Source organism: Zingiber officinale, chromosome 1B (genome assembly GCF_018446385.1).
Source record: "Zingiber officinale cultivar Zhangliang chromosome 1B, Zo_v1.1, whole genome shotgun sequence".
NCBI classification, from domain to species: domain Eukaryota; kingdom Viridiplantae; phylum Streptophyta; class Magnoliopsida; order Zingiberales; family Zingiberaceae; genus Zingiber; species Zingiber officinale.
Window position 1 is genome coordinate 2,488,244 of NC_055986.1, and position 72,089 is coordinate 2,560,332.

A 72,089-nucleotide genomic window follows, 5' to 3' on the forward strand; every position below is an offset into this window, starting at 1 on the left:
GGGACAGCAGAACACCTTGTCGCCAGATTTGAGGTATGGCTTAGTCATAGGACTTGACAGCCATCACAAGATATTCTTTGTCCTCTCCCTATTCCCTCTCGGGGTGTCAGACCGACCGACACTCATTCCCAGCCCGGCCAGTCGGCACTCATCTCACGTCCGGCCGGCCGGCAGTCCTTTTGGTAAGGTGCTATGGAGACTGTTTATAGTATGTTACTTTGTCTTCGGCTGAGCATGAGTTCCGCTCGGACCTGCGTTACTGTTCAGTCGAGTGAGCCTGAACTCCGCTCGGCCCTCTGCTTAGTTGAGCGCCGGAACCCTGACTCTTGTCGGGGCACCTTTTGCCGTCGTTGATTCTCCAGTCAGCTGGCTGGTCCACCCCTCTGGTTGGCTGCCTGGTCTTTTGACTTCCACGTGGCGTTGTCCCCTCAACATGGGGGTCCCCTGTTCTAACCGCCGGATCAGGTACCATGGCACGGTAGACATTTGAGTTGACGTGATTGAGATCTAATCTAATCGAGATGGTGCATCTTGTACACGATTTAGATCTAATCTAATCGTTAGGCACTAATTAATTACTAACTATGCATCACATACACACAAGCAATTAATTAAATTATTTGTGATTAGTCATGACCCTACTACGATCTTCTCAAGCCAATGAGAGGATCGGATGGTCAACGTAAGGTCAACAGCTTCTCAAGCTCTCCCTTTGACCACCTTGTGTTGCTCGTGCCCTCCTCGTAACTCCGTCTCGAGTGGATCTTTCACCGCTCCAATTTTGTACATTACAAATTTTAAAACTCGAGTTACATTCGAGTCTAAACTAATTTACAACAAGAATATAAAATAGAGAAAGGCACGACGCGCAGGTCGCGAATAAAAATACAACACGCACATCACATGACGGCACGCATGCCGTATTATGAATTACAACACATTTCCAACCAGATTGGGTCTTTTTGGGCCATGACTATCACAAATTATACATAATTCTAAATTATGTAATTTCCATAATTTTCTGTATTTTTTACTATAATTTTTATGAGTAAAATTCCTGGCAGTTCCGTTTAGCGGGTTTTCGGGCGCAATCGCGGAACGAATCCCCTTGCGGGGCCAGGGGCAGTGCCCCTACCCACGATCTAACCATCGTGAGTGTTCCTTAGCGATCCTACAACGCCTTAACTCGCTGTCCCAAAAAAATTTGGGGTGAAACCTTGCCGTTTTGGAAAAGTCTTCTCGGTAGTCGAAGCCTACAAGTGTCAAAACACTTGTGCTTCGCTTCTACGAGAAAAATACCTATAAAATCATAAAAATCAGAAATTTATAGAAAATACAGTACTGAATTTTTGTCATAAAAACAAAAACTAAACTCGTACAAGCTTCGCACGTGGCTCTGATACCATTGTTGGGTTTTTCGGGCCGCGAAAATCTCTTTTTCGCATCGCGGAAACCCCGAAACCCCAGCCACCGGATCTGTGCGAAGTAAAATAAAATAAAATTTGAGTACAAGTTTATTACATCTAGATCTACAGAGGAGAAGAGCCTTTGACCCTCGATGCGATGCCCTTCGCAATCCCGCTCGTCCAACGGTTCGCCGGATCTCAAGATCGTCAAGCGTACGATCCTCTAGAAGTATCCACACGAACAAAATAGGTGGAGAGGCCAAACAAAGGTGTGTTAGCACCTAGGGTGTTCGGCCAAGGAGGAGGAGAGGGAGAGAAGAATGAGAGCTAGAGGAAGAAGATGGAATTACAAAATGCTTGAATGAAATTCACCTCATCAAAACCCCCATAAGTGGCCGACCACCACAAAGCTTGTAACCCCCTTCTCATTTAATGTGGAGGCCACATTAAATAGGAGATTTGTAACCTCTATGAGGTAGCACACACATGTGCTAGCCTTGATGATGTGGCACATCATTATTGGCCACTTAATGCCAACTCACAAATGAGGTGGCAAATGGTCAAGTCAAACTTGACCTTTCCTCTTCCTTCTCAAGTCAAGTCAAACTTGACCAAATCTCTCTTATGGTTGATCTAATCTAACCATTTGATTCAAGCCAACTTAATATAATGAATCTAATTCATTTAATTAAATTGATTCAATGAGTCATAATCTAAATTAGACTCATTGAACACATGAATAAACTTGAGTCCAACTCAATTAGCCCAATTAGGATTACTCTTAATCCAATTTGATTCATCAAATGAATCTAATCCTCTTGGTTCATCATATGAACCTAATCTCCGTCTAATTGTCCTTTGTGTGTGACCCTATAGGTTCTTGTAACATTGGCAATGCCCCTAAACCCATTTAGGAGCATAAGTAATGAGCGGTATCTAGCAACACATCATTACTACCCAAGTTACAAGAATATTGAGATCCAACATCACCTTGTGACTACTAATTGTGACTCCTCACAATATATGACAATGTCCTTCTATCCTAGACATCTAGATTGATCAATATGAGGCATAGACCATGTCATCCTCTAATCAATCTAAATCTTGAACTTCAAGTAGACTCACTCGATCAAATGAGCTCAATATCTCATATTGACTCATTTGGGCATGGCCATGCACTTCGTGGTCTCACTCTATCAAGAATATCGATGTCGCTCCCGTCATTTAGGAGGGATAGATCTCATCTACATCACTCACATCCCTCTGCATAATTCGTTACATACCTAGTAATCGCCTTTATAGTCCACCCAGTTACGGGTGACGTTTGACGAAACCAAAGTACATAACTCCTTATGTAGGGAACCATGGTGACTTCAGGTCTAAGGACTAGTAGTCATACTAATAGTCACATGAGAAAGTATATGACACTCATATAACGATCCATGATACTTTCTCATGGCGGGTCATTCAGTATACATTCTCTAATGTATACCCATGTGTCAACTTGATATCTCCATATCCGTGACTTGTGAGATCAAGTCATCGAGTTGACCTAGATGCTAGTCTCGTCGCATTAACATTGTCCCTGAATGTTAATACTCAACTAGGAATGATTAAGAGTAGTGTTCCCTATATCATCTCACTATCGATTCAACCAATCGATTGATATAGGTATGAACCTTCTACTCAAGGACGCTATTATACTTAGTTTATTTGGCACCAATACAAGTAAGTATAATAACCAAAAACAAATGTCTTTATTTATATAAGAATATGATACAATAAGTCCGTAACACAATCATCAAATGATTGGCTCTAGGGCTCTAACTAATAGTAGGATCGATGACGTGCTAGAGGGGGGGAGGTGAATTGCACTCGTGGCTTTTTCACTCGTCGGAAAACACAAAGTAAACGCAGCAGACGGTAGAAAGAAATAAAAGAATAATCGCAAGAACTTTTGGTTATTTGGTTCGGAGCCTGTGATGACTCCTATTCCAAGGTTCGTGATCCTTGATCACTTTCATTGGACAATCACTATAAATTTGGAAACATTTTACAAAGACTAGTACAAGTGTAATAATGAAAACAATATTTATCGACAACAAAGAATAAATAGTTGATCGTTGATTGTCGAAGCAACAGTTAGGCGTTGTTGAGTCGTTCCATAGCAGCGCACACGTAAGAAAAATGTTCTAAGTGTGTTATTCTAAGTGTTGACCGAGACCCCTTTTTATAGCCACCTCAGACCTAATCCAGATCCACTGATCTCGGGATCAGGTTTGACCCGACTCCGATCTGTCGATTGATCCCTCGGATTGGTCGACCGATCCTGCCTGAATCGACCTGGCTTCTCATCCAGGTTCTGCTGCTCAGATAGAAGTCTTCATTCGGTCGACTGATCCCGCCGTTCGGTCGACTGATCCCCATCTCATCTAGTTTGATCAACTCAACTTGACCACATTGATACTTATCCACTGTTCGGTCGACTGAACCCCAGGTTAGGTCGAGCGATCCCTTGGTCGAACCCGATTAGCTTGCTAGAAATCTGATCCTTCTGTTTGAGTGTTCAATCGATCGATCCAGACATTCGGTCCACCGATCAAGGCCGAATCTAATCTTGCAAGAAGTGTTAGTCTCCTGCAAAACATAGTTAGACAAATAGCAAATAAAGTAATATGAAAGAATAACTTTTGACAGCCTTCGGCCCGTCCGATCCTGACTTTCAGATTTTCTTGGATTTAATTTTATTTGGTTCCTTTGATTTGAATTTATTGAAGGTTTCATTTTGGAGGTTAAGAGTGAGTTATTTGATTTATTTTGATTAATGTAGTGAGTTTTGTTTTTAGGGACATAGTATTGATTGAGTCCTACTTACGTGGTTAGATATGCTTTTAGAACTCATGTCTTTGGTTTGATTTTTATTTTGATTTACCAGAGATATAAAGGTTTTGTTGGTTGAGCTGGACTTGTATTAAAGTCTGAATTTGTTGTATACAGCTCTTTGTGATACAAGTATATGTCAAGGTACTTAGATCTAGTTGTGAATGTAACGACCCGGCTCCTTGGCCGGCCCAACTGGCGGCACCTTGGCGGTCCCTTGGGCGGCTCAACTGGCGGCCCAACTAGCGACCCCTTATGTTGTCGACCGACGACATAAGGCCGTGCCGTTACTCACTAGGACTTTCCACCCCTGGCCAGTGGATTTTTGCCTACCAGGATTCATAAACTCTAGTACTTAGCCTAGAGGTCTAGAGTTCGAATCCTGGGGAAGGCAAAAATCTACTGGCCAGGGGTGGGAAGTCCTAGTGAGTAACAGCACGGCCGAGGGTCGTCAGTCGACGACATAAGGGGTCGCCAGTTGGGCGGCCAGTTGGGCCACCCAAGGGATCGTCAAGGGGTCGCCCAAGGGGCCGGGTCGTTACAATAAAAAGGCACTTTTTTATTGTAACGACCCGACCCCTTTGCCCCTTGGGTGGCCCATCTGGCGGCCCATTTGACAACCCCTTGGTGGTCCCTTGGGTGGCCCAACTGGCGACCCCTTATGTCGTCAACCGACGACCCTCGATCGTGTCGTTACTCATTAGGTCTTCCCACCCCTGAACAGTGGATTTTTACCTTTCCCAGGATTCGAATTCTAGATCTCTAGGCTAAGTACTAGAGTTTATGAATCCTAGTAGCTAAGTGAGATTGTCACGCCCCGGGAAAGTCCCTGTCCGAAGAAATTTCGACAGCATCTCCTTTGTACGGCTGACAATCTGAACCATTTCTACAGACACAATATACCTCAACCACATGCGGCTGGAATATACACACAACCACGCAGTTTATATGCAGCCTACTCGGCTGATACAATAAAAACACAACCACAACGTTATATGTAAATCTAACAGTCCACTCGGCTGTACCAAAACCAAATACAACAGAAAATACAATGAACAACACATACAAACTAAAAATGAAGACTGCTAGCCGGCTAGGCTTACACCACATAACAAATAACACTCCAGAAACAAAACTGGAACACAAAGCGAAATACACAAATTTCATATACCAAAATAAAAATAAACAAAAACGGAGATAGGTCTTCTGATGTGACGTGAGGACCGGCAGACAGGATACTCTAAGCGACTCCATAAACAACCTGGTACCTGAAAAAGATAGTATCCACGTGGGTGAGTTCAATAACTCAGCAGATACCTAGTTGATATGTATAGTAAACTATAACAAATAGTAATAACTATGGAGTACAGTCTCCTAGACAAAAGCTGGAAATGCACAATAGAAAAGGGCTGAAGAGAACTGTACTCACCAGGGCCTCCTATTAGAATAGTCAGGTCGTCAGACCGAGAGTGTTATAAATCCTGTATGCATGTCAAACATATGCACCCATCCAAATGCAACATATAAGTGCAACAAACACAATCAGTAAATGCATCAATGCGTATGATGCCAATGACATGGTCACCCTTGACGCCAGTCAGCCATCTCACACACGATGGTGAGACCGAGTGGGTAGGGCTGTGACAACCGTGCACTCTGCCATCACTGCTCCTGATGAGTGACCGAGTGGATGGGATGCTGTCGGAGTACACTTATCCTCCTACCCCAAATCATAAGTGGGGGAGCTCAATGCTCTCATCTCCCAGTACACGATGACGGGGAGGGATCCCTGCCGGCTACCACGCTGCGTCCACTATCCATGAGCAGACCAATGGAGCCAAATAGAGCAAGCTGTCTGCCGGCTACCACGCTGCGTCTCTAAACCAACGGAGCCTAACAGAGCAGAACTGTCTGCCGGCTACCACGCTGAGTCACCGGACCAGCGGAGCCTAACAACAGAACTGCCACACACCTGCTTGATATACCACTAACCCATGAGTGGTGATGTGTGCAGATCTATGTAACTAGCGATGTGCTCAACAATAATGGAGCCGACTATCGCACAACATGCAATCATGCGAATGGTGCATGACACTAAGCATGGTAAAATCCTGAACAGCATAGCAATATCCATATATGTATAAAATGTGTACCATAGGGTAATGAACCAAATCAAAGGTACACAGATCAGATAAGGTATAAAAAACCTAGATCCTGAACATAATAAACACATGGTTGTGTCACTACCTCTATAAGCATGTATAATCAGGTAGATACTAACATGAAGTGCATAATAAGTAAACAAAACAAGCATGTAACAGGTATCAGGTAGTGACCAACCGAAGCAACGACGAACATAATCATTACTAAAGGTTATAACCTACTAAACATATCAACATGACATTATCAAAGATAAGTCAAGGTACCCGCCTTAAATATTGCGCGTGCCAAAGGAAATCCCACGTAAGGCAACTCGTCGTAAATCAGAGTCCTGTAATACATGATATACAAATTTAGCTAATTACATATAAATTGATTAGCTAAATCAAATCCTTGAGAAGCTAACCTAAATCCACATCCAATTATAAACCCTAATTGGATCATCTAACTCCTCGCCCACATCTGATAATCATTTCTATACGTTGAATACTAATCATTAAATCATATAACCCTAATGAATCACCTACCAACGAAATACAATAAGATATGGTTTCATTCTATCAAAAAAAAAAAAATCAGATGCTACCTCCTTACACATCCCCTTCTCCTCATTAAATTAGAACAATTTAACTACTGATATGTCATCACTCTGCATCAACCCGAAAGCTGAATAAAACTCACCTTAAACTCTACACGTAGCCCTTCATGAATTTATGCTGGAAAGGGTAGCCGATACCAAATGGAGCTGCTGTCATCCAACTAAAATTCTCCAAACCAGCGTTGTACCTAGACCCATACTCTAGATCAATCAAGCTTTAGTTAATCCTATAAACCAATTCAAGTTTAATTCGACACCTTACCATAGATCTATGTCAGCAGTGCAAGGTCCCACGGTGGTCCTAGATCGGCTGCATCTGGCGGGTGAAGCAGTAGACAAAGCTGATCAAAGCTAGGGCACGAATGAAGAAAAACTAGGGCCTGTAGGTGGCTCGGCAAAACCTGGTGCTAGAGCACAGGGTAGGCGGTCGTCTATCGGCGCTAGGGCAGAGGACGATTGGAGTAGCGCCGGGCAGTGAAGTCAGCGTCGGACTGGGTGGTCGGTGGCAGCACAGAAGAGATCGGAGAGGGCGTCGGCAGCGTCGGCTGCTCGAGTGGATCAACAACAACGTCGGCTGTCGGCACACAGTTGCGACGATTGTAGCAGCGTCAGCGATGCTCCGTGAGGGGAGAGGGCGACACCTAGGGTGCCCTCGCTCGGTCGTGGCGGTCGGAGATCGGAGCGGCGGCGGCTGTGGCAACCGAGGGCGACGGTAGAGGAGGGAAATCAAGGGGTTCGTTGGCAGCGGCGCGATGAAGAAGATCACGGTGCTAGCGTGAGGTGCCGACGCTCAGATCAGAAGAGGGGGAAGAAATTCAGGAGAAGAAGGAGAAGAATTAGGAAGAGGAGGAAATCGATCGGGTTGGGGGAGATGAAGATGGGAAGAGGGGGAGAAGAAACCGCCTCATGCGGTTAGGGCACGGGCCCGGGGAAATTTGGTGGGGAAGTAAAGAAAAATAAAATAAAATAAAATAAAAGGAAAAGAAAATTCAACTTTTCCTCATTTAAATGAGGTAGCCTAAACAGGCTTTCCACGGGCCCCGTTTTTATTCTCGCAAACTCGTCCATACGAGCTCCAAAAAATTCCCGAAAAATTTCTAAAAATTCTAGAAAATTCCCTTATTATTATCTACCCTTTTTCGGTATTTTACAGTGAATTTCTGATGTGTGTATATTATATACACTTCTATGCATATCTTAACGCATATCTACTTATATTTCATGAGCATAATTTATGTTTATTGCACCCTATTTCATTATAATGTCATACTTTCATTATATCTTGTTCAGAGATCTACTCTTTACATATTTTGATTGATAGGATGCATATGGAGTGAAAATGGAGCAAAAACGTACATGAGAACAACTTTGGAAGAAATCAAGCCAAGGTCGTGTGACCCACACGACCATGCTCCCCCACCAAAGGCAAATCAAGCTACGATCGTGTGAGCCACACGACCGTGTCAATATCCTGTGGCCAGGCAGCATACAGTCGTGCCAACTTTCCAGAGGTGAAGAAGGCCACGGCCGTGTGAATCCACACGACCGTGTGACTTTGGTAGAGAAGAAGAAGGCCACGGCCGTATGAGCCACACGACCGTGTGACTCAACTCGAGAGGAAGTCGGGTAAGGCCGTGTGAATCCACATGACCGTGTGACAGAGAACACGAGGCCGTGCCATGCCAAAATAGAGCTGTACTGAATTCTGGGTAGATTGTAGACCGATCGTAAAACGTCTATAACTTTGCACTCGATTGGAGTTTTGGGATTTTCTTTATACAAAAATGTAGCTAACTTCAAGATCTATAACTTTTCTTCAGATACAACAGAGAGAAAGCATTGTTTACCCATGCTAAATGGCATGACCTTACCATCCAACCGCGGGTTCATCTGGACCTCCGCCTAGATTGCAGACCAAACTTTGAACCACTATAACTTTCAGATCGGTTGGAGCCAGGGCTCGATCCAAATATAAGATTATATATAATATCAATAGCTACAACTTTGGTTCAGGGTGAATCATGAGAAAACCTAGTTTAATGGGTGAAAAATCCAGTTTACCAGGCCCCTGTAATCCTGGTTTTTTGGGCAATTTGGAGGAGGTATAAAAGAGTCAAGAAGCTCATTCTTTGACGCATCTTGGGTTTGGGACTTTGACCCTCTCCTTGGGAAAGGGTTCTCCCCTTAGGGGGAAACCCTAGAGCTTCATTCATCTTCATCCCTTGACGATTCGTCCATCTCTGGAGCAAGGAGGCATCCCCAAGATATTGAAAACATCGGCAAGCATCTCTTCTTCCCCTTCTTTTCACATCTAGGGTTATAAGTATTCTTTACTTTATGTTTTGGGGTTGTTCTTCCTTTGTAATAGAGTAGATCTTCTTTCTAGAATTAGGGAGTATATGTGATGTGATGGAGATGTAAAATTATATGGATTTGCCATGTTTCTATTTAATGACTTGTTAATGCCTTATTCATGTTTGATAAAATGTGTGTATGAAGCTTATATATATATATATATATATCTTTTGCATGTTTTATCAAATGATTATGTAGAATTGTTAATCCTGTAGGGGGATACCCTAAATCGTATGACCGAGGAGCGCTAGTGACAAGCTGCCCCACTAACGGATGTCTAGGGTACCACCTTGAAAGGAGAAGCAAATCTCCACAAGAAAGTAGGGGATCGGGCATAATCACTATTTCTATGTTATTGTGTGTTAGTGTGTTTCTGTATTGTATGACTGAGGGGCATTAGTGACAGGCTGCCCCGCTAACGGATTTCATAGGAATCATTTCCATTTAGTAGCATAGGACATGGAGTAAGAGATCATGCCGGCTTATCCACTGCAGGGGAGAGTCGGTAATGCATCTAACTTCCTACAAGAGCATGAACATAGAAGATAGGAACCAAGCAATCTATGTAACATCGCCTAGCATAACAAGGAAACTAAAATCTTAGAATCACACCTCAAACCATCTCTCACATCCTCTTAACTCAACCCCTCTCAAGACCCACCATCTCTTATCTCTTTTCTTTCTCTTACTCTCTTTTCCAAACAATCTTATGTTTGTCTAGATAATTCACCGTGCGAAGTTAACTAGTGCTTAATCAACAGTCCCTGTGGATTCGATATCTTTTTATTACTGACGACGAAACCGTACACTTACGGTTGCATAACAATTTCTCTAATAGTTCTTTTAGTTCAACTACTTCGCCTTTTAATTTGGAATTATCCTCTTCAAGTTTTGCAACTTGAATTGGGATTTCAGTTTGAATTGACACAGTTGTTGAATATGAATTTAGTTGATTATTAAGTATTTTATTTTCTTTGATTAGTTAGTTTATTTGATCTTCAAATACAGTCAATTTATTATGTAAGCATGAAGTAATTTTAAAAAATATCTTTCATAAACTAGATTGCACCCCATCGGAACTTTCGGAAACGAGTGCGGACTTGTGACTTGATTCGGGTTCAGATATGTTTTCTGATTCACTTTTCAATTCTAGTCCGTACGCCATCAGTGCAAGGTAGTTGGTGTGACTTTGTTTGTCATTGTCCGATTCCTTTACCGACGATTCATCCTAAGTTGCCTTGAGGGCTTTCTTTCTTTTGAGATTCGGGCAGTCGATCTTGTAGTGTCCCTTCTTGTTGCATCCAAAGCATGTGATGTTTGACTTGTTGTTGGAGTTAGAAGTGGAGTTGATCTTCTATAGGTCCTTTTTGGTGAAGTTCTTCTTTCTCCTAGTGACATTTTCCTTACCAGGTTCATTAGATATTCTTCATCGTTTGAATCTTGGTCAAACTCAACTTCAGATTCTGATTTGGTTTTGGACTTTTCTTTTGATGTTCCTGCAATAAAAGCAACACCTTTCTTGGGTTTGGCATTAGTCTGTTAGTGTAGCTTCAATTCACAAAAAAGTTTACCTAACTTTAACTTAGATAAGTTCCTCGAAATCTTATAGGCATCCACGATGGATACCCACAGTGCATTTCGAGGAAATGCGTTTAGAGCGTACCTTATAAGATCACGATTCTCCATCTAGTGGTCGATTGTGTGAAATCCGTTGAGAATGTCCTTTATCCTCGCATGTAGCCGATTGGTAGTCTCACCTTCCTACATTTTTATATTAAATAATTTATTTAAATATAGATATTTCATTACCTTTGCGTCGTTGGTTCCCTCGTGTAGTCTATGAGTTTGTCCCATAGCTCTTTGACATTTTCGTGTGGGTCAACGCGGTTCAACTCCTCCTTTGTTAACCCACACTGGACTGTGTTGAGGGCCTTGAAGTCAATCTATGTCTTCTTCTTCATTTTTGAATTCCAATTTTCTGGGTCCATTGGAATTCCAGCGTTGTCAATTGACGCCTTATACCCTTTGATGACGTTGAACCATTGGTCGAAGTCAGTTTTCAAGTACACCTCTATCCGCTTCTTCCAGTGTGAAAAACCATCCCTATTGAAGAGTGGGGGATGAACTGTGTTGTACCCTTCGCTTTGGGCCATTTACAGCTGTAGATAGAAAATTAAAGAAAAGTACCAAGACTTGGTCTTGGATTAACAGAGTTTAAGAAGAAGAATAAGATATTTCGAAGAACTTGAGTGGTGTTGCACCAACTTCGAGTTAAAAAGTGAACTAGAAATCATTATTTGAAAGGGTAAATTCTACCAATTCAAATTAAATATGAAAAACTAAAATTCGAAAAGAAAATAAAAGAATTCCCTTTGGCTTGATTACGGTTCCACCAATTCAGAACAGAACCTGCTCTGATACCATTTGTTCGATTGAGTCACACGTGAGAGGGGGGAAGGTGAATCATGTGATTTTGAAAATCTTGTTCTTTTCAGATTTTAAAAGATAAGTACGTAGCTGAAATTAAGTAATAAAAAGAACATCAGAAAACATGGTCGGTTTTACTTGGTTCGGAGCTTTCGGTGACTCTTACTCCAAGACCCAAGTCTAGCGGACCTATCAATTGATAATTCACTAAAACACCTGTCTAGTACTTCCGGAAGAGGGAATTGAGTACAAAGAATGTAGGACAAGTGTAATAAATTACACTTCCCTTTTTTAGTAATTAAATACAAAAAATAACTTTGTTATCGACACGTAGGGATCGAAGTGAAAGCGCTTGTGTGTCAGTGTCAGTTTACCGGCCGCAATCGAAAGTCCTCGGAGCAGTTGTCGGACATAGAAACTTCGCAGCAGAGTCACAACAGGGAGTTAGAGCAGTTGGAACCTCAAATGGACACGCAGTACCTCGTATATTAGTTGTGTCGAGAAGCTTAGTTGAGACGAGCTTATAAAGGCCATGGAAGGCGCCTTCTATAGGCATTAAAGGCGCCTCCAATGGGTCAAATCTGATCTCAAAGTCACTGCGTCTTATCTGTGATGATGTTCAAATTTTATCCCTTGGAAGGCGCCTTTAAGCCATTGAAGGCACCATCTAGTGTGAACGCGCCTTCCACTGCTTGAAGGCGCCTTCGAGTACTGTTCATCTGAAGGATTTTTACTCCTTTTGCCCCGTAAGTTATATTAGTTTAAAACTAAAACATCTAACCTACAAAACAAGATTAGCACAGTGATAATAAGTAGTAGTAATTAGCTCCTGTCCTCCTAGGACCATGAACTAGTCAAAGTCTCAGATTAGGAATCCAAAATGGACCTAATCTAGACCAATGCCTATTGTCTCTCAATCGAGACGCGTTCTCACTTAGTCACTCTCCTCTAGTGATTTACCTTTACTTACCAATTTACCGTTGGTTGAATAGACTCTTGACCCACCAGGTTTTCATGCCAATTGTCCTGTCCGCAGACCCAACTGGACTATCGAACTTTCTGCCAGATAACCGGTCGGCCCGTTGACCGATCTGGACTTCGCATCAGCTATCCAGTCCCGCTGACCTAGCTGGATTTCAGCCTGGTATTTGGTCCTTCGGACTCATCATTTCCTGCACACTTGGTAATGCAATTAGATTACAAAATATTTAACTTAACTCACTTGTCATTCAACAAATCTGAGTTAGACCGTTAGTGCAAACTATACCAACAGTTAAGATATATCAACAGTCACTAACAACTCTCTCAACCACGAATGGGAGACAATGGTCATTATGATATAATGACATAATGATAAGCAGAAAATGAATAGTCACATCCAATATAACATTCTGTAGTCATATCTCAGTCTAAGTCCATTGGCGTATAAGTATAAGCCTAAATAATTAATTAATAAGGGTCTATTAAATTACTTAATATCATACACTATGGTATGATCATTCTAACAATAAACAAAAGCCCAAATCATCAACCAAGAGTCAAGCAGGATACTTAACATCCTACATTATGGTATAGTGATATCATACATATATAAAAAATCAAGCATGAAGAATCAAGAAATTGTATAGATATAAAATGAATCATTTCTAAGGTTAAGTATTACAAAGTCAAGTTTAAGAGATAATATGAATAGAGTCAAGATAAGCAAATAATTACTACCTAGTCAATATATAAACAGATATTATCATGCACTGAGATCAAAGATCTATAGAAGACAAGCAAGAACTACCCAACTCAACTGTAGATCATTCTGTTCATCTTTAAGTCAAAGAGGTTTACTTCGATCTCGAATCTTACACGTATAAGATACAAAGTAAAACTAAGTATAGAATACTCCTATTAACCATCAATAGTATAGGTAGGTTAACCATTTATTTTCTTCCTTTAGTAATCAACTAAATTTTCTCAAATGTGTGTATAACGAATTCTTATTTCATCTATTCTATAATCATTTACTAGACTAGTTAAATAAATCAATAGATTAACTGATTCGATTATAACACTATGACTTATAAGTTAACCCATTAATCACTCAATTAATCTCTAATTAATTATTATTAAATCAACATTCAATTTATCAAATTGAAACCAATCAACTTACAATCTATTATCAATTCAATTATCTAGCAATTCATTCATCCATTAATCCAACAATTAATTGATTAATTAATCAATCATAATTAATTAATCATAACCCCAATTAAGTAACCAAATAACCATCAACTAATATTAATTAGGATCATCTAATTGATTTACCAATTAACTGATTAAATTCAGTATTTACTAAGCATTAAACAAATTAATATTGATTAATTATCTAAATAAACTTGTTCAACTTTCTAATTAATCAAACAAACTTTAACCAAACCTACATCAACGAATTTAATCAATCATTAATTCATTAGTTAACCAATAATTAAAAACCCCAAGTTAACTCACTGTTATCACTCTTCTAGTTCTTCTCCGGTGGTGTTTCCCGGTAGCTGACTATGGCATAGGATCGGGCTGGTATGGGTGGCCGACGGTGACCACAATAGTAGCGTCAGCAGCGACAGCAACAACCGTTGCTCGTGGCACAGTCGTGGGATGCGTGACAACTCTTGGCTCTCGGCAGCAACAAACAGTGTAGGAGGAGAGGATTGTGGCATCGATGTCAACTACTCATGTGGTCGACAAGGAGGAGCCAACGTCATCAGCGATCGGGCGGCTGCTACGGCACCAGCAGTGGTGTCACAAGAGCATGTGGGCATAGGAGAGAGGGAGCTGGGCTAGGTTTCTAGTCTCGTCGGAGATGGCAGTAGAGGCAATGCACTGGCGGCAGATGCACGCAATGACGACTGGGCGAAAAGCAACACTGTAAGCGTGTGGTGTGCGTGAGGGTAAAAGTAGCGAAACACGCATGTGCGCGTGAGTGAGGCGAGACGTGGAGGGGAGAAGATGGCAATGTCGACCAGTTGCATTGGCAGGGAAGCGACGCCGATGGTCGGCGCACAAGCGACATCACGTGCGGCAAGCATATGCTGCTGTCGCACGGCGACAATTTAACTTAGGGTTTAATTACAAAAAACCTAAGATGACGTTTGGTTTAGATGTTTGGGAATAAGGGAATGGATTAATTCTCAAACCTTGTGTTTGTAGGGGATCGGTGGCCGGCTTGAAGGGGGTTAGATAGACGACACCCCCCAAATCTATCGCTCTTCCTACGATGTTAGCTTGCGCAACGGAATACAAACAAAATAAACAAGCTAAACACTAAAGGAAATACAAAGACTAAGAAAGAATAAGCAAACCGCTAACACGTCGATATAACGTGGTTCGGAGATAACTTACTCCTACTCTACGGCTGTCCGTAAGGTGGATGATCCCTCAATCCGTCGGTGGATTAGTTCCTGGTAAACTCTAGCTAGCTCAAACATCCTTGTGGGTGGAGAAACCTCACCACAAACTCACCAAGACCTCTTGGACACAAGGGAAACTCTTGAGCACTTGTAGACTACTAATTAAACTTTAACGAAGTCCAATTTTGTCAACCTTAACTAAGCTCCTAAGGCTTGGTTATATAAGCCACGGGTTGGAAACCCCACCTACCAGTCGACTGCCAAAACCATAAGTTGACTGCCCTCTTGTGGAAATTCGACTGTTACATCCCAATGGCTCGATACGAGTCGACTGCTAAAAGCATCAGTTGACTACTCCACACTGGTCGAGCGAACAGAAACATTCTGTTCGCTCCCAGTCGATTGTCCAGTCGACTACATCAGTCGACTAATGAAAACACTAGTCGACTGCTACAGTAACTGCTATAGTAATTGCTGCAGTACTGCTAAAGTAACTGCTACAATAAACCCTAAAACTAGGATTTTACCCTGAGTACAATCTCTCATGCACTCGTACCCTCACGACTCACTTGACCCTTCATTACAACCTTGACCTCTAGCCTTCAAGCCTACTTCCTTTGGTTCTCGTCCCTCAAATGTATCCAAGCCCGCGGCTCATCGCCAATGTTATCCTTCGCGTATGCCTCGAAGTCGCTTCCCTTAGCCCTTATTCTTGCTGCTTTGTCTACGGTCTCTCAGATGCTCCATCCTTCACCGGACCCGAAGCTATTACGTTGAGTTATATGCGTATCCTGCAAACCTGCACACTCATATACGCATATCAAATACATAGGTGAACCTAACTTAAACCGTTTGCCCAAACACCAAAACATATAGTTGCACGGACCATTGGAATTGCTCCAACAATCTCCTCCTTTTTGATGTTTGGCAATACGTTTAAGTTAGGGAAAACATAATAGCAAAACAATATGCTAAAAATAATAGACTTACACTGCTAAGGCTACATACTTGGACTTACACCGCCGAATGGACTTACGTTGTCAAGGCTACACGCTTGGACTTACATTCGGCCGAATGGACTTACATTGCCAAGGCTACACACTTGGACTTACACTGCCGAAATAAAATGCAACATGCATTGGAACCTATCCCAAAGCTCCCCCTACACCTAAGCTCCCCATTGAGCTAGGAATTTTCAACAGAGATATTTAAGAACCTATCACAAAGCTCCCCCTACGTAAAAACACTAAGATTTTCTCAACTAAACCTTACTTCTCCCCTTTTGCCTAACATCCAAAAAAAACTTTTGAACAATATCCCAATTGTTGAACACTTATCATCCAACTGACCCTAAACTCGTGTATTCATCCCCCATGGATCCCATACATCTAAACGAATTGACACGGTCAAGCACAGCGCTGAAAAATAGTTTCAGGCTAGTATCAATCGACTACAAGAAGTACCAGTCAACTGTCCTTATCGAAATGAGCTTACAGAGACATTCTGTGCTAAAAAAATACTATTACCAGTCGACTGATAACTGTATCAATCGACTGGTACACTTTTTTGGTAAAAATCAACCTTTTCTGACTAATTTTAGAAATGCACCAGAAATTCCACAGACCTCCAAAAAATCTTAAATTTTGTGGAGAAGTCTATTTTATCAGTGTCTATTTGGGAAAAATATATATAAAAATATATTTATCACAAATCTCAAGTTTTACATAAAACTCAAAACTAGCTAAATAGTTCAATTAAACATTGACATAAATTCCTAGTTTTGGCTTCCTCTTGATGTATTTGCCCATACTAACCCATAATACATCCCTAGCATTGGTTTATATGTCATGTATACATTAAAAACCAATTATCATGCTCTATGACTCCAATGTCATATTTTATGCATGAAACACAACTCAATTGTGCCAATTCCTTAAGGTTGAGACTCAAGTCTGTCTCCAAATCATTTGGCACACTCCATGGTTCCTCTAAACTCCCAAGTAATACCCACTTGAGATCTATTTTTTATGGATCCCAACTTGACTCTTTGAGCTCCCCCTAGAGCTCTTAACCTTAGTCACCTCCCTAGGTGACTCATCTATAATTGTTAGGCCACATTGGTGCACCTCCGGTGACACTTGGCCTACAAACCTAACATTCTTAACCTTGAACACTTTTTCCTTGGTTAATTTCTCCCTACCTTTAAATGACTTTCCCTTGCCATTTATTGACTTCTCCTTGCTATAGTCATATACAACCCTAGCATAAGACTTTACCTTAGCATTGGAGACATTAGATCTGTATTTCAAACCCGATCTATCATTGTTGGGTTTTTGACTACCCAACACCATGCTTAACCCTCTAGATCCAACATTGAATCTATCTAGGGTTTTCTCCAATTGATCAAGCTTTGCTTTCAAAGCTTGATTTTCCCTTTCTAGGTTCCTAAACCTAGAGTTAACATGTCCACCATGGACATTCCTAGACCTACCCACTTTTCTAGGCATATATCTCTCCTTCTTGGGATTAATGCCTTGGGTCTCCTTAGGTCTATCGTTTCTAGAGTTATCATGAATGAGTTTCCTAGGGTTATAATCGACATTTACCCTACTCCTATCATGATATTTGAAACCAAAGTTATGAATGAGTAAATAATAGCAATTATTTTTAGCATGTATGAGTGTATAAAAATTAAACCTTGAATTGCAATTCAAGTTAGGGTATACCTCCCTTACCCTTGAAGCTCTCCCTTGACTTGAGCTTTTCTTCTTCTTCTCTTTCTCCCATTTCTTTAATTGCACAAGCTTCTTGATCTCCCTCTTCTTGGGGTATTTTATGTGGTAGTGTCTCTTCTCTCCACATGTGAAGCATATGATGCGCATTCTCCTTCTTTGGGCTTCTTCATTCTTAGAACCCTTGTTAGTGTTTAACATAACTTGAATGTATTTAGGATTTACCTCTTTCTTACTTATTGGACACCTACTCCTGTAGTGTCCCTTCTCATTGCATCTGAAGTAAACGATGTGGTCTTTTAACTTCACTTCGATGGAGATGCTCACTAGGTTGACCTCCAAGACCTCTTCTTCATTCATCTTGGATTCTTCTTCAACCTTTGAGGATGTAGATGATACCTTATCCTCCTTCTCCTCCTCGGATGTTGAGCATGACTCAACTTCCGGTTGCTCAACCTCCTCTCCTTGAGTAATTGAATCCATCTCCTTGGGCTTTACCTCTTCATGTGTAGGCAAAAGTTCCTCTCCTAGAACTTTCTTCAACATACTCCACAACTCGTGAGCGTTCTTGTATTCACCTACACGACGTATCATGTTAGAGGGTAAAATTTCAATCAACATTGATATTACCTTTGAATTTGCCTCCAATCGTGTGGTTTGCTCCGCCGTCCAATGTCATGGTCGGAGCTTCTTTCCTTTCTTGTTCTTCAGGACTTTGAATGGTTCCTCGACGACCATCATCGTGTCCCAATTCGTCTCGAAGAAGTTCTTCATTTTCACCAACTAAAACGTGATGTCCCACAAGCTTCCTCCTTCGAACTTCGGCGGTTCAATCAAGTCGATCATCTTCTTGTATTTGCTCTTTTCGTAGATTAGTCCGGTGAAGTGCGACCTTGGCTCTGATACCACTTGTAGGGGATCGGTGGCTGATTTGAAGGAGGTTGGATAGATGACACCCCCCAAATCGATCGCTCTTCCTATGATGTTAGCTTGCGCAGTGGAATACAAACAAGCTAAACACTAAAGGAAATACAAAGACTAAGAAAGAATAAGCAAACCGCTAACACGTCGATGCAATGTGGTTCGGAGATAGCTTGCTCCTACTCCACGACTGTCTGTAAGGTGGACGATCCCTCAATCCGTTGGTGGATTAGTCCCCGACAAACTCTGGCTAACTCAAACCTCCTTGTGGGTGGAGAAACCTCACCACAAACTCACCAAGACCTCTTGGACACAAGGGAAACTCTTGAGCACTTGTAGACTACTAATTAGACTTTAACCAAGTCCAATTTCATCAACCTTAACCAAGCTTCCAAGGCTTGGCTATATAGGCCATGGGTTGGAAACCCCGCCTACCAGTCGACTGCCAAAACCATCAGTCGACTACCCTCTTATAGAAATTTGATCATTACATCCCAACGGCTCGATACCAGTCGACTGCTAAAAGTATCAGTCGACTACTCCACACTGGTCGAGCGAACAGAAGCATTCTGTTTGCTCCCAGTCGACTGCTACAGTACTGTTACAGTAACTACTACAATAAACTCTAAAACTAGGATTTTACCCTGAGTACAATCTCTCATGCACTCGTACCCTCATGACTCACTTGACCCTTCATTACAGCCTTGACCTCTAGCCTTCAAGCCTACTTCCTTTTTCTCTCGTCTCTCGGATACATCCAAGCCCGCGACTTGTCCCCAATGTCAACCTTCGTGTATGTCTTGAAGTCGCTTCCCTCGGCTCTCGTCCTTGCTGCTTTGTCTACGGTACCTCGGATGCTCCATCCTCCACTGTACTCGAAGCCATCAAGCTTAGTCATATGTGTATCATGCAAACCTGCACACTCATATACACATATCAAATACAAGGGTGAACCTAACTTAAAACCTTTGCCTAAACACCAAAACACATAGTTGCACGGACCATTAGGATTGCTCTAACAGTGTTTAGTTGATGGGAATGAAATTAAAATTTTGGAATGAAATACAAAAACCTCGGTATTGATAAAATCCACCTCTTCCCTTAAGTTTTGATGGAAATAGGAATGAGAATTAAGTTTTGGATGAAAATACCCTTAATATATTTGTTTAATTTTTCTTTCATAACACTTTCTCTCTCCTTATTCTCTCTTATTATACTTTCTCTCTCCTTATTCTATCATCACACTTTTTTTATCATACTTTATCTCTCCCATCATATATTCTCTCATTTTCTTTCATCCACTTTCTCATTCTTCATTCGTTTCCATCATACTTTCTCTCTCCTCATTCTCTCTCATCATGCTTTCTCTCCCATCACACTCTCTTCCCTTATTTGTTCTCATCACATGTTCTCTCTTATCATGCTTTCTCTCTTATCATACTTTCTCTCTCCTCAATCTCTCCCACCACACACTCTCTCTCTTCATTTTTTCCTATCACACTTTCTCTTTCTTCATTCTCTACCATCATATTTTTTCTCTCATTATAATTTTTTCTCTCCTCATCCTCTTTCATTATGGTCTCTCTCATCACACTCTCTTTTCTCATTTTCTCTCATCACATTTCCCTCTCTTCATTCTTTCCCATCATATTTTCTCTCTCATCATTTTTTCTCTCACATTCACCTTTTCCTCACATCTAATTTTTTTCACTTATTTTTCTCTAAGTGTAAAAAAATAAAACTTGGTTTATTCAGATAGAAAATATTCAACTAACCAAATATTATTTTTAAGAGTGATATTCATGCTCATACTCATTTTCATTCCACAATACTATAATTCTCATTCTCATTCTGATTCCTAGGAAAGAACTAAACGTCACCTAAGTTTAGCTTCTATCAACTCCTCCTTTAAATAGGATATTTCTAAACAGATTTTTCATTATCTCCTTTATCCCCATAAAGTAGAAAAAGACTCCTATAAAATCAAGATTTTTTTTTAAAAAATTCAAGAAAATCCTATCATTTATTTTCATATTAATTATCACTTATTATTTATTTATTTTTCTATATATTTAATTTCTAAAGACTTCTGGCCTGTGGTACAGGATCAGCATGTTCGGTGCTTGCTAGTGGTTCGACTAGTGACTAGCAGAGTCTTCAGCTCAGGCTCGTCGACTCGCTGACCTGTCGCCGATATAGCTACGTTGTTCGGCACTCGACAGTTGACTGCTATCTCCTATTGCTCCTGCACCATTTTTTTTCAGCTTGGACATTTATTAGTATCTCTAACTTTTCTTGGGTTAACATCACGGTGGTGAGTCATCCAGCGCCCTTCATCTTCACGTCTTGGATGTAGATGAAGTTCACAGAGATAGCGCCAAATATGATCCTGTCCGAAAGCTTAGAAGATGGCTAGCTGGGAACGTGGCTCTGATGTTGACTGGAAGAAGACTCCGCGCTGTCCTGCAAAACCAGGAGCATTAGTGCCGAGTTAGGGAAGGGGTCCCCAGTGTTGGTCCTCCGACGCTTAAGTCAATGATCTATGTATGAGGAGAAGAACAGTAAAAAGATTGTAGCAATGAGCATGTTCAAATGTGAAGCATGACATCCCTTCGCCTATGGATGAAGCCTCCCTTTTACAGTGTTACTGTAGTGTCTGTGCACGCATCTCAAAGCATATGCACATTTTTCAAAGCTTCCAAAGAAAAGACAAGTCGAAAAGTGTCTTTAAATAAGTATGTAAATCTCTGATGTGATAGGCTAGAAGTTTCTAAAGTAGAATTTGTTGCAAAATATTCTATGTTGTCAGCAGCACAAACTTCCAAAGGAGTACGATAAGCCGTGTATATGGGTCCCACTGTCGACCAATAGGGGTAGTTTGGTCGGGACGTCACCAACTCAGTCGTACTGAATCGAACTATTGACTTGTTCTTCACTCGACCTTATTGTTATCATAGGGACGTATTATGCCCGATCAAACCTAAGATCCAATCAACTAAAATATAAACACATAATTACTATACTCATATTTTAGATAACTTTACAATAATAACTTAAATAAATGTTACGAACAATTACAATCGTGCTACGTCGATAGATAATCATCCATCATTAAAAAAATAGAGTAGTAAATGTTTTTCTTAAATTTTTTTTGAAGCTATCCTTTAAGAGACTAATTACCTGTCAAATTATATTGATAATTCATTAATATATGTTCAGTACTAATGTCTGAATGGTCAATATTTGAAAAAATCAGCAACAAAATAATAATTAAAATGATTATCTTTTTAATTTATCGATGCCTAATTTATATATATATATATATATATAATTCATTAGCATATATATATATATATAATTCATTAGCCTTCCAAAAACAATTTTTTTTTCATCATGTTGCAGCTTGTGCATTTAATTTTGAAAATTCATTTAGTTATAACCAAACAAATGACGTAAAATTGATTATAAAAGCAATGGCAAACTTGAAACGAAGTCAAATTCATCAGTTCCTTCAATCATGTCTCCTCTTCTTCAATTTCTTCTCCTTTTTCTTCTTTCGCTGCTCTGTTTTTCTCATGACTGCGACGCACAAGTTCCGGTCTTTGCATGCGACGTGGGCGCCAACCCATCCTTGGCGGCTTTACCATTCTGCAACGCCACCCTGGATCCTCTCTCTCGCGCCAAGGACCTGGTGAGCCGACTCACTCTGGCGGAAAAGATCAGTTTCATGGGCCACAAAACCGTCGACACGCCGCGCCTCGGCATCCCCGCCTACAACTGGTGGAGCGAGGCGCTGCACGGCGTCTCCTTTGTCGGCGGCGGCTCGCACTTCTCGGGCTTAGTCCCCGGCGCCACCAGCTTCCCCCAAGTCCTCCTCACCGCCGCCTCTTTCAACGTCTCTCTGTTCGAATTAATTGGCGAAGTGGTATCGACAGAGGCGAGAGCCATGCACAATGTGGGCCACGCGGGGCTCACCTTCTGGAGTCCCAACATCAACATCTTCAGAGACCCGCGGTGGGGAAGAGGGCAGGAGACGCCCGGCGAGGATCCCATCCTCACCAGCAAGTACGCCGTGGCCTTCGTCGCCGGCTTGCAGCGCAACCGACATGACCCTCAGAAGCTCAAGGTCGCAGCTTGCTGCAAGCACTACACAGCTTATGACGTAGACAACTGGAAAGGGGTGTCGCGTTTCACCTTCAATGCTATAGTACGTACTTCATTGCATTGCTATATATACCTTAATTAAATAGTTGTGCGACAAATATGAGATATATATATGTGGATGCGACGATGAATTAGGTGACGGAACAAGATATGGCAGACACGTTCCAGCCGCCATTCAAGTACTGCGTGACCAAGGGTGCGGCAGCCTGTGCCATGTGCTCCTACAACAAAGTCAATGGCAAGCCTACATGTGGTGACCCGGACCTTCTCTCTGGAGTCATCCGAGGACAATGGAACCTTAATGGGTAAGTGAATTGATCATCACCTATTTTGAAAGAGTCGAATCTTTAATTAATTACTATTTAATATAAAAATGTATAACCGCTATATTGATCATCACCTATTTTGCTTGTAGTTATATTGTTACCGATTGCGACTCGGTGGATGTTATGTACAACGCTCAACGTTATACAAAAACTCCAGAGGAAGCAGTTGCTCTCTCCCTTAAATCAGGACTCGATCTTAACTGTGGAACTTTCGTGGTCGAACACGCTCAAAATGCTATCTCACAAGGTAAGTTGTTGGAGGCTGATGTGGACAAGGCCATCACCAACACTTTCAAGGTGCTGATGAGGGTCGGGTTCTTCGACGGCGATCCCCGGAAGGTGGGTCCGTACGGCGGCCTGGGACCCAAAGACATCTGCACGCCATCGAACAAGCAGTTGGCTCTCGAAGCCGCTCACCAAGGCATCGTCCTCCTCAAGAACCAGGATAACATACTACCCCTGAGCCCAGGTTCCTTCTCCATGGCCGTGATTGGCCCAAATGCTAAGGCCACCGTAACAATGCTCGGCAATTACAATGGCCTTCCATGCCTTTACGTGAGCCCTCTGGATGGGCTATCGGCCACTGTCAAGACCATTTACGCACCAGGGTGCGATTATGTGACCTGCAACGCCACGAGCCTTCACTTGGAGCCGGCAAAGGCTGCCGCCGCCCAGGCCGACGTTACCGTCCTCGTCGTTGGCTCCGATTACACTGTAGAAGTCGAGGGATTGGACCGCGAAACCTTGCTATTTCCAGGATTACAAGGGCAACTCATAGACGAGGTGACAGCAGCGTCGAAGGGGCCCGTGATCCTCGTCATGATGTCCGGAGGTCCCTTTGATATCAGCGCACAGCTGGCCAATCCCAAGATCAAAGGTATTCTCTGGATAGGCATCCCTGGTCAGTCTGGAGGACAGGCCCTTGCAGATGTAATCTTCGGTCGATACAACCCTAGTAAGTATCTATATATATATACACAATCATTTTGTTCTTTCAGATATATGCATGCTGACAACCCAAGTCTAACTCTTAGTTCTCTTTACACGTTCTCAGGTGGTAAGTCGCCATTCACATGGTACCATGAGAGCTTCGTGCAGAACGTTCCCATGACGGACATGCGCATGAGGCCAGATCCAGCTACAGGATACCCTGGTCGAACTTTCCGTTTCTACACCGGAAAGCCACTTTTCAAGTTCGGTCATGGGCTCAGCTACACTAAATTTACCCACCTCCAAGTTCGAGCCCCTCGGACACTCTCCCTCGGCCTCGGAGAAGAGCACCCATGCTATTCGGGAAATTGCAACTCGATCAGTCTCGCGTCCGCTACTGAGCGTTGCGCGGAGATGAGCTTCGATGTGCGGTTGCAAGTGCACAACTCCGGTGACATGGCTGGGAGCCACACGGTGCTGCTCTTCAACAAGCCGCCGCGTCTGCACAATGCGCCCAAGGAGCAGTTGGTGGCGTTCGAGAAGATCTTCTTGGAGCCTGGTCAAAGGAGCAGTGTGGCGTTCAGTTTGGACGTGTGCAAGGACCTGAGCGTGGCGGATGAGAATGGGAATTGGAGAGTGCCCTTGGGGTCCCACGTCCTTAGTGTAGGTGACTTGGAGCATACGTTTACGCTAACCGTGTAAGTAAACGAGCCAAGCTTAATTAATTGTATTTCTGATTAATCGAATGGATGCTCCAAAATAATGTTGCAGTTTTGTGTTAACGAATAAAAATCCTGTTTATTTGGGTTTCATATATAGTCATAGTTACCCTTTTTTTTTTTTTGTTTGAGCGGTAAAAATATATCGAAACTAAGAAAGTTACACGAAAGTTACCTGGATAGGACGATGCTTATAAAACGGTAAATATGAGTCTGCAATTTGAGCAACGTCTTCTCATTATAAACCACCTCACCTTCCAAACGGAATCATTTCCGATCTTATCATATAAGAAAAACACACAAGTTGTCACTAAATACTGAGCCTTCGTCAACCAGCCTTACTTTGGAATTGTCTCCGGAAAACTTTAAACAAATTTCTCACTATGTAGATGGCTGGTTAGATGTCGAGCTAGCTATTCTTAAATCTTTTCCCAAAGTTATCTCATGATAGGACAACAGGACAAAATATGATTATTTTGTATGATCGAGATGCGTAAGAGAGGAGGGGAGTTGAATCACGTGTATTTTTAAAACTTATATTTTATTTTAAAATTAAGTACGTAGCAGAAAAGATAAATGAAAAGCAAAAGAAAAATGTACACAAGTGATTTATTTGGTTCAGAACTTTCGTCGACTCCTATTCCAAGGCCCACGATCCCTCAGACCGTATGGATGGGCCGGGTAATCCACTATAAGCCTCTTCCGGAACCGTGGAACAGAGAATCAAATACAAGTATAAAAAATGAGAAAGTGTAAGAGTCTATAATTTTCTTTTATATAGTAAAGTAAACAACTTTAATTAAAATTACCAATTACACGAAAGATGTAGAGGTAGGAGTGATCATGTGTGGGTGTCAGTCTGCAGGTAGCGGTCGGATGTTTCAGAGCAGTAGAACAACAGTAGAGCGTAGTTGAAGTAGTAGAATAGTCGTCTGAGCTCCTGTTTGCTACTAGTTGAATAGGACTTTTAAGCACGGTTGAGGGCTCCTCCAAGTGCAAATCTGATCTCATAGATTTCGGACCCGATAAGCTCTGCAACCTATGGTCTTTATCCACACGAGGGTGCCTTCCAGACGCTTCGAGGTGGCTCAGCGCCATGCTCCAGGGCTCCTTCGTGCCTTTTCGTACTAGGTCTTTGTCCAAGGCATCCGAGGCGCCACCACTCTAACAGCGAGCACTGTTCACCCGAGCTATTCTTTGAGTTTTTCACTCTTGGAAATTTACGTTAGCCTAATAATAAAGAGTAACCTGCAAAACAGAATTAGTACATTTATAAAATAGTATTATTAATTAGATCATGTCCTTTTAAGACCAATATCTAGTCATGATATTAATTTAGGTTTTCAAAATAGGCCTAAACTGGACCAACGCCTACAGTCCTATCAGGACTCGTCCTCACTGAATCATGCTCCTTCAGTGACTTACTTCACTTACTATTAGTCGTCCTTGACTTGTCTTTTGACTCACCAGGTCTTCCCGCTAGTTGTCAGGTCTGCAGACCCAACTAGAGTATGGTCAACTGTTAGGTCCTGCAGACCTAGCTAAAGTTTTCGCTAGATATTGGGTCACTCCTTGACTTATTTAGACTTCCCACTAACTATCTGCAGGTCCAATAGATCTAGCTAGATTTTAGCCTAATGTCAGGTTCTCTAAACCCGTTAAGTCCTGTACACGTGGTAAAAATGTTAGATCACAACATCTAACTTTAATCCACTTGTCATTTATCAAAACCTGAGTTTGATCATTGGTGCTAACTGCACCAACACATTTGACTCTATAACTTGTTGGCACATGGAGCACTACCTGTGAGGTTCAAAAACTAATATATCCACTTTCCACAATTGTAAAATACGGTATCCCAAATAAAAATTTAATAATAAGGTTTTATAGGTGAATAACCTTAACGAAATTTTTTGAAAATTTTTCGGAGCTCGTATGAAATATGTTAAGGGGATCAATTATTGGGCTAGGGGAAAACCTGTTTAAGCTACCCTATTTGAATGAGGAAATGTTTAATTTCTTTAAATATTTCTTTTCTTTTTCTATTTCTTTTTCTGTTTTTTTCTTCACCCGCGCCCTAAGACCCCCCGACGCCGATGCTATTCTCTCTCGCGACGCCTGCCTCTTCGGCTTCCCCAAACTGTCGCCGCCACGCGACGCCTCCTCTACCACGCGTACAAAACCATCGGCCAAGCTTCTTCTCCTCATTTGCATCGCCTCGCCCTCTCCCTTCCCTCACGTTGAGCCACCCTTACTGCATTGCTGCCGCCCGATTGTGCCGATAGCCACCGCCGATTGGTGCCTAATGGTGAGTGGATGCTCTTGATTGGATCATCTTTCTCAATGTGGTTGCATTTTTGGTAGCTATTCGTGCCCTAGATTGGGTCCACAGCCACCAACGCCCCTTTCCGATGCCTCCTTCCTCTCGAATCCTCGTGGATCGCCACCTAAGGAGAGGAGATTCGACCGGGACTAGTTCACCTACAAATCTCCTTTCTCCGTTGGATCCGAGTCACATGAGCTCTCTTCGCCAGCGCTAACCTAGGGTTTTCGGAGGCCAAATTTGAGGTAGGTTTCCCTCCTAGATCTGGTTTTAGAGGTTTGGGTGTTGTGTTGTTGAATTGGATAACCAAAATAAAGTTGGGCAGTAGTCTTGTCGTTTCCGGCCAGTCAATCCTTTCGTTCATCACACACGCTCAAGTTTCCTTTCCATTTCCAGAAACTTTTGCTGCTGGATCTGAGGTAAACACCAATTTATCTACTGTTTGTGTATTCTGTTATTGGACTAATGATCTGGCCATCGATTCCTTAAATTGGACAGCATTGTCACCCTTGCCGACCATCACCTACTCCGGCCAATTACACTAGCAGATGCTATACAGGGGTTCCGAAAATTTTGGTGAGTTTTGGATTGATTATGTTTGAAGCAAACCCTAATTGGAAGGTGAAATAGTTAGGATTGCTTAATCTATTTTATTATGTTTTAGAGATTCTTTTATTAGTTGACATCTCTAGTTGATTAGTTTAAGGATATTAACTATGAAGGAAGGAGAAGAGTATCAAATGGAATTGAACTCTAGCTTCCTACTCATATTAGGATTTTATTTAGCTATTGTGTTTATAATGAAGCTTAGCTATACTGTGCATATTATATGCAGGACGTTGATTCAAGACGGGCGTCTCGACGTAGGATTTCTGGATACGATCTTCTTTTGAGGCGAGTACCTTTGACTTATCTTTTTGATATTACCATTCTGATATGCTTAGTAGGTTATAACTAGTAGTAATAGTTATGTTTATATCTGTTTGGTATATCACTACTTGAAACCCGTAGTATGCCTACTTTGTTATCTATTGTGTATTTATGTGCATGTCCTCTTGATTCTTATCATGTGTACTTATGTAGTGACATACAATGCATTACCAGATACAAGTCTAGCTACTAGATATACTTGGCTTGTGTATCTAGTTTTATTTCTTGGCATGTGTACCTAGGTTTATTTCTTGGCATGTGTACCTAGGTTTATTATATGACATGTGTACCTAGATCATTGTTATGGACTTGGTTCCCTTTTTGGTACACATTATGAGGAGGCTGGTATTTTCAGGTTTACATACTTAGTGTCACGCATCATTTTGCATGATTGCATGCTGAGAGATTGTTGACTCTATTATTGTTGAGCACATCGCAGTTACATGATCTGCACACACAACCACTCATGGGTTAGTGGTTTTATCAGGCAGGGTGTGTGGCAGTTTTGTTCTGTCAGACTCCGCTGGTCCGCTCATGGGTAGTGTTGACTATAGCGTGGTAGTGGGCAGGGATCTCTCCTCTTGACTATGACACGAGGAGATGAGAGCTTTGACTCCCCCACTCTATTTGGGGTAGGAGGATAGGTGTACTCTAACATTATCCTGTCCACTCGGTCACTCAGGAGTAGTGATGACAGAGTGCATAGTTGTCATAGCCATACCCACTCGATCTCACCATCGTGTGTGAGGTGGCTGACTGGCATCAGGGGTGACCAGGACATTTGCATCATATGCATAGATTGCATCTATTGCCTGTGATTTCTGCATTTGTATGTTGCATTTTTTTATGGATGCATATGTTTGACATGCATACAAGAGACATGATGCATTTGGTCTGACGACCCTTATATCCAGATAGGAGGTCCTGGTGAGTACAACTTCTTTGCTTGTTCAGTTTTCACATTTCTTGTTATTGATCAGAAGACTATACTCCATGATTATTACTGTTAGATATATCTTACTATGCATGTTAGTTCGAAACCCGCTGAGTTCTTGAACTCACCCCATTGCTTTATTTCTATTTCAGGTTGAGTGTGTCAGGAGGTTCCAGTCGCTAGTCCCCACTCCGTATCGATATGGTTTCTTATGTTTTCAAGTTTTTGTTCTTGGTATGTGTATACATACTTGATGTGATGTGTAGTTAGTGCACTCATGTATTTTATATCGAGTTTTTGGTACTTTACCCATGTTTTCCGCTGTGAAGGTTTTTCGTTGTGGGTTGTGTTTTCCTCGTTGTAATGGAGTAGGTTTTTATTAAACTGCATGGTTGTGATTGTCAGCCGGAGGTTATACTATATAAACTGCGTGGATTGTCTATTTTTTTATTATTTTTATTATATATGTTCCGACCGTGTTCGCTGAGGATTGTGGGGCTTTGAGGGCTATGTAGTCAAGTTTCAGATTGTCACTCATACAGGGGAGATGTTGCCAAAATTTTATCGATAAGGACTCCCTCGGGGTGTGACAATAATCATCGGTGAGCAAGCATCCAATAATAAAATCGGTGCTTGGGCAGTAGGCTGACTTTCCATACAATTGGCACCTAAGAGACAACCACTGCCTATGGTTGGAAAAACTTGTAGACATTAGTTGTCATTCTTCTCAACTGCAGAATATTTCCAAAGCTTCATGTTAGCCTCCCCATAGCCTTCTTCTCCTTGCACAATTTGATCACGAATGTAAACCAACTTTTTTTTATCAAAGGGGAGGTCGACGCTTTGCATTGTCACCATAAACAATTTGCTCCCCTGAGGTAATGACACTAATGCACCCAACGACAAATCCTTCTTAGTTTGAATGTTCCATAATGTCTGACATAGTAAAACATTATTTCATGCATGCAAGTCCCGAATTTCATAGCCTCTTTTGTCTTTGGATAAACAAATAGTCGCTTATGAGATAGACAGATGCTTGGTGGACTCTGATTATCTTTGAATAAATTAGCCCATGATTTGCCACGATTAGTCTGTGTGATCTGTCCACTACTGTGATTATCCGTACTCGCAGCCCCACCAAGCGCCGGAATCACAATCCTCAACATGTCCAGCAAGTTCCACACCATTTGTTCTAGCTATGCTAGCAAAATTAGCAATAATTTCATTAGCCCTCAACTTGGGTACAGCCAACTCAACAACCTGTGGCATCTCATGATCCTTGTTGACATCCACATCAGTAAGGCCAACAAGAGACTTGCCAACTAATGGGAAATACTACAATAAATAAGTAAAATAACAATGAATTATTAGCGATAAAATATGAGTTTGTGGTTAAATAGCATTATTAGCGGCAAAATATCATATAATTGTGAATAATAATACTAAAAAATATTTTTTCTAGAAAAATCAAAATATTAGCGACGATTTTTGCTAATTCACCGCTAATAGGGTTTTAGTGGGCCTAGTTATAAAAGTTTTAACGGTGAATTAGGTTAATTCGCTGCTAAAGTTTGGTATTAGCGATGGATGTTACAAATTCGCCGCTAACATTTGTAATATGAAAACCCTACAACTTCTTTTTCTTGAGGCTACCACACACTTCTTCTCCTCCACTGCACCGCCCTTTTCCTTTAACGATTTTGACAAATCTTCCTTGTCTCCGGCGAATCTTCCTTCCCTCTTGCTCCAGTGATTGCTCCTCCTCCAACCCGACACCAGTTATCTTCCTATTCTGACTGCTGCTCCAATCTTTTCTCCCACAATAGAAACTTTTCATCTAGTATTTTCAATATTTTTAATCATAATTTTAGAGTTTTTTATACTTAGATGATCATTCGACGGATATTTTGATATTTAGATGATAATTTTAGAGTTATTTTGATCCTTAGATAATAATTTTATTCTTCATCTAGTATTTTTAATAATTTTTAATCATAATTTTAGTATTATTTTGATACTTGGATGATAACTTTAGGGATATTTTAATATTTAGATGATGATTTTAGAATTATTTTAATCCTTGGATGATAATTTATGGGTTATTCTTCATCTAGTATTTTTATATTTTTTAAATAATTTTAGGATTATTTTGATACTTAGATGATAATTTTAAGATTATTTTGATACTTAAATAATAATTTTAGGGTTATTCTTCATTTAGTATTTTTTAAAATATTTTTAATCATAATTTTAGGATTATTTTGATACTTAGATAATAATTTTAGAGATATTTTGATACTTAGATGATAATTTTAGGATTATTTTGATGCTTAGATGATAACCAAAAGTTATTTAATTTAAGATGTTTAATTAATTTTATTGAAAATTATCATAAAACTTATTTATAAGAGTTATTTATTAAATAATAAGAATTGTTTATATATTTAACCATGTTTTATAAATATGAATAAAAGTTGGATAATAATTGAGAATGAGATTAGTAATTAATATATAAATGAGTTGAATCAGTTTTTGAAGGTTACGGAGAATTGTATAATAAGTTTGAATTTATCAAAAATTAGTTGTTCATATTAAAGGTGTGATAATTTATTTAAATATGAGTTGAATTATGTTCGAGGACATCTTTATAGGTGGAGATTTGAAAAATTCTATAAAGTTTAGAATTTACATGGAAAAGATGCTAAATTATCTAGTAATATAAAAATTATCAATGAAGGAGAACATTATCTTGATTTTCAAGAAAATGATTTTCAAGGTATATTTACTGATTTAAGAAATGCAGAAAATATTAATATTAAAAATCATAAGGGTTAAATTATAAAAGTTATAAAAATAATATTTTAAAAAATACTTAATTAATCTAGTAAGTAATAATTTATTTTGGATTCTAAAATTTATTTTAGCCTGTTAAATACTCTACATATGCATGCTAGAAAGTAATGTGCTTGATATTATTGGTTAAATTATTTTTTGTAAACTTGCTGTTCAATTTTCATTAGGTTTTAACTTTTTTTGTTAAAAAAATTTGTCCATGTTAGTAGAAAGAATTTCAAAATTTTTTGACTATTAAATAATTTTTTTTAATAAAAATCAAATTTCTAAAATTTTTCAAAGATTGATTTTTAAAAAACTTGATTTTTCTACATATAACTGTTATATTGTCAATGTTTAAAAAAACTGGTAAGTTATTTTGACGTATACATATATTTTAAGAATTTAATTTCAAAAATAACTATTTTTGTAAAAAAATATTTATTTTCTAAATATTTTTCTCATATTTTTTTTGTTATTAGATTGATTCCATTTAACATTTACAAAAATTTTCAAGTTTATTTCAAAAATTAAAAGTAATTTTTAAATTATTTTTGGCAAACTGAGGTTTAATTTTTAAAAATTATTTTATTTATAAAATATTTTTGGAAAAAATTTACAACCTTGGATCATCTATGTAAACCCTTAGAAAATCTTTCAAATCTTTTCTCTATCATTTTTTATTTATTTTAATATGTTTGATGGGATCAAATGGGGGAGTAGTGTTAAATCAAGAAGGAGAACTTAATTGTAAATATTATAATTATTATTTGTTTATAATTTCTTATCTTTTACCCTAACTTTATCTCGGTTGATTCACATAAAAAATGAAAAGATTGTATGTATCCCGATTTAGTTTTAATGTTGATCATCCTAGTTAAGTTATATCCTATGTATTTTGATGTATTATGTCTAAGTGTGTAGGAATTTAGGAATATAAGAAGTAGAATAGAAGAGACAGCGAGTGAGAAGAATAGCACGAGAAGGGAGCCAACAGGCTCAGTACATTCGAGAGAATAGGAGCTGTGGAAAAGTATATCGGTGGAGCGAGAAGAACACGCAAAGTACATCCAAGGGGCGAGGAGGCTGGAGGATGTCTGCTTGAGGAGAATGTAGGATTTGAGTTCGAGTGAACTCAATTCCAAATGGTCGGAAGATGTGAATAGTCAATATGGAAATTGACCATCCTAGGCGTCTCTAACTGACTAGAAGCGCCCTAGTGTCTTGAAGACTCAAGGCGTCTCAGATGACTTGAGGCGACTCGGATTCCCAGCATAGCTATCGTCACAGAAGGGGCTTGAGGCACCTCTGTTGGATGGAGATGTCGTCGAGGAGATAAGCAGGGGAGTCCATGTTAGTTGATCTAAGGCGCCTCCGATGAACTGAGATGCCTCCAATCTGCAGATCAGCTAGAGCATTGTTGCAATGAGGATAAGAGTCAACACAACTGAGAAACCTCTGATGGAACTGAGGCGCCTTCTTTGGAACTGAGGTGCCTTCATTATAACTAAGACACTTCCAGTGTGCTATGTTAGCAAACGGTCATTTCTACCAGAATACTATAAATAGGGGCTTCGTCCTCTTAGTTGTAACAGCACATTTTGCATTCATTTCTAAATTTAGTTTTAGTTGTCTGTATGATGAACGTTGTACGGGGCTTCTTCACCTTCGACATTGTCAAAGTAGGAGTTTGTTAGTATGCTACCAATTGTTTTGGATTAACAACCACTCAGGTTGTAACACAATAAATCGTTTGAGTCTCTTACAAGAGACAAAATGGATAGGTGAGAAGGTAAAGATGATAGAGAACTCGGGTTTTAAGTTATGACACACTAGAAAGAGTAAAGCAAGAAATGGAGTGAGTATTATTGTATATAGTTTGTTAAAGGATGAAGTTGTAGGAGTAGTTAGAAAAGGGGATAGAATTATAGCACTTAAGATAATAGTGGCGAAAGAAACTATGAACATAATTAGCGTATATGCACCACAAGTAGGATTAGATGAAACTACCAAATTAAGGTTTTGGGAGGACTTAGATGAAATTTTACAAAATATTCCACCAAATGAAAGGATTTTAATAGGAGGTGATCTAAATGGGCATGCCAGAGTGAAAAATGAGGAATATGAGAGAGTATATGGGAGTTATGGGTTTGGAACGAGGAATGAGGAAGGGAAAACTATATTAGATTTTGCGATAGCATATGATCTTTGATATGGGTTAGGTTTAGTAGGTCCCTGGTGAAGGGAAGAAAGGAGATAAGGGAATCATGGAAAATAGACCAATATCGACCAAGACATACCTCAAAGGAGGTAGGACAATATCGGTCGAGATATATCTCAAGGGAGATAGGCCAACATAGGTCGAGACATATCTCAAAGGAGGAAGACCAATATCGGTCGGGATATACCTCAAAGGTGGTTGACCAATATCGGACGGGATATACCTCAAGGGAGGTAGGCCAATATCGGTCGGGATATACCTCAAGGAGATAGGCCAATATCGATCGAGACATACCTCAAAGGAGGTAAGATGATGTCGGTCAAGACATACCTCAAAGGAGGTAGGATAATGTCGGTCAAGACATATCTCAAAGGAAGAAGGCCAATATCGGCCAGGATATACCTCAAGGGAGGTAGGCCAATATCGGCCGGGATATATCTCAAGGGAGGTAGGCCAATATCAGTCGGGATATATCTCAAGGAGATAGGCCAATATCGGTTGTGATATACCTCAAGGAGATAGGCCAATATCGATCGACATATACCTCAAAGGAGGTAAGATGATGTCGGTCAAGACATACCTCAAAGGAGGTAGGATAATGTCGATCAAGACATATTTCAAAGGAGGAAGGCCAATATCGGCCGGGATATACCTCAAGGGAGGTTGACCAATATCGGCCGGGATATACCTCAAGCGAGGTAGGCCAATATCGGTCGGGATATACCTCAAGGAGATAGGCCAATATCGATCGAGACATACCTCAAAGGAGGTAAGATGATATCGGTCAAGACATACCTCAAAGGATGTAGGATAAGGTCGGTCAAGACATATCTCAAAGGAGGAAGGCCAATATTGGTCGGGATATATCTCAAGGGAGGTTGACCAATATCGGCCGGGATATACCTCAAGGGAGGTAAGCCAATATCGGTCGGGATATACCTTAAGGGAGGTGAGCTAAGATCGGCTGAGAAATACCTCAAAAGTGAGAAACTCAAGTTTATGTGTATAAAATAGGAAAACCGAAATAAAATTAATTGAGCATACATTCATCTTAACAAGGACAAGATCTAAAGCTTTATTAACCAAGCAATAATAAGAAATCAATTAGACCCAGTCTAGGTCTGACTTTGGCCGATGCCAAACACATTGTTATACTAAGTATGGCAGAAATAAATATTCAAATAAAGTAGGACAACGAAAATATTTACAGTATGTGATTGTATAATAAGTTTTACACATTTGGCGGGAAATGTGTTTTTTTAGACCTTTTTGCAGGTACTAGACAACAAAGAAGGTACATCTGGGGTACAAAAAAGATTCCTTAAAACTATTTTCCACAAGTACATAGCTGACGTCATCTCATAAACAAACACTAACTAACCGGGGTCCACTTCATGACTACGGAGGTTATATGAAGTGGTATAAAAGGGGGATTTCTCTCTGTTGGTAAGGTAAGTGAAGATCACTACTCACATTCATAACTCTAATTTTCAGCTACTGTTCATCTTCTTCTTCCTCCTCCACACCGAGAGAGAACACTGACTTGAGCATCGGAGGGCCTAGCTAGGGATTCCCACCCCGGTCTTAGGTCACTGACGATAGTGTCGGTTGGTTTCTTGTGCACAGAAAGCTTCGGGAGTTCTAGATTTGGGTTCTCTTCAGTGGGATTTCTTTCTCACCATCGTAGCTTCGCACCAGAAGAACATCCCGGGACTTCATTCTCTTAGATCCGCTTTGGGTTTCTCGGATCGACACTCTATAGGTATTATTCTTCACCAGCAGTAGGGTTTTTTCTCCCAGCTCTCCGTCTTGCCAAGCTTCTCAGACAGGATCAAATTTGGCGCCGTCTGTGGGAAATTCACCTGAATATGAGACTACAAGATGGAAGAGGCTGAAAAATCAAATCTACTCACCATCAGCCGTGAGGATCTGGATTTCCTCATCAATACTCATGTGCAGAAGGCTCTGCAACAACAGCAGCAGCAACAACAGTAGCAACAACAACAAGCTCATACTGGAGCCACTCTGCAGGTAGCTCATAATCCGGCAATTTTGACTACCGAGCACCGGAAGGGAAAAGAGCCAGAAGAGGAAGAACATGCATATTTTCCTCCAGCTACGGTTTCTCCGACAAGGCGTCCGCGAGCCTTTCTTCGCACTCCTATGGAGAAGGGAGGATGAAGGCCTGTATTTTAGGAATCTTTTGGCAAAGCACCAGATAGAGAAAAGCGCAAAGTTAAAATGATCACTAGTGATAGTTCACCAGAAAAAGTCATCTCCCCATTCTCTCAAAGTGTACTGGATGATCCTCTTCCTAAGCGGTATCAAAATCTTCAGATCGGTGAGTACACTGGGACTACAGATCCAGAGGATCATATGTTGAAATTTGAAAATGTAGCACTATTACAACGATTCTCTGATGGGGTGATGTGTCGGATGTTTCTTACTACACTCGGGGGAGCTGCACAACGCTGGTTCAAGAGATTGCCAGAAAAATCTATCCGAAAATTTAAATACTTCAAGAAAGTTTTCCTACACCACTTTTCCAGTAACAAGAGGTATCATAAGACTCCTTGGAGTCTATTTTCAATTAAACAAGCATCTAAAGAGTCCATCTGAGCCTACATCAAAAGATTCAATCAAGTAGCTATCGATGTACCCAACGCTACTACTGAAATCTTAGTAAGTGCTTTCTCTCAAGGTTTGAATAATAATGATTTCTTTAAAGATCTGGTAAGAAACCCTCTTGCCAATTTTGACTCCTTAATTGAACGAGCCACTGAATTTATTAACGTTGAGGAAGCTCAAGCTGCCCGCAGAAAGGAGGGCACTACTTCTTCTCCCACTCTGATTAAGGAGAAGGCTCCTGCCCCTGTTCCTCCACCAAGGGGGCCTCGAGCGATTCATCCACCTCATCGTCATCCAGAATATCGTCCACAGGTAGTACAATATGTAGAAATACAGCCAGAGGCACTGAGAAGATGGTGCACTTACCATAAAACTAGCAGTCATCATACTGAAGACTGTTTTGTTTTAAGAAATAAAAGAGCAAATAAGGAGCGCTACTAAAGGCAAAACTATTATCGGCAGCAGTACCCTAGGCAGCAAAGTCCGCTCAAATTATAATATCGCCCAGTCGAGCCTCGGCAGGATGCATTGCTTACCCCGGCCGGTACAAGCCAGGTGTCGGAGAAGATTCCTTCTGAAGCCATGACATCCCGACAAGAAGAAAAAAGGAGTAATGCCGCCCGGGGCAATATCAATATGATCACAGGCGGGCCCACTGATGGGGACTCTAACAGGGCCAGAAAAGCACATGCACGAAGACTTGAGATTCATGCTGTGGGATGCAGCATGGAACGAGCAGCTGGTCCCGAGATAAGTTTCGGACCTAGAGATCTTGAGGGGGTAGAAATACCCCATGATGATGCATTAATAATCAAGGCTGTGATAGCCAATTATAATATTTCTCGTACCTTTATAGACACTGGTATTTCTGTCAATATTATCTTCAAGAAGGCTTTTGATCAATTACAGATATCGACCCGAGTGAACTTCAACAGATGGTCACTCCTCTATATGGATTCACGGGTAATGAAGTGCAACTGCTCGATCAAATAAAATTGGCCATATCTCTAGGGGAGGAGCCCCTAATAAGAACAAGGAGATCTGATTTTATAGTGGTGGACGCCCCATCCTCTTATAATGTGATACTGGGTCGACCGTCCCTAAATGAGTTTAGGGCGGTCGTTTCTACCTTTTGCCAAAAAAAAATATTCCCTGTTGATGACCAGGTCGAGGAAGTACGTGGTGATCAGAAGACAACACGTAAATGTTATGTGGAGATTGTCTGAACTGAAGCTAGCGCTGCTCAAAAAATCCAAAAGATGGAGGTCAACACCATTCAGGAACGACCACCTGTTCTGGTTTATGAAAAAAGGGAAGAAGTCCAGATTCAAACCGGTCGACCTGAAGCTATCACTTATATCGTGGCCGATCTCGATCCCACACTGAAAGCTGAGCTGGTGCAATGCTTAAAGAAAAATAATGATGTTTTTGCCTGGACGCCCAAAGAGGTCTCAGGCGTTTCTCCTGCAGTAATGGAGCATTCTTTGCATGTCTTTCCAGACGCCCGGCCGGTCATGCAAAGGAAAATAAATTTTAGCTCAGAACAAAACCAAATCATCAAGGAAGAAGTAACTAAGCTCATAGAAGCTGGTTACATCAGAGAGGTACAGTTTCCTAACTGGTTAGCTAATGTAGTCTTGGTCTCTAAGCCAGGAAACAAATGACGAGTATGTATTGATTTCCGGGATCTCAATAAAGCCTGCCTGAAAGATTATTATCCGCTACCTCGGATCGATCAATTGGTAGATTCTACCGCTGGGTGTGAGTACATTTCCATGCTAGATGCTTATCAGGGCTACCATCAAGTCCCCCTAGCTAAAGAAGATCAGGAAAAGGTCAGTTTCATAACATCTGAAGGTACTTATTGTTATAATGTTATGCCTTTTGGACTAAAAAATGCAAGAGCGACTTATCAAAGGCTGATGAATAAGGTCTTCCAGAAGCAAATTGGAAGAAATATGGAAGTATATATAGATGATATCTTAATTAAATCTCTCCAAGCTATTGATCTATGCAGGGATGTAGAGGAGACCTGCAAGACGTTGAGGCAATATGGGCTCAAGCTAAACTTGAGCAAATGTCTATTCAGAGCAAAAGGGGGAAAATTCCTAGGGTATATGGTGTCTGAGCGGGGGATAGAGGCCAACCCGAGCAAAGTCAAGACACTTCAGAACATGGAGCCGCCGCGCAATATGAGGGAAGCTCAAAGGCTAACCGGCCGGATTACAGTATTGTCTAGGTTCATTTCTAGGTCGGCCAATCGTAGTTTCCATTTCTTTAAAATACTCCGGAAGGTGCACAAATTTCAATGGAACGAAGAATGTGATAAAGCCTTTCAGGAGTTGAAAGATTACTTGTCTACCCTTCCTGTATTAGCTAAGCCTATAGTAGGAGAGACCCTCTGGCTGTATTTGTTAGCTAATGAAAATGTTGTAGGCTCTGTATTAGTTAGGCAAGAGAGGAAGGAATAACAACATGTATATTTCTCTAGCCATTTATTAAAAGGAGTTGAGTGTAGATATACTACACTAGAGAAGTTGGCTTATGCATTAGTGTTGATTGCTCGGAGGTTACGGCCATATTTCTTAGCATATGGAATTGTTGTATTGACCAACAGTACGCTCGGACGGGTGCTACTCAACCCAGAGGCATCAGGTTGACTGATCAAATGGATGACCGAACTCAGTGAATATGACATACAGTATCAGCCTCGCTCAGCCATCAAGGCACAAACTTTAGCAGATTTCATTATAGAAGTTCAAGGCCCTGAGGAAGAAAACACTTGGAAAGCTTATGTGGATGACTCCTCAACTAGACAAGGTAGCGGAATTGGTGTCCTCCTTATATCTCCAAGGGAAGACAGACTTCAGCTTTCTATCAGATTGAATTATAGAGCCACTAATAATGAAGCAGAATATGAAGCATTGATAGCTGGATTACAGGCCACTCGGCATATAGGAGCAACTCGGGTTCTAATCTATTCTGATTCTCAATTAGCAACCTAACAATTATCAGGTAACTTTGAAATTAATAATGATATGCTCAAATTATATGCTGAGGTATTTGATAAGTTGAAGTCACAGTTTCAAGAAGTGAATATCCAGACAATTCCTTGGTCTGAGAACCAAGTGGCAGACGAATTAGCCAGATTAGCCTCCGCTATAACACCATGGAATCTGGATAGACCAGTAGAACATACCCTATTAATATCTTGTATCAAAAGACAAGCTGATGCAGAAATATAGGGAGATTGGAGGGTGCAAATTATATTATATTTACAGCAAGGTATTCTTCCAAGTGGTGTAGAACAAGCAAGGATATTTAAGAAAAGAGTTTCTCAATATACTATGATAGGGGAGCAGTTATATAAAAGGGATTTTTCCAGACCTCTGCTCAAATGCATTGGCACAGAAGATATACAATTTATTCTACAAGAGGTTCATCAAGGTTCGTGTGGTAGTCACCTAGGAGGAAGATCTTTAGCTCGTAAAATTTTACTAGCAGGATATTTCTGGCCTACTCTACACGAGGATGCCAACAAATTGGTAAGAACTTGTATTTCTTGTCAAAAGCATCAAAATATTCCACATCATCCTACGTAATTATTAAGGACCTCTATAGTCTCCTACCCTTTCGATCAGTGCGACATGGATATAGTGGGCTCATTTCCTATAACAACTGCACAGAGAAGATTTCTATTAGCAGCGGTGGACTATTTCTCCAAACGGGTAGAAGCAGAACCACTTGCCCGGATCACTGAGGATGCGGTTATTAAATTCCTATGGAAAAATATTATATGCAGATTCGGTATTCCTCATAAATTAGTCTATGATAATGGAAGGCAGTTTCAAGGAAACAGAATTTTAGATTGGTGCAAAAGTTATGGTATTATTCAAGCATTCACCTCTGTGGCCTACCCACAAAGTAATGGTCAAGCGGAGGTAACCAATAGAGAAATTATAAGGGGTTTAAAAACCAAACTGGATCATGTTGACGGTAGCTGGGTAGATGAATTACCGAGTTTTCTTTGGGCATATCGCACTACACCCCGAGAGGCTACAGAAATTACTCCTTTTCAATTAGTCTATGGAGGAGAAGCAATAATTCCCATTGAGGTGGGAGTGGAGTCTGACAGAAAACAATTATATGATGAAGATAACGCTGGTCGATGACTCATGGATCTGGACCTGATAGAGGAAATTAGAGACAAAGCTGCAACTCGTCTCATCTCATATCGACAATGAATGAGGTAAAATTATAACAAAAGAGTTATCCCAAGATTTTTTCCAAGTAGGAGATCTAGTGTGGAAGCGTATCAAGCCCGTTGGGGATGTTAGTAAGTTATCGCCACAATGGGGAGGACCTTACAAAGTGGTAGAAAAACTCGCATCAGGTTCATATTATCTCCAGGATACTGAAGGAAGGATTCTCGAGCGTCCTTGGAGCGCAAATCATTTACAGCCTTACTGAGTTTAGCAAGCTCATCTTATTCAAGAATATATCCAAAGGAATAAATCAAAATTTTTTGAGGCTATTTCACTGTAAACAGATGACAAACGAACATTTGTAATCTGTTCAAGCGATTAACAATGAAGAGTCTTAGGGAAGGAACTATTCAATTTCCTTAAGAAGATCTCAAAGACATTGAGTCGACACAAGGTTACTGCGAACATTTTTTATAAAAGCCCAGTCGATCGGGAAATCTCATGAAGTAACTCAGACGGGTCTTCATGGGAGGAACTGGAGACTTTAAACCATCACAGAACCTAGTCGATCAGGAAATCTCATGAAGTAACTCGGACGATTCTTCATGGGAGGAACCAAAGACTTTAAACCATCACAGAACCTAGTCGATCGGGAAATCTCATGAAGTAACTCGGACGGGTAGTCGATCGAGAAATCTCATGAAGTAACTTAGACGGGTCTTCATGGGAGGAACCAGAGACTTTAAACCATCACAGAACCTAGTCGATCAGGAAATCTCATGAAGTAACTCGGACAGGTCTTCATGGGAGGAACCGGAGACTTTAAACCATCACAGAACCTAGTCAATTGGGAAATCTCATGAAATAACTCGGACGGGTCTTCATGGGAGGAACCGGAGACTTTAAACCATCACAGAACCTAGTCGATCGAGAAATCTCATGAAGTAACTCGGATGGGTCTTCATGGGAGGAACCAGAGACTTTAAACCATCACAGAACCTAGTCGATCGGGAAATCTCATGAAGTGACTCGGATGGGTCTTCATGGGAGGAACCAGAGACTTTAAACTATCACAGAAAGTGGTCAATTGGGAAATCTCATGAAGTAACTCGGACGGGTCTTCATGGGAGGAACCGGAGACTTTAAACCATCACAGAACCTAGTCGATCGGGAAATCTCATGAAGTAACTCAGACGGGTCTTTATGGGAGAAACCGGAGACTTTAAACCATCACAGAACCCAGTCGATCGGGAAATCTCATGAAGTGACTCAGACAGGTCTTTATGGGAGGAACCAGAGACTTTAAACTATCACAGAACGTGGTCGATATCACATAACGTGGTCGATCGGGAAATCTCATGAAATAGCTCGGATGGATCTTCATGAAGGAGACCCAGAGACTTTTAACTATCATGAAAGCATAATCGATCGGGAATATATTGCCGAGGTAAATTCAAAGTTGTACAGATTTCTTCACAAAAATCATTTGGCATTTCACACTAAATTAAAAACCAAGGTTCAAGGAGGATTTCAGACATACATATATATATATACATTACATTTCCTATCTGAAGGCCCGATCATATGAAGCTCTTTATTTGAAACCACCAGAAGTATTATACTGCTCGAAATTATATGGTCAAGGAGGATATTATTGGCAAAGAAGTGGATTAGGACAAAAATTAATTCCAAGGATTAAGCCAGGAATTCTTGGGTAACATAGCCCTTATGCTTAGTTCCCGGAAGCATTTCAAAGGAAGCAATCTCAAGCTAACACAAATCGGGAAAAGAAACAGGTAAGTACCAAACTTTCCCCTATATTGCAATCACTTAATCATAAAGTTTTCAGTTATAATTCCTTTCATTATAAATCTTTTCATCACAAGTTCTTTCATTGCCAATCTCTTTGAATACATAGCCATGCTTACTTAAAATGACTCGTTAAATCCTTGGGTAGTTCTTTGTTGAGTTTGCGACGGTTTATAAATGAAGAAGGAGGTTCCCTAGGTAGATAACCATCCTCTTTCAGTTGTTGAAGAATTCGCGACACAGAATGATTTAAAGTTCCTACGATTCGACGAACATATTCTTTAACAAATTCTGGAGATTTCAGATAAGCTAGGTGCCAGTCTTCCCATCGGTTCTTCTCCTGCTCCTTATAACTCTGAAAATCAGCTTGTAGTTTAAGTGTTTTGATCTTTTAAAGCATCCTTCTCCAATTTGAGTTGTTTCAGTTCCTTTTGGAGCAGTGATAGCTGTTGGTCCCTTTGGAGGCCGGCAAGAGGGGAGGGGTGAATTGCCCTGCAAAAATTAAACCAAAAACCCTTCTCGGATATTCAACTATAAATAGAACTTGTAATTAAAAACAGAGGCTAAAAAATAACTAAAACAGACGCAAAGGATTTACTTGGTTTGCAATCAGGGGATTGCTAATCCAAGGCAAAGACGACGCATTATCTAATTCTCCTCTGGGCGGAGTAGCCTCTTACAGCGTTGAAAGTACAGAAAAATAGTAGAGCACAGAAAGAATTGATTACAAGTTGATTCTTAGATTTGTGCAAGCCAGTGCTATATTTATCGCACTGGTCGGGGCGCCCCGAAGGGTTCAGGGCGCCCTGGGGGGATAAATTTTATCCCCCAACGGTTGGATCGAGTCAAACCTCGATCCCAGTCAAAAGTTGACTCTGGGCGCCCGAAAGGGTTCCGGGCGCCCCAGACTGCTCCGGGCGCCCTGGAGCCCAAAGTCAACAGAAGTTGACTTTTTCTGTTCGTGACTTCTGCTTCGGTTTGGCTCGTCTTGGTTCGGGTTTTTCGCTCCGGTCCCGCTAGTTTGGGTGATCTCAGCCATCTGGAATAGAGCTCACTCGAACCCAAGTTCCGGCCTTCTCCTCGAGCAACCTTCCTTCCCGGTTTCTCGTCCCTCGAACGCCGTGCACGTTCTTCTCGTCCACCGGTGTACTCTTCCGTGGTCACTTCGTCCCTCGGACGGACCGATCCCGTCGGCTCTCTCCCCGTGCCGTCCTTCTCGCTAGCCGCATCTTCCGCTTGACTTCCTGTGTTCCTAAGCTCCTGCACACTTAGACACAAGGGGTAAACAAATGCAGGACCTAACTTAGCTTGTTTGATCACATCAAAACACCTTGGGGTTCCAACAATCTCCCCCTTTTTGATGTGAGCAACCCAAGTTAAGTTAGGGTATACATATGCAATAAAAACAATTTATATTCAAATAAGTCCAAATATTTTTCAATTGAAAAATTATATTTCCTCCCCCTAGACTTAACATACTTCTCCCCCTTTGATCACATAAAAAATAAGGGTTCTTAAACAAGTCTAAGGTAATTTTCATAAAAAAAAATTCTAAGACAATTTTCAAAAATAATTTCTAAGGCAATTTTCAAAAGAAAATTTCTAAGGCAATTTTCAAAAGAAAATTTCTAAGGCAATATTCATAAGAGAATTTCTAATTTTCATATAAAACATTTCTAAAAAAAATTCTAAGGCAATTTTCATGATTTTTTTTTAAAAATTGAATATTTTTGAAAATATTTTCTAAAACAATTAAGTAACTCTTTAAGGTATATTTGCAATAGAACCATTTTCTAAGTTAAATAAAATTTCTAAATTAATTTTAAATATTTTCTAACACAAATTGAACAACTCTTTTAAAGCATTAAGTAAATTAAATTAATGCTTTTTCAGTTAGTCAATTAAACTTTTCATTTCGATACTTGGCTTCCAGGTCGTGGCGAGGCACTAGGCCTTCTTGGTTATTGGAGCAACAACCACTTCGTTAGACAAAGCCTTATAAAGAAATTAGTTGTTTAATTTCCTTGCTGAAAATGTTAAGTCTAATTTTAATTTTAAATTAAACAGGTTTTTGGAACCCAGTAGAGGTTCCTACCTACAGGATTAACCAAGTATTTCCTAGGTACATAGATTTTTGATATATTTCTAATTTGACTTTGATGAAATCTATAATACCAATTTAAACCTCTATAATTTCTAAAAGTAGAAATATTTGAACCATTATATTTTTTCAATCTTTCAATTTCTTCTTTTAGTTTTTTATTTTCAATTTTCAATTTTTCAAAATCCTCTATAAGACATGATTTTGCCAAAATTCTTTTTGTTTCTAAAATTTCATTTTCTAATTTAGTATTTTTATTTTCTAATTTATACATGGATTTAGCCATTGCCTTAATACCAAAGTAAAGTTGATCAGGGGGTAAGAGACATACCTCACTTACCATATCAGACTTGAAGCCTGAATCTCCCCCTGCTTCGTTGCTTTCATCTGAGGTCGCTCCCCCTTCATTGATGATAGGTTCTGATGAGTTTTGCCCTTCGTAGCTTGCCATCAGCGCTAGCCTGGCATATTCTTGAATCTCGAACTCAGATGATGAAGTGTCGTCCCAAGTGACTTTTAGGTTCTTATGCTTCTTGGGAATTTAGCCTTTGTCTTTCTTTAGTTCTAGGCAATCCTCTTTTAGGTGTCCTTCCTTTTGACACTGGTAGCAACACATCCTTCTTCTATTTCTTGGATTCTTTTTACTCTGCATTTCTTTGAATTTATTAGATCTAAATAACTTTTTAAAGTTTCTTACCATGTATACTTCCTGATCGTCTTCTGAATCTGACTCGGATTCATCCTTCTTGGTTGCGTTTAGTGCAATCATCTGGCTTGCTTCCTTTGTTGTCCCAGCACACCTGGTTTCATGTAGCTCAAGAGTAGAAAACAACTCTTCTAAAGTACTTACCTCCAAGTCTTTTGAGATGTAGTAGGCGCCAACGATTGATGTCCATTCTGGAGTTCTAGGAAACGCGTTGAGTGCGTAGCGTATACTGTCCCGATTTGTTACCATTTCTCCAAGGTTCTCGAGATCAGTAATCAGTTATTTTACCTTTGCGTGTAGATTGGCTACCTTCTCACCCTTTTCCAGACGAATGTTTATCAACTTGTTCCGGAGGATGTCTCTTCTCGCGAGCTTTGCTTCAGACGTACCATCGTGGAGTTCCAGGAACTTCTCCCAAAGTTCTTTAGCAGATGAATAGCTTCTGATGCGGTTGACCTCTTGAGGCGGTAACATGCTCAACAGATGATATTCCGCACGACTGTTTGCTACAGATTCATTCTGCTCCTTCTTTATCCAATTACTTTCTTCTTTTTCCTCTCCATCTTGATTCGTCGGAGCTAAAAACCATACTTCATTATAAACCAAATTTCAAAATCAGTTCTTAGGAATACCTCCATACGACACTTCCAGTCTGTGAAGTTCCCCTCGAATTTAGGTGGAATGATGCTTGGTCCGACCATCTCGTTGCTTCGATCGGCGGTTAGTCCTCCTGAAGCGCCTTGCTCTGATACCACTTGTTGGTCCCTTTGGAGGCTGGCAAGAGGGGAGGGGTGATTTGCCTTGAAAAAATTAAACCAAAAACCCTTCTTGGATATTCAACTATAAATAGAACTTGTAATTAAAAACAGAGGCTAAAAAATAACTAAAACAGACGCAAATGATTTACTTGGTTTGCAATTAGGGGATTGCTAATCCAAGGCAAAGACGATGCACTATCTAATTCTCCTCTGGGCGGAGTAGCCTCTTACAGCGTTGAAAGTACAGAAGAATAGTAGAGCACAAAAAGAATTGATTACAAGTTGATGCTTAGATCTGTGCAAGCCAGTGCTATATTTATAGCACTGGTCGGGCCGCCCCGAAGGGTTCCGGGCGTCCTGGGGGGATAAATTTTATCCTCCAATGGTCGGATCGAGTCAAACCTCGATCCCAGTCAAAAGTCGACTTTGGGCGCCCGGAAGGGCACCCCAGACTGCTCCGGGCGCCCGGAAGGGTTCCGGGCGCCCCAGACTGCTCCGGGCGCCCCGGAGCCCAAAGTCAACAGTAGTTGACTTTTTCCGTTCGTGACTTCTGCTTCGGTTTGGCTCATCTTGGTTCGGGTCTTCCGCTCCGGTCCCGCTAGTTTGGGTGATCTCGGCCATCCGGAATAGGGCTCACCCGAACCCAAGTTCCGGCCTTCTCCTCGAGCAGCCTTCCTTCCCGGTTTCTCGTCCCTCGAACACCGCACACGTTCTTCTCATCCACCGGTGTACTCTTCCACGGTCACCTCATCCCTCGGACGCATCGAGCCCGTCGGCTCTCTCCCCGTGCCGTCCTTCTCGCTAGCCGCGTCTTCCGCTCGAGTTCCTGTGTTCCTAAGCTCCTGCACACTTAGACACAAGGGGTAAACAAATGCAGGACCTAACTTAGCTTGTTTGATCACATCAAAACACCTTGGGGTTCCAACAATAGCTCGGCATCATGAGCCTTTCTTTGCTCCTGTTCCTGTAGGATAGCAAAATCATGAGAGGCTTGGTCTTGAGCTTGTTCAGAAAGACAGACATTATGAAGCCTCTCTACTTTCTCTAAAACAAGGCTTTTATGAGAAACATCTGAGAGAGATTTTTCCTTCAAAGCAATTTCTAGTCGAAGACCATAATGTAATTGGTCTACTTGTAGCTCCAAAGTTCTCCTTTCGAGCTCTTTGTCTTTCAATGACTGCTGTAACTCCTGTAAGTCCTTTGTCATAGCCTCCAGCTGTCGATCTTGCGAAGTTACTTTCTCTTGCAGTCGAGTTATGTCATTGGGGGGAAAGAGGGAGAGCAACTTTCAATGTTTCTATTTGAGCTTTTAGCTTACTGTTCTCCCGATCCTGAGCCATAAGTAGCTGGTCTATGTGAATACTCGAAGCAAGAAACTAAACAGAATAATAATGTGGGTTAGGGGAAATGATAAGTAGATAGTAACCTATAACCAAGAATACGTACAGCAACAGCTTGGCGACTGTGATTATCAGCCCGATCTGAAATACTAATTCCCCTTAATTGCTCTTGGCTATGTAGCCAAGATTCAGCCAACAAACCTTGTAACTAAAGAGAACCATAATTAGGGGGATCGAAGGTCTGCCCCATTTGGGAAGGTAGACCCAAAGCTTGTCTGAATAAATGTGAGGGAACTGAAGAAGAAGAAGGTAGGGAAGAAGAAGACGTAATAGAAGGGAAAAAATAGTAGAAACAGGAGCAGTAGAAGAAGAGTTAGATGGAATGGTAGGTGGTAAGGCGAGGAGTGCTGATTCAGTTGTCGAAGCATGAATCGCTGAGGGTCCCGCACTCGGAGAAGATCTTCGGCAAGGTGTTCGTTTTTCTCGCGGCCCATAAGCCAAAGGAGGCAAGGCCAGCGCAAGAGGTTGAGAAGACACAGAGGGGATAACAGCCATCTCAGAAGCAGAAGTAGAAGGAGATGAAACAATAGCAGAAGAGGAAGGGATGAGTAGAGCCGGTCTCATCATCCTAAGAGTAGGATTAGAGATAATATTGGTAGGGGACATTGGTGTCTTACCTCTCTCAAACGAAATAGGTGTGGGAGTAATGGGAATTTGCACAAAGGTACCAAAGAGGTCGCTAAAAGGAACATCCCCAGTAAGCTTTGGTTTTTTGACTAGGGCAATGAAGGGTTGTTCTTCTTCCTCTTCCATAGCCGCAACAGCTTCTGCTTTTTGCTCTTCTCCAGATAGCAAACCCAGGGTAGAGGAATTAAGATTAGCTCGGCCAGTTTGCAGCCATTCTTCTCCGAGGTTATTTACAAAAGACTTAGTCATAGTAGTATTTTTATACATGAAAGCTGGAAGGAGAGCATCAACTGAAACGCAAGAATTGGGCACTATTATAGAGGAAATATACTAATCAGTAATGTATGGCAAAATGTTTATACATACCAAAAGAGACATCCAAGGGAGTATTGATGTTACTTATTCCGAAGGGGAACATCAAACCTTCCACAATCAAATGTGGCAAGCTAAATTTTGCCCCCTTTAGCTTAGATAAAGCAAACGTAACAGAGGGATCATTAAGGAGATTGTTGGTACTAGGAACTGGGGGTAGATCATATATCCATTGAGTAGGAAAAGGGGGAGGAGAAGGGAGACGCATGAAGAAAAATTTGTGATACCATTCCCCTTGAGGAGGAATTTGGTTGAACAAAATGGCCTTAAGACGAGATTGAAATTTGAAGACACCAATATCTACTTGATGAGGAACAAAGAAATGATGAAAAAGACGAGGGGATAAAGGAAAATCTAGCAGTTTAGACACCCCAATAAAACCCATAAGGATAGAAAAAGATTGAGGGACAAACTGATTAAGGGGAATGTTAAAGTAGAGACTAACATCAGAAAAAAAAGGGATGAAGAGGGAATCGAAAACCTTGTAGGACTTGGTCTCGAAAGATAGATATGCACCCTAAAGGAGGAAGATGTGGACTATCCAGTGAAGTAGGGCAAATAATATAAGAAGGAAAACCATAACTCGCCTTTAAATCCACTTCCTCTGTCTCTATAAGGTCAGAGGTGTTGGGACCTTAGATGGCTAGAGGGGGGTGAATAGCCTCTTTGAAAAACACTAAACAACACTTTCTTCAAGAACTTGTTAGCACAGCGGAATTAGAAAACTAAAACAAGAAAACACAGCACACTAACTCAGAGATTTACGAGGTTCGGGGATAACTTGCCCCTACTCCTCGGCGTGTCCGTAAGGTGGACGAATCCTCTTGATCTTTCGGTAGATCACACCCCGGAAGCTATCCGGCTAAAGGATTCTCCTTCTCGGTGGAGTAACCTCTCCACAAAGTCTTTAACAGCAGTAAGAAATTTAAGCACAAGACTTACAGTAGTGGCTCAAGTGAAAATGATCAAGGGAAGCTCACAGCCACAATCAGCGAAGAACAATCAGCGAAGAACAAGCACACTGCTTCAATCTTCAGAGTTTTTCTCCACAGTTTTTCACAGCAAGAGCACAAAAAGCATTGTTTCGAGAGCCTCTCCTCTCCACCTTCATATGCCTCTCTGCTCTGTAACGGATCTCTGCCAAACCTGCAGCAAATCCCTGCAAATCCCTGCAACCGTCCACGACGTCGCCAATCACACACTGGTACCTCTGAGCTTGAACCTGTCAGCACAAGTCAAGCTGATTTCGACCAAACGGCTGCCAGCAGATCGCAAACGAGACGTTGCTACCAAAACTGGTTTGTCCGCAGCGAGACACAGCAAAAGCCTTTTGTTGCCTTCTACTAATGATCCTTAATTTGAATTCACCCAACATCGTAATCTGTAACCTGAAACTTCGAGAAAACTTGCAGCAGATGGTTAGAAACGAAATAGGTAAAAGCAATTGCGAATCAGAAACAATAAGAGAAAGCGCATGCAAAACAAGCCATACTGTGGATCGGTCAGCAGACCGATCCACGCTTCTATTTATCGTCACTGATCGGTCTGGGGACCGATCAGGTGCTTGTCTGATCGGTCCCAAGACCGATCCACCCCTTCACGCGACTCTGGTAACGAAGCCTGATCGGTCTGGGGACCGATCAGGACTCAGCTGGATCGGTCCGTAAGACCGATCAGTATCCACTCAGAGCTACTGAGGATCATCTGATCGGTCCCCGGACCGATCAGTATCCTCGATGTGCTCTTGAGTGTTATCGTCGGTCCGGACCGATCGATACACTCGATGTGCTCGAGTGTTATCGTCGGTCCGGACCGATCGATATACCTCGATGTGCTCTTGAGTGTTCTCGATCGATCCCGGACGATCGGTATACTCGATGTGCTCAGTGTTGCTGATCGGTCCCAGGCCGATCAGAAGCTGAATCGATCTGCGACCGATCCGCCGTGCCCTTTGGATCGGTCTGCGGACCGATCCAAAGCTGTGAGTCTCGAGTCAAGCTTCCAAGCTTGCTGTCCTCACCCCGGAGAGCGAGCTACTGAACCCTCTCCGACCATACATGCCAAGCTTCCACACTTGGACTTCCCAATTGCCTGGTTTCACTCACCAGGACTTTCCAAATGCCTAACATCCCAGTTAGGACTTTCCCACTGCCTGGCTTCACTCACCAGGACTTTCCCGTGCCAAGCTCCTCGCTTGGACTTTTCCCAATCAGGTTAATCAGGTTAACCAAGTCAACCTTGATTAGCAATTAGTCTGAGTTAATTTAATATCTGATTCAAACTTAAATCAGTGTCAACATCAAAACAACATCCAGGTCAGACTGTATCAACAATCTCCCCCTTTTTGTTGTTTGACAACACAATTTAAGTTTAGATCAGAAAAATTCTCATATCCATAATTTCAGGGAAATTAAGATCTCCCCCTAAGATGGATATAACTCAGTTACTTTTTCTTTTTTTTATTGATTCAAAGAGGTCAAATCGTCTCTAAACTTAATTATTTTCTCCCCCTTTGTCAAACACCGAAAAGGTGTAAAATAATGAATAAGACTGACAAGCACCTCCCCCTATTAACCAAGAACGCCTCAATCTTAATCCACACAAAAAAAACACGGTATATGAAAAACAATGGCATATGAAACATCATAAGTGTATCATGAATAGTGAAGCATCATAAATAGCATGAATATAAGAAACACAGCTAACATCTAGTTCAGATAAATGTATCAAAGACATAGTATCAACAAAACAATCAAAACATAGAGAATGTCAGCCAACATCCTCATCAAGAGGATCATCTGCAGCATCAGCTGGAAGAGTGGAATCCTGAAGAGGCATGCTGCTGCCTGAGGGTAGCTCGCCCGCGGAGTGCTGAGGAGGTGGATGGCCGGCCATCCATCCTAGAAATGCCTGATGTGTCGCCAACTGCTGTCTCTGTAGAGTATCGAAGCGCTGATCAATCTGGAGGCGCAGGCCATCGAACTCTGCAGCCACCATCTCCTCGTGGCGGTCAAACCGGCTCTCCAGCTCAGCGATCTGCCAGCGCAGATCTGGATCCTCCTCGCCATATGCAGCAGCAGCAGGAGGACGAGCAACCTGTCGTGGAAGTGGTAGCTCACCCAGTGCCCTCCCATCCTTCCACCTAACCGTCCCATCCTGACTTAGGATTCCGGACTTGGAAAATGCACGTTTCCCAAGTCGACAATCCTGCCTGACCATCTTCACTATCCTCCCCCTAGAGACGTCAATACCCATGGACTCGAGCCAATCAGTAATTATATGCCCAAAAGGCATATAGATGTTGTCGCCGCTCGGTTCACTATGGGATATGATAGACATATAGACACTCGACATAATATCAAAATCTAGACGTCGACGTAACCCATAAAGCATCAGACAGTGATATGGTCGAATTTCTGCCAACGGTTTAGAGGTGATAGGTAGAAGACATTGTGTGACAACTTTGAAAAGGATGTAGTCAGGAGCAGAGAGTCTAAGGGCTGCAAATGTAGGAAAGTCGTCATCTAACTCATCTAAACCATCCAGTCTCGGATGACCAAAAAAGTACTCATAGATTGAGTCAGAAGAGACATTAAGAGGATGAGGTATGGGTTCAGGCAAAACAGGATAGATGGAGAACACCGTTCCCGAACACAAACGACAACCTAAATACCCAAAGAAGTCAATTATGTTGAGATCAACGTTTTGCTTAGCCACTCTTGTCCTATAACTACCATCAGGAGTCTGATGAAGGTTGTTATAGAATTCAGATACTAGATCAAAGTTGATGTCCCTTTCTAGAAAAACCAACGAATCGAGCTTGTAGTAGGCAATGGTTTCTAAAATAGAGGGACAAGATTCCTGCATGAACTTCTTATCAACAGATCGACAAGGGAGTAATTTGAAAGTCCTCTCCTTAAATGATTTTTCAAATTTTTGGTTGGGGAATCTCCCCGAACTAGCCGGTTGAGGTCGGGAGGTAGCAGGAGCTTTGGACTTGGATTTGGATTTCTCGGTTGGTTCCTTAGAGGTACCCTCACCACTAGTGGGTTTCTTCCTAACCATTTTGACAATGGGAAACAAAGAGAGAGCACCGGAGCCACCAACAAATAAGAACCGAGACAAACACAACAACAGATGAGAAATGAAAACACAATGCCAAGTTCTATAGAGGTAGGAGTTACCTTGGAGCCATGGAACTCTCGGCTAGGGCTTCCGAGGGCTGGAGCTTCGGCGTGCAAGGAGAAGAGAAAAGGGAGGACTGGTGGGGAGAGTCGGCTAGGGTTCGCGTGAATGAGGGAAAGAAGGGATCGGGAGGTTTTAAGGGTTAAGATAGGTGTACAGTGAAGAAAGGATCGGACGGTTGTCCGATCAGAAGGTATCCGAAGCCCCCTGATCGGTCACCAGACCGATCAGGGAACCTCCTGACCGGTCTGTAGACCGATCAGAAGGTGATCAGTAGCATTCAGCGAAGCTGATCGGTCCCCGGACCGATCAGGGAACTTCCTGATCGGTCCGTAGACCGATCAGAGATCGATCAGAAAGGTTGAAGAGGGTGAGACTCTCCTGATCGATCCCTGGACCGATCAGATGTGAATCGTCGCGTGAGATCCTCCTGATCGGTCCCTGGACCGATCAGATGTGTCGCGTGAGATCAGTGAGCCAACAGAAAGCACGAAGATATCTGGAGGACCCCTGATCGGACTGTGGACCGATCAGAGAGTCTCCTGATCGGTCGTGAGACCGATCAGTGTCTGATAATTCAGATTTCTGATATCTGAATTCGAGCAACTGATTTCGCAGTCGTTTCTCTCGAGAATTCTGAAAATTCAGAACTTCTCAAATTCAGAACACAGAACTTAAACATCTACGAACAAGAACATTTCCTAATTGCAAGCTCTGAAAGTCCTAACATTCTAGGTTTTTTTTTTTTATTAAGTTACAAGTTAGTTTCAGACATTTCAGAGTTTCAAACCTGAAATATCCAACCCTGTCATGTTTAGTTTCAAATTTGTCAAAATATATCCTAAATTACTATTCTTACATTATCAACTCATCTTATCATTAAAGATACCAATCCAAAGTATCAATCAACACATCAATCATGATTAGATAATTTCTAGACAAAAGTCCAACCAAGATTCCTTGGTTGGAATATATGAGTAAGATCTAGGAGTCAAATACACATGAATTATGTAATGACCTTCCCCATACTCAATTTATGTCTCTTCAACCTACTTATTCAAGGGATGCATAATACATTTTGAATAAATTGGTTGTTCCTAGCATCTCACCCCATTTCTAGCAAACAAAAACAATTTGTTAAACCTTATCGTTTGTGTGAGATGTCCCCAAATTGCCCAAATCAGTTTCCCAATTACTCTTGTCATTTTAATAGTCCTTATTGATCATGGTGAAGTTCTAATGACCTAAGGAGCCAAACACATTCCCAACTCCCTCCTTAAATGACTAAATTCATTCTCCGGAAGGGGTTTTGTGAAGATATCGGCTAGGTTTGACTTTGACTCCACATATGTGAGCACAATTTCTCCCCTAGCTACGTGATCTCTTATGAAGTGATGACGCACTTCAATGTGTTTGGTCCTCGAATGATGGACTGGATTTTTAGTTAGGTTGATTGTGCTAATGTTGTCGCATAGCACTTGTACACCCTTATAAGAGAGTCCATAATCCTCTAGGGTGTGTATCATCCACAACAACTGTGATACACTCTCTCCCATGGCAATATATTCGACCTCGGTCGTGGAGAGAGCAACACAATGTTGCTTCCGACTTGACCAACTAACTAAACATGAACCTAAAAATTGGCAACCTCCACTCGTACTTTTCCGATCCAATTTGCACCCAGCATAATCGGAGTCGGTATAACCTATCAAGTCAAATGATTCAGTACGAGGGTACCAAAGACCTACTCTAATTGTGCCTTTAAGGTATCTCAGAATTCTCTTAACTGCAATTAAGTGAGATTCCTTGGCACAGACTTGATACCTAGCACACATGCCCACAGCAAAGAGTATGTCCGGTCGACTAGCTGTGAGATATAGAAGACTACCGATCATGCTTCTATATTGCGTTAGATCAACTGATTTTCCACTCTCATCATTGTCAAGACGAGTGCTCGTCGCCATAGGAGTGGATACTTCCTTAGAATCACTCATTTTGAATTTCTTAAGCATCTCTTGAGTGTATTTTGCTTGATGGACATAAATGCCATCTCTAGTTTGTTTGATTTCTAGTCCAAGGAAGAATGTCAATTCTCCCACAAGACTCATTTCAAACTCACTTTCCATGTGAGTGATAAATTCATTTAAATAGCCCTTGTTATTTGAGCCACAAATTATGTCATCGACATATACTTGGGCTACAAAAATATTTTCACCATCTTGACGAAGAAATAGTGTTGGGTCTATTTGACCCCTTACAAAACCCTTTTCTAATAGATAAGTCGACAACCTTTCGTACCAAGCTCGAGGTGCTTGTTTTAGTCCATAAAGAGCTTTCTTGAGCTTGAACACGTGGTTTGGAGCTTCGGTATTCACAAACCCCGGTGGTTGTTCAACGTAGACTTCTTCTTTAATGAAACCATTTAAGAAGGCCGATTTAACGTCCATTTGATAGAGCTTGAAACCTCTATGTGCAGCAAAAGCTAGCATTGAACGAATGGACTCCAATCGTGCCACAGGAGCATAGGTCTCATCATAATCGAGGCCTTCAACTTGACTATAGCCCTTGGCTACTAGTCTTGCCTTATTTCTTACTACCTCTCCCTTTTGGTTTAACTTATTTTAGAAGACCCATTTAGTTCCAATAATGGTGGTCTTCTTAGGTCTAGGAACCAAGTCCCACACTTGGCTTCTTTCAAATTGACCTAACTCATCTTGCATAGCTATGACCCAATCAGGATCATGCAATGCCTCATCAACTAGTTTAGGTTCGATTTCTGAGATCAAAGCAACCTCATTCGACTCATTTCTGAAGAATGATCTAGTCCTAACCCCTTGTTGGATGTCTCCCACAATCTGGTCTTGTGGATGACTAGAGACTATCCTAGATTGCCTTGGAGTTGGCGGTGCCTCATGAGTGGTCTCACTCGGCACAGGCAAGAGATCAGATTGAGCCCTTTCTTGCCTTTGCTCATCATCTTCAGAGTCAACTTCGACTCTTCCAATGTTTTGATCATTCAAACTTAGATTTCTAAGTTCGAATTGAATTTCTCCTACATCCCTTGATTGATCATTTGATTTAGGGATTTCTTCAAATGCTACGTCTGAGGACTCTTCAATCAATTTAGTCCTCTCATTGTAGACCCGATAGGCTTTGCTGGTAAGAGAGTACCCGACCAATATCCCTTGATCAGCCTTAGCCGTGAACTTCCCAAGATGGTCCTTGGTGTTTAAGATAAACACTTTACAACCAAACACCCTAAGATGTTTAATTGTAGGCGGTTTCCCAAACCAAAGTTCATGGGAGTCTTTCCTAAAACCTATGTATTAAAACTCGATTTTGCACATAGCAAGTTGTATTCGCTTCAACCCATAAGTAGCTCGGTAGTGAGTACTCATGAAGCATGCTTTGCGACCTCTTGTAGGACTCGGTTCTTTCTCTCCACAACCCCATTTCTTTGTGGGGTCCTTGGAGTAGAGAACTCATGCCTATATCCCTTTTCTTGACAAAACTCTAAAACCTATGATTTTGAAATTCCCCACCATGATCACTTCTAATGGTTTTAATTGTTGTCGATTTTTCATTTTCAGTTCTTCTACAAAAGGAAATAAAAATATCCATAGTTTGGTCCTTATGTTTCAAGAAGAAAGTCCATGTGTATCTAGTAAAATCATCAACGATTACCAAACAATATCTACTTCCATTCAATGATATTACACTACTGCAATCAAATAGGTCCATGTGCAATAAATCTAAAGCAGTAGATGTACTTACATTGCTTTTACCTTTATGGACAGCTTTTGTTTGCTTACCCTTTTGACATGCATCACATAGTTTGGTCTTGTGGAACTTGATGCTTGGTAAGCCTCGCACTAATCCTTGGTTGGCCAACTTCCAGATGTTCTTCATGTTTACATGTGCCAATCTTCTATGCCATAACCAAGACTCTTCTTCTTTCGACATGAAACACTTAATCAAGGCATTAGTAGCACTTTTAAATGATACTTGATAAATATTGTCAACCCTTGTGCCTACTAGTACCGTGTCAAGTGTGTCAATGTGTTTAACCAAACATTGACTTGAATGAAATTCAATTGTGTAACCCGTATCACACAATTGACTGACACTTAGGAGATTAAAAGTCATCCCCTTGACTAGAAGGACATTCTTGATATGAAGACATTCGGATATATGAATGTCTCCAATTCCTGCAACCTTAAGGCTACCATTATTACCAAAAGACACATTACCTCTACTTTTATTTTGAATGGTAGTAAACAGTGATTTGTTCTCAGTCATGTGCTTGGAGCATCCACTATCAACAAACCAAGTTGATAGATTCTCCCCTCGACCAATGCCTACAATACACGAAAAATAGAGGTTTTAGGTACCCAAATCTTGGGACCTAATGCTTCTACAACGAAAGACCTAGGAACCCATGCCTTGGTCATACCTTTCCTAGTTCCATGAACTCTAGAAACATGTGATCTACTATTTTGAGTTCTAGACATTAGAGAAATGAAACTCGACTCCTTGGGTTGATACCCTAACCCGGCTTTGTTGTAAACTGCCCTTTGGGCATTTAGAATCATGTCTAGAGTCTTAGAGCTAGTTGAGAATTTCTCAAGCATTTTCTTGAGTTTCTCAACCTCACCCTTTAAGGCCTTGTTCTCATCCTCAAGGACTTCTAGATGTAGGTCATCGACCTCATCTTCCCTAAGGGTCCTTAAGGTTTTTACTTCTTCTTTCAACAATTTATTTTCTGTTTTTGACTTTTTAAGCAATGTAGATAAGTGAGTGATAGTTTTATAACACTTTTCTATATGAGAAGGGGTTACCTCTTCATCATCCGAAGATGATGAAGCCGTGGTTGAAGCGCTTGAGTCATCACTCTCGGATTCGGACTCTTCCCTTGCCATGAGTGCCAATTGCCGAGTGCTCTTTTCCATCTTCTCTTCTTCCTCCGATGAGCTTGATGAGGACTCATCCCAAGTGGCCTTGAGGGCCTTCTTCTTCTTGGCTCTTTCCTCCTTCCTTTTGGCTCGTTCCTCCTTCCTCTTTAGTTTCGGACACTCGCTCCGAATGTGTCCTTTCTTGCTACACTCATAACATGTAACATTAGATTTATCAAAATTTTGATCATTAGTTTTACCTTTTCCCTTGTATCTTTGGCCTCTTCTCATAATCCTCCTTACGAAGTTCGCCATCTCGCTTGATGATGATCCATTTTCATCATCGGATTCGGAAGAAGAGGTGGATGAGGAAATCTCCTTTTCTTTCTTCTTTTCCTTCTTCCTTCTTCCATCCTTGCTCTTTGGTCCTGCAAATAAAGCAATACCCTTCTCTTTTTGACCTTTGTTAGCAAGCTCATGAAGTTCCATCTCACAGAAAAATTCATCTAGTTTAACAATGGAAAGATCCTTGGATACCTTGTAGGCATCTACCATGGATGACCACAAGGCATTCCTAGGAAAAGATTTAAGAGCGTACCTTACTAGGTCACGGTTTTCTACCCGTTCATCCACGGAGTGGAGACCATTGATGATCTCCTTGAATCTCCCATGAAGTTCACTCACCGTTTCATTGTCCTTCATGGTTAGATTTTGGAGCTGATTCAAGAATAGGTCCCTCTTGGCAATCCGAGAATCTCGAGTTCCCTCTTGGAGCTCGATGAGTTTGTTCCATAGATCTCTTGCACTTGAGAACGGACCTACCTTGACGAGTTGGTCCTTGGCGATTCCACATTGCAAGGTGACCATAGCCTTGGCATCGGCTTGTGCTTTGCGGAGTTGTTCGGTAGACCACTTTGACGACTCGAGTTCCTTACCTTCTTCATCCTTTGGTGGTGTGAAACCTTCCTTGACTGAGAACCACATAGCTATGTCGGTTTTGAGGTAGTACTCCATGCGGCCCTTCCAATATTGAAAATCTGCTCCTTCGAAGTAAGGTGGACGGTTGGTGCTAAATCCCTCCCTCATGGCCATTGTTTTGCTCTTCGGGTTGTTAAGCCGAAATGAAGAGCACCAGGCTCTGATACCACTTGTTGGGACCTTAGATGGCTAGAGGGGGGTGAATAGCCTCTTTGAAAAACACTAAACAACACTTTCTTCAAGAACTTGTTAGCACAGCGGAATTAGAAAACTAAAACAAGAAAACACAGCACACTAACTCAGAGATTTACGAGGTTCGGGGATAACTTGCCCCTACTCCTCGGCGTGTCCGTAAGGTGGACGAATCCTCTTGATCTTTCGGTAGATCACACCCCGGAAGCTATCCGGCTAAAGGATTCTCCTTCTCGGTGGAGTAACCTCTCCACAAAGTCTTTAACAGCAGTAAGAAATTTAAGCACAAGACTTACAGTAGTGGCTCAAGTGAAAATGATCAAGGGAAGCTCACAGCCACAATCAGCGAAGAACAATCAGCGAAGAACAAGCACACTGCTTCAATCTTCAGAGTTTTTCTCCACAGTTTTTCACAGCAAGAGCACAAAAAGCATTGTTTCGAGAGCCTCTCCTCTCCACCTTCATATGCCTCTCTGCTCTGTAACGGATCTCTGCCAAACCTGCAGCAAATCCCTGCAAATCCCTGCAACCGTCCACGACGTCGCCAATCACCACCAATGGCATCATCTTTTCCACTGGTACCTCTGAGCTTGAACCTATCAGCACAAGTCAAGCTGATTTCGACCAAATGGCTGCCAGCAGATGGCAAACGAGACGTTGCTACCAAAACTGGTTTGTCCGCAGCGAGACACAGCAAAAGCCTTTTGTTGCCTTCTACTAATGATCCTTAATTTGAATTCACCCAACATCGTAATCTGTAACCTGAAACTTCGAGAAAACTTGCAGCAGATGGTTAGAAACGAAATAGGTAAAAGCAATTGCGAATCGAAACAATAGAGAAAGCGCATGCAAAACAAGCCATCTTGTGGATCGGTCTGCAGACCGATCCACGCTCTATTATCGTTGCGATCGGTCTGGGACCGATCAGCTGCTCGATCGGTCCCAAGACCGATCCACCCCTTCACGCGACTCAGTAAGCTGATCGGTGCGGGGACCGATCAGACTCAACTGGATCGGTCCGTAAGACCGATCGGTATCCACCGAGCTCGAGGATCATCGATCGGTCCCGGACCGATCGGTATCCACCGATGTGCTCGAGTGTTATCGTCGGTCCCGGACCGATCGATACACTCGATGTGCTGCGGGTGTTATCGTCGGTCCCGGACGATCGCAATATACACTCGATGTGCTCTTGAGTGTTCTCGATCGGTCCCGGACGATCGATATACTCGATGTGCTCTTGAGTGTTGCTGATCGGTCCCGGCCGATCAGAAGCTGAATCGATCTGCGACCGATCAGCCGTGCCCTTTGGATCGGTCTGAGACCGATCCAAAGCTATGAGTCTCGAGTCAAGCTTCCAAGCTTGCTGTCCTCACCCCTGACGGTCCAGAGAGCGTGCTACCGAACCCTCTCCGACCATACATGCCAAGCTTCCACACTTGGACTTCCCAATTGCCTGGTTTCACTCACCAGGACTTTCCAAATGCCTAACATCCCAGTTAGGACTTTCCCACTGCCTGGCTTCACTCACCAGGACTTTCCCGTGCCAAGCTCCTCGCTTGGACTTTTCCCAATCAGGTTAATCAGGTTAACCAAGTCAACCTTGATTAGCAATTAGTCTGAGTTAATTTAATATCTGATTCAAACTTAAATCAGTGTCAACATCAAAACAACATCCAGGTCAGACTGTATCAACAAGAGGTACACGAAAAAAACCACGCAGGAGGAGAAGTAGACATGGCGGAACAATGGAAGGAGAATGAATCGAGGAAGATGAAGGAAAAAGGTGGAAAAGCGGAAGAGAACTTCCTAAACCCTTGTTTTTCCTTTCGATCCTGTGCTAAAACCCTCAAATGAGAATAGCAGAAGAAGTAGAAAAAAGAAAAGTACTCGGAATCCTAATCGTCATAAATAGGTAAGGTCATCAAAGGATAAAATCGAAGTAAAAAAGGAAGATGAATCCCAAAAAAGAGATGTTAAGTTGGATGATCTTCATCGAAAAATGCGAGCAAGTTTCTCTCAATATAAACTTAGTTCTTAAGAGAATCCGACAAATATGGGAAAAATCGGCCGGGTGCTATAAGTTCGGATAGGTATAATAGACTAATGAAATTCAGTTGAGTATAGGGCATTAGGCGATATGTTCCCGCATAAGGTATATCGATCAAGTATAGTAAGCCAATTGATATCGAAATTAGCATAGCAAACGAGACTTGATTAGAAACTACCGGTCGGGACCCATAAATATAAGTATGAATCGACCGGTCACGATAGACCGACCGAGAAAAATACTATTTTAATGTGTAGATCAAAGATTTATAACAATAAGCCAGGTGATATTTACTATAATGAACCATACGAAATTTGGTTAAGTATCATACATTAGGTGATATTCATGAAGACAAGGATAAATTAATCAAGTATAATAAACCGACCGATATTAAAAATATCGTGGTAGGCCGTACTGAAATAAACGGGACTTAATCAACTACAAAGTACCAGACGATATTGGCCCATACTAGCATGCTCCGACCGGTCACAATAGAACGGTCGAAATGGAGGACATTATAACATATCGAGCAAAGTTTTATAGCGGTCGGCCAGGCGACATTCAACATACTTAAACAAAACAAACAATCACCATGAAGAGGAACAGATTTAACAATAAAAAGGAAGGTTCAACCTTACATAAATCTACTAGGCTGTCAGCACAAAATCCTAGTCCACCTTACAAGGATCCGAATTCAAGTAAGAAAATCATTCTATGGTCAACTGGGGAAATAAATCAGGAGGCATGTTCTCGAGAAGTTTGCGGCGGTCCAGGAAGTTGGGAGGGGGATCGCAAGATAAGAAGTTTTCCTCTCGCAATTGTTGCACCGTCCCTTCAGCTCCAGCAGTGAAGGTTGCTTGGATCGACTTCACTATCGACCTATTAAACTCAGTAGATTTAATCATGATAGTGGCCCTATCCTTAAAGCGAGAATCTTCGTTAGCCTTGTATACGACCAAATCCATTTGGGAAGTTTTCAGTTCAGCTTCTTTGGTGGAGACCTCTGTTTTAACTGAGTTTAGGGAAGTATTCAAGGAAGTTTTTTTGTCATCCTTCAGTTGCAAGGCCTTAAGTTTATCAGCCAATGCCGACTCATAATCAGCCTTTAACTTGCCAAGCTCAGCTGTTCATTTCTCCAGATTGGAAGTTAATTCTTTGTTAAGATCCGTAGCTGATTTGAACTACGACTGGAGACTCTCAATTTGGGCTTTGAATTGTTTCCTAGATAAATAACTCGGTAACCTGTTGCTTCTACTTTTCATTCTCGGCTTTCAGTTTCTTGTTTTCATTATACAAATTATGCATCAGCTGAGACAAGCCCATGTTTTCTATCCATCGCTATAGATATAATAAGAGGTTAGGACATAGTCATTGAGGAATAATAAGTAGATACTAATAAACGTACCTGATTTTCCTTATGGGAAAAGCGATCAATGGTCTCAGAAGTAGTAAGTTCTTCAAAAATAGGACGAACTTGTAGGTGCAGCGGAGGCCGACAAGAGGGGGGTGAATTACCTGAAAAAAAAAAACTATACCCTCCTTGGATTTCAACTCAAAATAAAAGCAATAGCAATAATAAAATAACTGAAATAAACAAACAGAAATAAACCAGAGACTCAGGAGTTAACCTGGTTACAACCAAGGAGGTTGTTAATCCAGGGCGATGAAAAGCGCACTAGAAAAATCTCCTTCTCTGAAGGTGGAGAAGCCTTTTACACTTTGGAAGCTTAGAACTATTGCTAGGAAAGACTACACAGTTGATTGCTTGAGTTCTTGTTTATTTCCTAGCTTCAGGGGCCTTTATATAGCTCCTGGAAAGTCTATCCCGAGGGTCCAAGGTGCCTCCAACAAGGTCCAAGGAGCCTCCAATGAGAGAGGAGATAAAACTTTATCCAAAAGCTCAACGTTCAATTCTGCAAGGTCCGAGGCACCTTCAACAGGGGTTGAAGGCGCCCTCAAGCTGGAGGCGCCTCCAAGCCTGATGGAGGCACCTCCATGCTGGCTGACAACTTTTCCAGCTTGGTTGCTTCTTTGCTTCGTCTTTTGAAGTCCCGTTCTTTTGGATGATTTCGGCCAACCGAAATAGGGCTCACCCGAACCCAATTTCTGGCCTTCTCCTCGAGCAGCCTTCCTCCCCGGCTTAACGTCCCTCGAACGTCGCACACGTTCTTCTCGCCCACCGGTGTACTCTTTCACAGCTCTCTCGTCCTTCGGACGCACCGAGCCCGTCGGCTCCCTTCCCGTGCCGTCCTTCTCGCTAGCTGCGTCTTCCGCTCGACTTCTTGCGCTCCTAAGCTCCTGCACACTCAGACACAGGGATCAAACACAAAGCAGGACCTAACCAACTTGGTTGATCACATCAAAACTACCACGGGGTCCAACAATCTTCCCCTTTTTGATGTGCATCAATCCAAGTTCAAGTTAGGGTAAAAATAGATATAAAAAGTAATTTTAAAGAAAATTACTAAACTAACATGTTAAGCATAAATTTGCAATAAATAAAATTGCAACATAGTTTAGAAAAAAATATTAAAAATATTAAAAATTTTAATTTTCTTAACTCCCCCTAAACTTGTACCTTTTTCTCCCCCCCCCCCCTTTGATCACAGCAAAAACGGGGTAAAAATAATATTAGGCAAATTCTTAAGTTAGAAAAATGTCTGAGTAAAATGAATTTAAAAAAAAATATTTCTAAGTAAACTAAATGAATTTTAAACTAAAATTAAAAAAATAAATTTTCCAGAATTTTAAAATAAAATGAATTTCTTGCATTTTCTAGAAAAAAATATTCTAAGTGAAATGACTTTTTAAAATTTACTAGAAAGAATTTCTAAGTAAAATGAATTTTAAAAAAAAGGATTTTTTTTTCAATTTTCAAGAAAAATTTCTAAGTGAACTGACTTTTTAAATTTTCTAAAAGAATTTCTAAGTCAAAATCAATTTTGACAATTTTCCAAAAGATTTCTAAGCAAATAGAATTTTTAGAATTTTTATTTAAAAAATTTCTAAATCAGAATGAATATTCTGAATTTAACAAAAAGAAATTCTAACTAAAATGAATTTCCAAGTTAAAAAATAATTTTTAGAGTTTTCCAAAAAGGATGTAAAAGAAACTTTTAAAGCATTATTTAATTCTAATTTAATGCTTTTTTAGAAATCTAATTAAATATTTTATTTCAATATTTCAGCTTCTAGATCGTAGCGAGGCACTTGACCTTCTTGGTTATTGGAGCAACAACCACTTCCTTAGACAAAGCTTCCATAAAGAAACTCAAGGTTTAATTTTCTCACTGTAAGCTTTTAATTAAATAAATTAATTTAGCACAGATTTTGGAACCCAATAGAGGTTCCTTCCTACAGTGCTATTCATAAATTTAGGGGGTACATAGTTCTTGGGTACTCTTCTAAGTTGACCCTGATGGTTTCTAATGTACCAATTCAATTTTCCATAAATTTTTAATTTTGAGTTTGGAAATTTATTTGTTTTTTAACATGCATCAGATTTTAATTTTTTAATTTCTAATTTTAATTTATCATTTTCTGATTTTAGATGATCATACATTTCTAACGGGCATACTTTTGCTAGGTTCAATTTTAATTCAGCATTTTCTTTTTCTAATTTTAATAAGTCTTTAGAAAGAGACTTAATAAAGCGAAAAGACTGAGTCGGGGGTTAGATTGCGTAGGGATGTCAATTCGGGTGGGTCGGGTCGGGTTGGGTCGGGTTGAATTTTTTTTAAATTTTTTTTAACCCAACCCGAACCCGAGTTCAACCCGAAACACCTAAACCCGAACCCGAACCCGACAAACCCGATCAACCCGAACCCGACCCATATAACCCGAAAATCTGATTCAAAACCACTTTTTTGGGATATTTTTCCTATAATTTTTCACTTTTATTTCAATACTCCATCATTATCATATAAATATGATATTAATATACATAAAAACAACTAAATTTTTAAAATAAAATTTGATTTAACCAAAAAAAAACCACAAAATCCTATATTTAAGTCAACCCGAGTCAACCCGAACCCAACCCGACCCAACCCGAAAATGCCCAACCCAAACCTGATTTTTTTCGGGTCGACTCGGGTTGGGTCGTCGGGTCGGGTTCATTTTTGACACCCCTAAGATTGCGTACCTGACTTACCTCATTCGGTGAGGCTCCCCCTTCACTGCATCTTTTCTCTTCTGATGTTCCTCCCCCTTCATCGATGCTCATCTCTGAGCTTGATTCTTCTTCCAGCTGATGGTTAGCTATTAGAGCTAACCCCGAAAAGGCTTCGCCGTCTGATTCGAAAGACGATGAATCTGACCAAGTGGCCTTCAGGTTCTTGTGCTTGGAGGATTCAGGTTTCTTGTACTTTGTCTTTTCCATCTCTTTCCCCTTTTTCTTCAAGTCTGGGCAATCATCTTTGATGTGCCCTTCTTCGTTGTAGTTGTAGCAACGAACCGTCCTTTTTTTTGCTAATGCCTCTTTGTCTGCGATCTAAATTTATTAAATTTAAAAAATTTATTGAAGCATCTTACCAGTAGTGCCGCTCCGGATTCGTTGACCGAGGCTTCGGAGTCAGAACCGTTTATTCTTGCCTTTATGGTAATATTCTGACTAGTCTTCTCTACTCCATTGGGCTCTGCAACTCAAGATTCGTGAAGTTCAAAAGTAGAAAACAAATGTTCTAGGGTACTTACCTCGAAGTCCTTAGAGATGTAGTACGCATCTACTAAGGAGGCCCACTCTGGAGTTCTAGGGAAGGTATTGAGCGCGTACCGGATCGAGTCCCGGTTCGTTACTTCTTCTCCAAGATTGGTTAATTGTGTGATTAGCTCTTTGATCCTTGCATGGAGTTGCGCTACCTTCTCGCCTTAGTTCATCCGGAGGTTCGTAAGTTGAGTCCGGAGGATGTCGCGCCTCGCTAGCTTGGCTTCTGAGGTACCTTCATGAAGCTCCAGGAATTTTTCCCAGAGGTATTTTGCGGAGTCGTAGCTTCCGATTCGACTTACCTCTTGTGGTGGCAGCACGCTCAACAGGTGGAATTCTGCCTTTCCATTGGCGACAAACTTGGCTTGCTCCTTCTTGCTCCACTGATGCTCTTCTTTGTCTTTCGAAACTTCAAAACCATATTTCATAGTTAGTAAGATATCAAAGTCGGTTTTGAAAAATACCTCCATCCGACGTTTCCACGTTGCGAAGTCTCCGTCGAACTTCGGGGGATGAATATTCGCTCCGGCCATCCTCTTGATCTTTGTGCTTCAGTCGACGGTTAGTCCTTCTGAGGCGGTCTCGCTCTGATACCAATTGTAGGTGCAGCGGAGGCCGGCAAGAGGGGGGTGAATTACCTGAAAAAAAACTATACCCTCCTCGAATTTCAACTCAAAATAAAAGCAATAGCAATAATAAAATAACTGAAATAAACAAACAGAAATAAACCAGAGACTCAGGAGTTAACCTGATTACAACCAAGGAGGTTGTTAATCCAGGACGATGAAAAGAGCACTAGAAAAATCTCCTTCTCTGAAGGTGGAGAAGCCTTTTACACTTTGGAAGCTTAGAACTATTGCTAGGAAAGACTACACAGTTGATTGTTTGAGTTCTTATTTATTTCCTAGCTTCAGGGGCCTTTATATAGCTCTTATAAAGTCTATCCCGAGAGTCCAAGGCGCCTCCAACAAGGTCCAAGGTGCCTCCAATGAGAGAGGGGATAAAACTTTATCAAAAAGCTCAACATTCAATTCTGCCAGGTCTGAGGCGCCTTCAACAAGGATTGAAGGCCCCCTCAAGCTGGAGGCGCCTCCAAGCTGGCTGGCAGCTTTTCCAGCTTGGTTGGTTCTTTGCTTCATCTTCTGAAGTCTCGTTCTTTTGGGTGATTTCGGCCAACCGAAATAGGGCTCACTCGAACCCAATTTCCGACCTTCTCCTCGAGCAGCCTTCCTCCCCGGCTTAACATCCCTCGAACGCCGCGCACGTTCTTCTCGCCCACCGGTGTACTCTTCCGCAGCTCTCTCGTCCTTCGGACGCACCGAGCCCGTTGGCTTCCTTCCCGTGCCGTCCTTCTCGCTAGCTGCGTCTTCCGCTCGACTTCCTGCGCTTCTAAGCTCCTGCACACTCAGACACAGGGATCAAACACAAAGCAGGACCTAACCAACTTGGTTGATCACATCAAAACTACCACGGGGTCCAACAGAACTTTCTCCCAAGCATTAGCAAAAGAACCTCCTAGCAATATGGGAAGGACGGGAATGACGGAAGAACCCGCGGAGAAAGAAGAAGTAGGAATAGAGGGAGGAGCAAAGACTAAATAAGAAGAAGGTGAGAAAGGTAAAGAACTGGATTCCGGATTAGACAACGGGAAAGTGAAAAAAACCTCACCCGGGGCACTGGTACTAGAAGAAGGTGCGGCAGGAAAAATAAGAGAAGGATAAAGGTCAGCCAAAGTGAGTTCGTCAGAAGGAAGGTTATTAGGAACGAAACCTTCCGAAACGAGTTCGTCGGCAAGGAGGATGAGTCTCCTTTTTGATGGAGGGACTCTAGTAAGCTTACGCCCTACGCGTTTCTTGGGAGCGGCCTAGGCTAAAGATTTTTCCAAGCTTGTAGTGGATGTAAGTTCAATGAAAGGAAGGGAGGTGGCTGCTGAAGGAGCAACAACTACCGGGGAAGAAACAGTTGGTAGAGCAATGACAGGAATTTCTACAGGGGGGCCCTCAGGAGCCTCAGACACTACCTGAGAGCTGGAAGCTTCCGCCACTGGAGCTGAAACTTCAACCGAAGAAGGCTGGTTAAGGACAGCAAGAAGCTCCTACTCTTTGGCACGCAACTGAGCTTCCTCCAAACGCAACTCCTCATCAATTAAAGCAGCATAAAACCCGGCCACTGCACAAAATAAAATGAGGGGTTTTAGTTAGTAAAAATCAATAAGGAGAAAAGCAGAACTTTACCTAAGGAGCCTATGGTATCAGGCTTGACATGGCTTAATCCAAATAGATACAAAAAATCGACCCGTAGCCATTTAGGGATGGAAAGACGACGACACAACAATTTCTCGCAATAGAAAGGAAACGAAGGGTGAAGATGAAGTTCCTTGACGTCAGGTAAGGGAGGTAAAGAAGACTTCCAAGCATGAGACCATGGGATAGGCCCAGGAAACTTCACAAAGAAAAAATGAGATTTCCAAGCTTTCAGAGAAGAAGGCATATCCTCAAAAAGGACCATTTTGGTTCGAGATTGGAAGAGGAAAACACCAGGCTCCGAACATTTCGGATAAGAAAATATGAAAAGATTATGAGGAGTGGTAGGTATATCTAATAGACGAAACAACATGTAAATGTCACACAGATAGCGAAAGGCGTTAGGGGCGAATTGTTGCAAAGGAATGTCAAAATATTGGCTCACTTCACTTAGAAAAGGAAGAATGGGAAACCTCAAACCTCCTATTAACTGATCTCTAAAAAAGATGACACAGTTAATAGGTGGACGATGAAGATGCTCATCTGGTTTAGGAATCATGAGGCCATACTCTCTAGGAATTTCGTGTTGGTTGCGGATAGTGAGCCTTGCATGCTTGTCAAAAAAAGATGAGATTTGAACATACCAGGGGGCGATTGATTCTTCAGCCATAGATAAAGGCAAAAGTTAGCAGAACAATAGGTTACTTACTGGAGTCAAGGAAAAAGATCACTGAGGAACGGTAAGTACGGGAGTTGAGCAAAGACTGCAGCAAAAGAAGAAATGCTATATCAAGGAAGAAAGGAGCAAAGTCGGTGAGAAGACGAAGGGTTTAGGGTTTAAAGGACACACTACTATCGTTGGATCAAAACACCTCTTTTCAATATACACTGTGGATTATAAAAGAAAGGGTAAATGTTAGTGGGATGCTAAAAAAGAGGAAAGACATGTGTCATATAGTCATAAGTAGGCATTTATGTTGGACGCGACAAATTGAATCAGACCGGGGTTGGTAATACCTCATCCCGCGCCTCCAACATTCTCTCACCATTGAAAAGCTAATCAGGATCTAGGAGGTTTTGAAGAAAAAGAGCATAGATCACTGTGTGTAATAAAGAAGGATGGATTGAGTTTAACAGAACCCAGACCAAGGGCAAAACCCGAAAAATGAGGAAGCTCAGATAGGCATGAAACATTGTTCTGATAATTATAAAACAGGGGATAATATAGATCGAGATAACCTTGTTTGTGGAAAACCAGCAAACATTGGGTGACATGGCAACATTTATGATATACAAGTCAATATTGACTAGGGCATTACATCTATGCTTACAAATTAGAGGGATTCAAGAGGGCCACCCGATTCAATACAAAGGACTGTTTGAATTTGCATCTAGAGCCTAATCAAATACATAACATTACATTTCCCTCTCTAAACATTAAACCTCTAAAAGTCAACAAAAATTACAAACATAAGCTCTCATGATGTTTAGAAGGTTTCAATCCTCCCCAGAGTCAAACTTGCCAGGGAGCAGAAGTGAAAATATTTTGCCTGGCACGAAGGAAGCTTGCCCGGGTGATAGAAGTGGTAATATTTTGCCCGGGATGAAGGAAACTATGAAGCAGGGTAGTCTCAAGGATAAAGGAAGGGGCAAATTTATGCAGGCCCTGGTGCAAAGGTGACTGAAAGAGCCCCTCCCCTGTTTGAACCTTAGAGCTCTGCTTCCAGAGCGACCAATCCTAGCCCAAGGGCAACATGGGCTATGCATTCATAGCAACGTCCATGGGCTATTGCGTTGGTCCTCCATAAGTAGTGGGAACTCCCCTAAAGCTGGTTGAGCTTTTAGAGCAAATATGCCTTCGGTTGGAGATCCTAGATCTCGAGAAACTTCATCTTGTAGGGTAGTATCTCGAACCAAAGAGTTAACTAGAGCAAAATCTTGAATAAGCTCATGTATAAATCTCGCCTTGTCCAACAAGAGTTGCCCCCAAAGAGGGGGATCTAAGGCCATACTCTTGGTAGGAAGAAATCACCGAGAAGGGAGGAGAATTGAGACAAGTGATGAACAAAGGGAAGGAACGTAACCCTATTTAAAGGATCAAAAGGTCCAGAGGGTCACTGCACTAGGGTTCACGGGCCTACTGTACTTGGGGTTCACGGGATCACTGCGTCAAGAGTCACGAGACCACGGCGGGGTTTGCGACTAGGATGTGACTCGAGAAGAGCAAAGAGACAAAAATAGACTCATGTCTAGTCAGTCAGTTACACCTCCTTCGACTAGACTTGAAGGGAAGGCTAGTGATATGGGTTAGGTTTAGTAGGTCCCTGGTGAAGGGAAGAAAGGAGATAAGGGAATCACGGAAAATAGACCAATATCGACCAAGACATACCTCAAAGGAGTTAGGACAATATCAGTCGAGATATACCTCAAGGGAGATAGGCCAACATAAGCCGAGACATATCTCAAAGGAGGAAGGCCAATATCGGCCGGGATATACCTCAAGGGAGGTTGACCAATATCGGCCGGGATATACCTCAAGGGAGGTAGGCCAATATCGGTCGGGATATACCTCAAGGGAGGTGAGCTAAGATCGACCGAGAAATACCTCAAAAGTGAGAAACTCAAGTTTATGTGTATAAAACAGGAAAACTGAAATAAAATTAATTGAGCATACATTCATCTTAACAAGGACAAGATCTAAAGCTTTATTAACCAAGCAATAATAATAAATCAATTAGATCCAGTCTAGGTCTGACTTCAGCCGATGCCAGACACATTGTTATACTAAGTATGGCAGAAATAAATATTCAAATAAAGTAAGACAACGAAAATATTTACAGTATGTGATTGTATAATAAGTTTTACATATTTGGCGGGAAATATATTTTTTAGACCTTTTTGCAGGTACTAGACGACAAAGAAGGTACATCTGGGGTACAAAAAAGATTCCTTAAAACTATTTTTCACAAGTACATAGCTGACATCATCTCATAAACAAACGCTAACTAACCGGGGTCCACTTCATGACTACGGAGGTTATATGAAGTGGTATAAAAGGGGGAATCCTCTTCGTTGGCAAGGCAAGTGAAGATCACTGCTCACATTCATAACTCTAATTTTCAGCTACTGTTCATCTTCTTCATCCTCCTCCACACCGAGAGAGATCACTGACTTGAGCGTCGAAGGGCCTAGCTAGGGATTCCCACCCCGGTCTTAGGTCACTGATGATAGTGTCGGTTGGTTTCTTGTGCGCAGGAAGGTTCGGGAGTTCTAGATTTGGGTTCTCTTCAGTGGGATTTCTTTCTCGCCATCGTAGCTTCACACCAGAAGAACATCCCGGACTTTATTCTCTTAGATCCGCTTTAGGTTTCTCGGATCGACGCTCTATAGGTATTATTCTTCACCAGCAGTAGGTTTTTTTCTCCCAGCTCTCTGTCTTGCCAAGCTTCTCAGACATGATCAATTTTATATTAGCTAATACATTTTTTAAGAAAAAAGAAGAACACTTAGTCACATTCAAAAGTGGGAATAATAAATCATAAATTGACTTTCTTATGGTTAGGAAGAAGGATAGAAAGATTTGTAAAGATTGTAAGTCATCCCTGGAGAAAGCTTAACTACCCAACATAGGGTAGTAGTGTTGGATATACGCCTCAAACATAGTATCAATAGAAAGAAAATATATTCAATTCCTAGAATTAAGTGGTGGAAGTTAAAAGATGAGAAGCAACATATATTTAAGGAGAAGGTAGAAGTACAAGCATTAGGTGAAATATATGATGACTCTAATACAATATGGGATAAGATGGTATCAAAGTTGAAAATAGTAGCTAAGAGTGTCCTCGGTGAGTCAAAGGGGCATGCACCGCTAAGTAAAGAATCTTGGTGGTGGAATGAGAAAGTACAAGAGAAGTGAAGGAAAAACGAATAGCTTATAAGGAATTATATATTTGTAAGAATGAGGAAAACTTAAAAAAATATA

The 72,089-nt window shown here is 41.3% G+C and overlaps 1 protein-coding gene and 1 long non-coding RNA gene across 3 annotated transcripts; one reads left to right on the top strand and one right to left on the bottom strand.

Annotated features, from left to right (window-relative positions):
• Window positions 1-6,653: 6,653 nt before the first annotated feature.
• On the bottom strand, window positions 6,654-7,965 carry LOC122000979. Of its 2 annotated transcripts, none has more exons than XR_006117300.1 (3): window positions 7,307-7,965; window positions 7,128-7,232; window positions 6,654-6,777 (listed from the first exon to the last, which is right to left on the bottom strand). It is a non-coding gene; the product is annotated as an uncharacterized LOC122000979 (long non-coding RNA). The 2 variants fall into 2 exon arrangements; XR_006117386.1 differs by having other exon boundaries at window positions 7,128-7,245.
• Window positions 7,966-22,436: 14,471 nt separating this feature from the next.
• LOC122001743 (beta-xylosidase/alpha-L-arabinofuranosidase 1-like) lies at window positions 22,437-24,999 on the top strand. The gene is made up of 4 exons (XM_042557000.1): window positions 22,437-23,084; window positions 23,177-23,346; window positions 23,457-24,322; window positions 24,422-24,999. The coding sequence occupies exons 1-4, from the start codon at window positions 22,605-22,607 to the stop codon at window positions 24,997-24,999; spliced, it is 2,094 nt and encodes a 697-aa protein (XP_042412934.1). The 5' UTR covers window positions 22,437-22,604.
• The last annotated feature ends 47,090 nt before the right edge of the window (window positions 25,000-72,089 follow it).

Bases quoted from the DNA above. Each gene is read 5' to 3' on its own strand.
- LOC122001743 (XM_042557000.1), top strand. From the start codon at position 22,605: ATGGGCCACAAAACCGTCGACACGCCGCGCCTCGGCATCCCCGCCTAC. The intron at 23,085-23,176 runs GTACGTACTTCA...ACGATGAATTAG, and splicing joins GTTTCACCTTCAATGCTATA to GTGACGGAACAAGATATGGC. The intron at 24,323-24,421 runs GTAAGTATCTAT...ACACGTTCTCAG, and splicing joins CTTCGGTCGATACAACCCTA to GTGGTAAGTCGCCATTCACA.